At 49.6% G+C, this 70,467-nt stretch overlaps 1 protein-coding gene and 3 long non-coding RNA genes across 6 annotated transcripts; 2 read left to right on the top strand and 2 right to left on the bottom strand.

Moving 5' to 3' along the window:
* Positions 1–25,413: 25,413 nt before the first annotated feature.
* LOC123647545 lies at positions 25,414–41,202 on the bottom strand. Of its 2 annotated transcripts, none has more exons than XR_006738280.1 (2): positions 40,984–41,202; positions 25,414–27,587 (listed from the first exon to the last, which is right to left on the bottom strand). It is a non-coding gene; the product is annotated as an uncharacterized LOC123647545 (long non-coding RNA). The 2 variants fall into 2 exon arrangements; XR_006738277.1 differs by lacking the exon at positions 40,984–41,202 and adding an exon at positions 28,097–29,049.
* On the top strand, positions 28,138–32,406 carry LOC123647542. The gene is made up of 3 exons (XR_006738276.1): positions 28,138–28,173; positions 31,653–31,732; positions 32,229–32,406. It is a non-coding gene; the product is annotated as an uncharacterized LOC123647542 (long non-coding RNA).
* A 3,465-nt stretch (positions 41,203–44,667) lies between the features above and the next one.
* On the bottom strand, positions 44,668–50,624 carry ZFP36L1 (ZFP36 ring finger protein like 1). The gene is made up of 2 exons (XM_045565059.1): positions 49,866–50,624; positions 44,668–47,450 (listed from the first exon to the last, which is right to left on the bottom strand). The coding sequence occupies exons 1-2, from the start codon at positions 49,920–49,922 to the stop codon at positions 46,491–46,493; spliced, it is 1,017 nt and encodes a 338-aa protein (XP_045421015.1). The 5' UTR covers positions 49,923–50,624; the 3' UTR covers positions 44,668–46,490.
* Positions 50,625–52,952: 2,328 nt separating this feature from the next.
* Positions 52,953–69,666, top strand: LOC123647533. 2 transcript variants are annotated; one of them, XR_006738269.1, is made up of 4 exons: positions 52,953–53,264; positions 61,716–61,942; positions 64,731–64,808; positions 69,355–69,666. It is a non-coding gene; the product is annotated as an uncharacterized LOC123647533 (long non-coding RNA). The 2 variants fall into 2 exon arrangements; XR_006738268.1 differs by lacking the exon at positions 64,731–64,808 and having other exon boundaries at positions 52,961–53,264.
* The last annotated feature ends 801 nt before the right edge of the window (positions 69,667–70,467 follow it).

Here is a 70,467-nt window from a genome sequence, read left to right as displayed (position 1 = left end):
CTTTGAAGGAACTGACCTCGTGTGTGTGAGGAAGTACTTCACGGTGATGGCCGTGGCCACCCTCTCAGGAAAACACGCGGAGCTCTGCTCCCGCGCCCCCTCCCCACTCCCAGATCCTCCGGCAGAAGCAGAAGAGCGCAGCAAGCCCTTCCACCAAAAGCAGCCCTGCACCCGATTCTCCACCTCACCGAGGACTGCCCGGCTATACCAGACAGGGGTTTTCATTTTTCCTTCCTAAAAACTCATTTTAAGACTCAGGAACAGTGTGTCGGTTTGTCCTAGTCATCTCTCTTCTTAAGCCACCACATCTACTTATCGACTCTGCTTCCTTTGCATCACCTGGTAGATGCCACCCTTCTAAGGGCATCGCCAAAGGCACTTCCATCAATGCCAGACTGGGAGCCCTCGCAGTCTGAAGCCTCAGAGGGTTACACCGAGTGAGAGTCCCATGTGCCCCTGTGCCAGGACAACATGCTGAGACCTCTCACCCCAAAGTACTGGGACAAAGTCTCCTGTCCCTTGCCACTAGTTTTCACTGAGCCTAAGCGTATCTGTTTGGTAGATGGATAGATTTTTTAATTCCTCTCACAAAGTCTAGTGCTTGAGACAAAGTCAGCCCAGGTTCTGCGCTTTGTCCGCGTTTCAGCAACTCTCCTGCTTGATATTAAAAATAGCTTTGTCTGGTCCATCGCGATCAGACCCAGGAGACAGGCGCCTGCTATTCTAATCTCTGCTTCACAAATAGCTCTCCGTGGGCTCGAGCATCTTTCAACACTTCTAGGGGTCTCCAGTTATAAAACAGGGTCAGGCCTAGTTACCTAGAAAGGTGGGCTCTGTTAACTCTCCGGGGCTGTCTGTGAGGTGAACACGAGGCCTACACAGTCACACTCCCACCAGGGACCAAGACTCCACGCTGAGGAGCAGTTAAGAGCATCCCCCACACTTAGGGGAGCCTGCATTTCCCAGGCCTGAACCTACAAAAGCTTCCCTTGAGACTCAAACTCAAAACAGTGCTGGCAAACAGGCTGCCCCTCCCCTCCCACTCCCCTCCACCCCTACTTCCACCTCCCTTCCTCCCCCGAGCTCATCTTGGACTCTGTGAAAAACCATAGACCCCTCGGTTGCCAAGGGAACCAAGCCTTTTATTCCATCCCAGTGCCTGGCTGGTTGGGGCTGAGGAGTGGGGCAACAACTGGTGCCCAGGCCTTTGGAAGGCCCCACCAGACCCCCCCTTTTTCCCCAAAGCAGGAGGGGTTGTGCACCCCCGTTGCCTTTTCACCCAAGCCCAGCTGGGTGGGACGGAGCCCTTGGGCTCTGGGCTCGGGGGATCAGGGCTCCCCAGGCCCTCCTTGGCCCTGGCCCTTTCCAGAGGACAATGGCCTCCATGCAAGGGGAAATTCCATCGCCCAGGGTTCAAGTCTCCAAGGAGTTGCTGGGGCCTCTGTTTAGCCTGGAGTGGGCTCTGAGGAGCCCCTGCAGCTGCCTGTCTTGTTTTCCCCCTCACTGTGTTTTATTTTTAACCCCTGAGCTGCCAAGGATTGTTTTTCCCCAGCCAGTGCCTGGGAACGAAGGGAGGAAAGAAATAAGGCTTTGTTCCCTCTGGGAGCTAATTGGGAGAGACAGGCGGCGTGGCCAGCCCAGCTCCTCGCACCCACCCCGCACTGCACACACCTCTCCGCCACAGCCGGCCAGGAAGCCGGGCGTGCAGGGGATGCTCCGCCGGCCTAGCGGGAATGCAGGCGCGGCCTCCGCTCTGCAGGAGCAGCTGAGAGCCATTTTCTCAGGCTCAGGAGATATGTAGGAAATGAGATGTTGGGAGCTGGAAATATCTACTTTTTCCCATTTCAACCCCCCCAGACTAATCCCTGCTTTTCTCCTCCTGCTGTTTCTTCTCAGATCTGCATAAGGAACTCTGGAGGGAAAGTAAAGGAACTTGAAAAAGTAAAAAACCAGAAAAATCAAGACATTGTGCTTTTAAATACTAGGTTAGTAAATGGGAAGCACCTAGCTATCCCACTCACAAGTTTCCTCCCCTCCCAGATTCTTTTTACTCAGGATTTAATTTCATTGCAGATTCCCTAGAAATCAATGGCAAGTTTACTTCACTGCCATTTTGTTTGAAGATTGAACAGATTCCAGGGAAAGATCCACACAGAACTTGAGGATTATTTTGTCCCATTTAGGAACAGAGCAAATTTCTAAGGAATCAAGAGCCCCCGCAATTCGCAGCAAGCCAACCACCTGTGGGAACCCACCCAGTGCATCCAGGTGAAGACTTATCTATGCATCAAGAATGTTTGAGAAAAACAAAAAGCTCTCAAGCAGTGGACAGTAGTGCAGAGGGTGTCTGTACCTGGCCACACCGGCTTCTCTCCCTGAAAGATGGTCCCTGACCAGGCGTGTAGGCAGTTGGGGAAGAGGACAACTGTGGACTCACACAGAGCCAAAAGGTCCCTGTGGCACTGGAAGAACGCAGATTGCTATGTAATGCACAGACGTGCAACAGAAAAAAGTTTTGTTAAACCTTCCGCCCTGTGGAGTTCCTCACACGTGCAGCTAGATCTCTGGCACAGCCCCTAGTAAATCCTGCTGACGCAGGGTCCCACACAGCTGTGGTGTGTCCTTCCTCTGGTGTGGCAAGACTACATTTTCAGGAAGCCCTTGGGCAGAATGAGGCAACTCGAAGCCCCGGAGAAATGTCTATGTGCCTTTTAGGGTTGGGGTTTAACCTCCCCCCCAGGAATTTCCCATCACACAGACAAAGGCATGGGGAGTTAGAGCAGCAGAGGGAGGGCTGAGTCAAGCTGGGACCCAGCACCCCCAAACCCAGCCAGGGCTCCCACTCACATCACCCCACACACCCTCCTTGCTTTTGGTCCAAGCGTGTGGAGCTCCAAGCCCCCGTGTCTCAAGCCATAGTCTCAGTAGCATGTCAGTTGTCCAGCCGGGATCCACCCTGGGCCCACCGCACCCCCCCCCAGGGTCTCCGAGGAGCAGGCGCCCATGCAGCCTGGGAACAGGCCATCTCAGGGGTGGGCTCCCTGCTGCACGTCCTGTCGGAAAAGACACCCCTCTCCCTAACCCCATCAACGCTGACTTTGCACTGGACCAGCTAGATTATTTCAGCTCTTCTAAGACAAAGTGCTGGCTGTTGGGAGACTGGCCAGGGTTAAGATGCAGACTTGAGGTGGCCATTTTCACAGCCCCAGCGAAGCCCTCGGTCGCTGCCAAATTCTCATTGAGTTGAATAGAGTGAGGGAAGCTAACCAGCTCACCAGAATAATAATAGCTAACACTCAGAGGGTGACCACACGCCAAGACCGTTCTCAGTGTTTTATGTGTACCCATTTATTTTCACCTCATGATAACCCATAAGGTAAGTACTATTATTTTTCTATTTCATGGATCAGGAAATTGAAGCAAGGTTGCAAACCACATGATGCAAAGGGCAGCAACTACTGTCTCCCAAAGGAACCCCCCGTCAGGAATCCCAGATGAATTTGCCCAGGGTCCTGTCCTGGCAACCACGTGTCCACACTGCAACATCGCCTGGATCATGAACCGCGAGAAGAAAGATGCGGGGCCCCTCTGGAAGAGAAGGGGGGAGGCCTGTGGTCTGCCTGGGCTCATGTGGCTTCTAGTAGAGTCAGAAGACTCCTATTCCCATCCTGGCTCTACTTTGTGCGTATGAATGTCGCCAACTGTCCCAGCCAGGGCTCCTCTCTCCTTGTTGCTCAGCCACGAGGTTTCCAGATCACTCAGCTCCTCTGAAGACCAGTGACAGGCAGCACATGTTGGCGTGACGACAGGCCCCCAGACAGAGCAAATCTGACAAATAACTACTCACGCCACACATGAGCCTTAGTGTGCACGTTTCAGTGTTTTGGGAAATGTGTGCTGTTTTGAAATGTGTGTCTGTTTGGGCTGTGAGTAAGTTTTGGGGGAGAGGGGACAGCCGCCTTTTTTTTTTTTTTTCCAGTTAATGAAGTGAGGCTTCGTGGAGGAATAAGATTTTCTTAGTCACACTTCCTGTTTCACACTGACCTTTTAAAAGGAAACCCACAAGTAAACCTGTGCTGAGTCCTGCTTACAAAATCTACCCACAGGTATAATAAAGATGATCTAAATTAAGACCACTGTGGGCCAAGCTTTACCTGAATCAGTGGAAATACTAAGATCACGGAGAGCTGATGGCCTGAGATAAGGGGTGTGGTGGAGCTCTGCACACCGCGGTCCGCCGCATGGGAGAGCTGAACCCTCGTGAGACAGGAATCCAAGCAGGGAGGCAGAGAGAAACCGTGCGGCGATCTTTCCATCGGTCTCTATGTACTCAGGGCTTAGCCTCTCATTATAAAACGGAGGCTCTAAAAATTAAGAGGATACTTGCAGCGATTTCAAAAGAAGTCATGATGATTGGGTCATAAAATTAATTAAGGGAACTAGGATCATTTAGCCTGCAGAGGAAAAGACCAAAAGATAACCAATGAACTTTAAAGTTGGTAAGGGATTGATTTTTCGAAGGTGCATTTCTGTGTCTGCTGACCACGGGATGGCGGGCCCGCATTGCAGCAGAGAGACGTGGGGTGCACAGATGTCCTGGAGACAAGTGGGGAACCGGACAGTCGCCAGCAGAGCCGAACCGTCAGGCCGGGGGGGCCTGGGAACCCACTGCCTGCATAGATCAGTCGCCGTCACTGTCTACGTCGACTCAGGGAGGACTCCACGGAGATGTTACGTTTTGAAAGCTTTGTTTGTTTTATTTGGTTTTGTTTTGTTTTAAGCAAGGAGGCCTGGAATTTGGCTGAAGTAAAAAAAGTCAGGCAAAGGAAACATCAATAACATTAGCAAACATGGAGTGGGGCACAGGGCAGGCGATGACAGGCCACGGCCCTGAGAGTGAGGGAGACCTCCCCACCCCAGCAGAGAGAGAGACAGAGATGACAGAGACAGAGACACAGAGAGAGACAGAGACAGAGAGACAGAACCAACCCTGAGGTATCCCCAACTGAAACACCTCAAAGTCTCTTCCCAGGCAGCTTCTGCATTTCTCTCCAGCCCGAATCCACACCGAATCCTTTCGCTCAGACCAAGACTGACTTTCAGACCCCTCTGTGCCCCCCAGGAGATTTTGTACTCAAGCACCAAATCCAACAAGGTCCCTGAGGAACTCGTAACAGTCTGTTTTACGGAGATGAGAGTAACAACATTGCCGAGAGAGAATGGCCTGGCCTCAGTGTCCCAGAGAGAGAGAGACATCCCTTCATTCCCAGAGAGAACCTCAGCCTTAGCGGCCCAGCCAGCTGCGCCCTCCCATCCCTCCGTCATGCCGGGCAGATCCACCCAGGGGGTCCCCTCAGCCACTAGACCCCTCAGTGCTCTGTCAGAGCCAGGCTCTGTGCCCCCTGACCCTCCCACCCCCCCCAGGACTGAGTGCTTCAGGGTTCCTGCCCCCCGCCCCAGCCCTGATCAGCCTGGAAGGCAAGTGGGGAGGATGTGGTTGGGGGGGGTTGGAGACACTGCTCCACCACGTCACAGTCGGGTGAGCCCTGAGGCCTGGTGAGTAGTGTCCCTCTCAGCAGCAGAGCACGGGTGGGAGTGGGGAAGGTGGTGGCAGGGGTGGGGGGGTCTGCTAGGCCACCACTCTGCAGCTCCCGTCTCCTCTGACACTATTCCCAGACCCACGCCCCTCAGAACCCACCCCGGCTGTTTCGTGTTCCCAGAGCTCTCTACCTGCTGTTCTGTGACTCCCCTTAAAATAAAATTTTGAAAGGCAGCCTGTGTGGTGGCTATGGGCATGGGTTTAGGGTCACACAGATGTGGGGCTGTGTCCTGGCTCTGTCCCTAACAAGTCGTATGATCCACATAAACCCCTTAACCTCTTGGAACCTCAGTTTCCTTGTCTGCAAAATGGGAATAACAGCTATTCCAGGGGACAACTGCAAGGACTGAGTTAAGGTGATCCTAATAAAAGGCCTGAGCAATTGCTCAGAGCGGCCACAGCCATCCCTCCTAGGCGTCCTGTGGAGTCCAGCACCTGTGCACAAGTAACAGGCCGTGTCAGCCCCAGGCGAGGGAGAGCCTCAGGCGGCCAGTGGAGCCGGAGGTCAGCCTCACTGTGGGCCTCTCCCTCCTAAATTTCAGGGGACAGAAAAGGCCCTCCTGCTCCTTGCTTGGTGCCTCCCAGGGCACCTTCACCTCCCTGGAAAAACAAATCCACAAAGCACAGGTGGTGGTTGCAGAGAGGCCTCTCTTTCCATAAAAGCCACCGCCTGCTTCGCCAGCTAACTGCTAGCTTTTCCTGCAGTCCTGGCTTGGAGGCCTGGAGAAGGGTCGAGTCTGGCGATAGCAGCACCTCCTGACAAACTCTGAGGGGGCGAGAAGGCCGGCAGGGGCCTGCACTGGGCACCACTGGCCCCCGGGGCACCCTCGTCCCGCTGAGCCACCCAGAGGCCAGGTGCTGGCAGGGTCCCCTCCGTTCACAGACCCTGCACACCAGGCCAGACCCTGCCTGAAAAGGGGTGTCCACAGTGCGCGTATCTCACTGAGTTTGGACATGGTAGCCCTCGGAAGTCGTGACTATATGGGATCCTCCCCACCCCGCCTTTTCAGGAAGTTCTTGTTATAGGGACGCACCACAGTGTAATCCACCAGCATTGCCTGGGCAACTGCTCACAGAGGGGAGCAGGCAGGAGGACCCCAGCCCAGCACCTTCCCATGGGGTCACCGGGTCATGGGGAGGCCCCAGAGGAACCCGAACAGAGTGAATTCCTGAGAAACCCAGCCATTCTGGTCCTGTGTCCCTGGGTTGTATGTTTTGAAGCTGTCTTGACTTAACTAGTTCTGTCCCATTTTAGAATCTTCAGGAAGAATTCCTGAGCCATTTGGATCTCTCCTGAGCTCTCGAGGGCAAAGATGCAGGGTGAACTGACCCCAGGGTCCCAGCACACTTTACCAGCCTTCCTGGCCTGGCCCCTGAAACCCCGTTTGATAGGACCCTGCCCACTGACCAGCCTGTGGCAAGGCACCCGCTTCTCCTCCCATGCCCCACCTATGTCAGCCCTCTCTCCCCGCTGCCTGGAAGAGTCAACCTCTTCCTTCCCCCTAACCTCTACTTCACCCTGTGCTTTTTTACATTTGAATTTCAAAAGCTGCGTGCTTAAGCTTTAGGTTCCTCTTAGCTGGCTGAGATCTTTCAGGACACTGACCCCATCTCCCAGTGTCCTGCCTGTCTATCTCAATTTGTGACACTGTCCCAATAATCCTTCACGTTGCTGTTTTTGCTCCCTATAAATTGTCATTAAAGAGGTTGGACAGGAATGAGCCCTGCAGCCCACTCCTAGAGACTTCTCTCCCAGAAGTCGACATCAACACATCCATCTCCGTGCTAATGGCAGAAGGACAAGGTGGTTTTCCGGTTATCTGATGGCTATGGAGCAAACTGCTTCAAACTCGCTGATGGAAAATGCCAGCCATTTTCTTCTGCTCACAAACGGCTGGGAGTCAGGAATTGGGGCAGAGCACACCCAGGGGGCTCTTCTCTGCTCCACCCTGTCTAGAGCCTCAACTGGGAAAAGTAGACAACAGGGGTCGGGTTGGGGGTGGGGGGTGAACTGAACAGTTAGGGACTGAGAGTATCTAGAAGATTCTTCATTTACATGTCTGGTACCTGCATTAGGATGACTCAAAGGCTGGGCTCAGCTGCGACTGTCACATGTAAAATGACATGTGGCCTCTCCATGTAGCTTGAGCTTCTCACAGCATGCCAGTTGGGTTCCAAGAGTGAGTACTCCTGGGGAAACAGAGAGAGGCTGTGGGGTCTTTTATGACCCAGCCTCAGAAGTCACAAAACATCACTTTCTCCATACTGTACTGATCTAAGCACTCACGAGACTGCCCCGATTCAAGAGAAGGAGCATAGTTCCCACCTCTTGATAGAAGGAATGTCCAAGAATTTTATAACGGCCACAGCTGCACTGGAAGCCTACACCCAGGAGCAGAATGGCAGAGAGTTGGGAGGCTCTCACCAAACCAGGGCATCTGCTCTGGCAGGCTACCCAATGGCAACAAGCCAGCGAGGAGAGGCAATATTCAGAGGCCTCTACCTCCCCTGGTGGTCTAGTGGTTAGGATTCGGCGCTCTCTTAGAGGCCTCTTACATCCCTGCAGAGAGGCTGGGGTATAGGGCAGGCGACCATGATAAGGATCCTCTAACAAAACAGAGGTCATTACCAAGTCTCCTGAGAAAGGCAGAAGCCCAGTTATCACAACTGGAGCACGCAGGAGGTCAGATGAGCAGCATGTGACATTGTGCTATCACACAGGCTTAGCTGAGCACCTTCAATCCCTCCTCCTGAGACCCCATGAGAGTTTGTCAAACGCCCATGCTGGAATTAAGAAACTCTATGGCATATTCCTAACCTGACAATTCAGACATTGCCTTTCAAACGTGCAGAGACCGTTGTTAATCATCTCAGCTGAAATTTTTCCGGTGACTAACGTAGATCTCACTAGGCTGGGAAAGGGGGCGGGAAGTACACAAATCCAGGGAAAAAGAGGAGAAAGCAAATGGGGGAGGTCTTTAGGATTATTCCTGAGTTCCTCCAGAGACCCTAGAAGGGAGATGGGGCCCAGGTGGCCGCAGCCTACCAGCCGCCTGGCTGTGAGCTCCTAGTGTGCTGCTGGGAGGCGAGCCCCATTTCCTTCAGGAAGCAAAACATTTGCACTGATCTGGGGTTGCTCGAGGCCATCTTGCTTCACAGGCTGGGAGTATTTGGGACTTGGGAGTTCCTAGAGGGGCAGCAGAGAGGAAATGGCTCAGAGATGATCTGGGAAAGAGTGAGGAAAGTAAAACTGATATTTAGGGAGCAGCTTTTCCTGGGGAAGCCGTGTGCAGCGACCCAGGGCACCATGACCTGCCATGAGCCATCAGCTTCTGGGTCTCCAGTTCACACAGTCCTAGAAGCCAGAGCTGGGGGTGCCACTCTGAGCTCATCTGGTCCAACCCTCACATTTTAGAAATGAGGAAACTGCGACAGAGTCCACTTGTACCCACCAAATATGCTCCCCTGCATTTCCCAGTCTTCCTTGCAGTTAGGTGATTAATTCTGGCCAATGGACTATGAGTGACATGTGTCACTTCCAGGCCCAAACAGTTAAGAGATAATGTACCTCTTCCGTCCCTCTTGTCCACTGCCACTGTGTCCTTGGAGCTCACACAACCCAGGACATAGCTACAAGATAGAGGAGGTTCTGTGCATCCTCATCAGAGCAAGAAATAAAGCTTCATTGTGCTGAGCCACTAAAAACTAGGAGCTTATTTGCCACATGGTCTGGCTTATCCTGACCGATATGGACCTGGAGGCCCAGAGAGGAGACGTATGGATACGAGCAGCCCTGAACGGTGTGTGTCAGATCCTCCCCTCCCCCAGCTAGGATAGAGGAATAAAAGTGGGTGAAATGGTAGATTTTCTGCCCGGGGGTGATGACCAGATAGCATTGACCTTCTCAATTGTTGCTTGCGGTTTATCATTTACAAAACCTGTTCATAGACCCAGTCTTGCTTAATAGGCCAGAATATTGGCCTATTTTGAAAATAGTATATATAACTGTCTTTTTCCCTCCCTTCTCCAAAAAAAATACTGGTTGGTATAGGCTTATTTTTTTCTCACAGCTTTGTATGTGTAGCATGTTTATTTCACTATTTAAATTTTGCCCTCAGAAGGTTCCGGTAGCCTGGAGATAATGAGAGGCAGCCGACGAGTCACCGCAGAGCCGCGGCTGGGAAACTCCACCCTGGGGGGGAGCCCCTGGCTGAGAGAGTCCCCTGGTTGGTCCCCACAGAGGCACAGCCACCCGCAGTCCCAGTTAGACCAGCAAATGAAGAAGTTGGATTGGACCACATCAAAGCAAGATTTCTTCAAAAACTCCAAATCAGATCCAGGTTCCTCTTCTTCAGACCACAGAGAGTGGGTGAAGGGGACCTGCTGGGGCTGCTTCCTCTTTCAACAAAAAGGGACTGGCTGCAGACCTGAGGGTGGCCATTTACGTCTGGGAAGAGGTGACAAGTTACAGGCCCAGGTTGGGGACCCAGGCTCTCGAGGGCCCAATGCTGTCCAAAGTGCAGCCTCGGCCACAGGGAGCCCAGGCTCCCCTTGAGAGCCCCAACCCCTGTGGAGCCCCCAACCTCTGCTGCCCACCCAGGATGACCCCATCTGGGTGTCACTTCCAACCCTCACCTGCCCTCCCCTCCCTGTCAATGCCCAGATGGGTAACCCACCCCGGGGTCCTGTTCACCCTCCGGTTCCTTCCTCCTTGGGCCTCCATGGTCTGACCTCCATCTTTGCCTTGATTCTAAAACTGTTCCCACCAAGGATGTCCCCTAGATACCACTGCCTAAACAGGAAGACTTTAGATTCAACCTGGCCCCATCGCTTACAAGTTTGTGGCCTTGAGGAAGCTATTTACCTTCTCTGGTCTCAATTTCCTCACCTGTAAAATGGGAATAATAATAGTAGGACCTGCCTCATAGGGTTACTGTTAGGATTAAAGGGGGTACTATGGGTAAAACCCTTGACAAATTGCCTGCTTCACATCATCTATCATGCAATGAATACAAGTTAACAATCATTCATCCAAAACTCTTGGGGCCAGAAATCAGAATTTTTCTTTCTTTAGGAGGTAATATGGTACTTAGGCCACCACTACCATATATTTCCCATGGATGCCAGGGGAGGACCCTACAATCAGACACATTCATGACGCTGCAGCAAACACATCAACATTCCCTTGCAGGAACTTGGACCGAAACTGCAAATAGCCTCTTCAGCTCAGGTCAGATTTCACTGCTAAATGAGATTTCGCACCACATTGACAAAAACAAAACAAAAACAAAAACAACTTTTTTCGTTGAGATCTTTGGATTTCAGACTTGCAGATGAGGCATTGTGAGTTTGTGTTAGTATTATTCATATTTCCACAACTGGATTTTTCTGCCACCTAGAACGTAGTATGTGCTCAAGGAAGGAAGCCTTGACTCCAGAAGTCTTCCAGACTCTCTCCCCCTGCCCCTAACTCCCTTCCTTTGGAGCCAGCAGCCCACGGGGTCAGTGCTGTGCAATCTGAAATAGTTTTATACTGATATCTGTGATGTAGTCCTGTGTACCTCAGCCAACTCTGTGAGGGCAAGAATAGCGTTTTCTACTTCTCTGCTCTTCTTAGTAATAAGTACAGAACTGAGTATACAGTCAGTGCTTAATACATGGCTCCTGAATGAGTTCTGTGACCACTCTATGGTTCTCCTTCTAATCTTGGCACTGGAAGAGATGACACGGAGTATGGAAACCACGTGGCTTCTGGGCTCAGCCAAGCCTGGGGTCTGGCCTACCATAACCTCGCTGGCTACGTACATTTGTTTGTCTTATAAGGCTCAGTTTTGCATCTGTAAAATGAACATAGTAACTCGCCTTGCAGGGTTTTCCCCATAAGAAGCCATGTGTAATATACCTAGCACAGGTCCTGGCATTCACTGGGGAAATTATAATGCTTGAGTCACAGGGTTGTTGTGAGAATTAGGTGAATGAAAGCTTATAGGGAGCTTAAGAAAGGTTTTGGCATCTAGAGCGTGCTTAGTACATTTTGTTTTTGCTATATTTGAGGGTTATAATTTTGCCTCTTTTTATTGTGATAAAATATACATAACATAAAATGTATCATTTTACCCATTTTAAGTGTACAATTCAATGGCATTAAGTTCATCACACTGGGTGCAACCATCACCACTGTCTGTTTTCAGAACTTTTCCATCTTCCCCAACTAAAATCTATATCCATTAACCAACAACTCCCCATCTCTTCCCACCTCCTGCCCCTGGTAACCTCTAATCTACTTTCCAAGTCTGTGAATTTTACCACTCTAGGTACCTTGTTATAAGTGGACTCATACAATATTTGTTCTTTCGTGACTGGCTTATTTCATTTACCAGAATGTTTTCAAGGTTCATCCACATTGTCAGAATTTCCTTCCTTTTTAAGGCTGAAAATATTTCATTGTATGTATAGACCACACTTGGGTTTCTTCTGCCTTGTGTCCATTGTGAATAGTGCTGCTATGAACATGGGTGTACAAACACCTGTTCAAGGGCCTGTTTCAATTCTTTTGGGGTCTGTACCTAGGAATGGAATTGCTGGATCATCAGGCAATTCCATGTTTGATTGTTTGAGAAACTGCCACACTATTTTTTGCAGCGACTTCAAAAACATTTTTGTTGTTATTATTCCTTCACTCATTCATTTATTTGGCAAGTAATTCACGAGTGCCAACTATGTGCAGGCACCATGCTACATTCTGGAGATACATTAATACTAGGACCAGCCATAGTTACCAATGCACCCACTGCTTTGCTGCCCTGTTTACCTAACCTCACCGGGCAACACCTCCGACTCTTTCTGAGGATTATCCTTAGCATCATTCCCATTTCACTGTCTCTCCCACAGCTGTTCTAAAACTTCTTCCCGCACCTGCAGGCTGAGAGCAGTCCCAGCGCACACTGCCCTCACTCACGCCTTACTGCGCCTTAAAGCTTCTTTAAACCACATCACCCTCCCCGAAGCTTGCAGAAGCTCTTCCTTGCTAATCAGGCATTTCCAATCTCTCTCCCACTTCCCTGGTCTTCACTGCTGTCCAGTCCCCCAAGCAGCTCCCAGAGCATCCTCACGCACCCCTCAACTTCCATCTGTTCCCCATCCTTGCATCTCCCCAGCTGCCCTGGAATCCCTGCTGGGCCCCGCCTTTCTTCAAAGTGCAGTGAAGTTGGATTTTCCATTCAAAACCATGAAACCCAGTCTGTGAAGACTTTCCAGATTAATCTGCCCTTGGAGCTTCAGGTGCTCCCTATTTCACAAAATCAATTTGGTTTAATCGATTTCTGTATGTGAATCCTTGCCTCCTTCACCGGATGTGAATCCTACCACTGATTACCATCATCAATTGGGAGATGGGTTTGAAAGACAATGAGCTCCCGTGGGGCACCTGTTCCCTAATGCACCATGGGAGAGCCGCGGCCTTTCACCTTTGCCCTCTCCTGCACGGTTTCCACGGGGGTCTTCAGTAGGAGTCAAGCTCAGACGCCCGGCGGTGGAGAATATGTCCCTGCCTGCGAGGTCCTCCCTCCTGTTCTACTCTGTGGTTGGAGAAATGCTCCCGGGGGGCTGCTCACTGCTTCCAGCCCTTTCAAGGCCAAACCTGCCTCTGGACGGGTAAGGCACCAATTCCCCTCTGATGTCCCCCGAAGGCTCCAGGTGACTTCAAACCACATGCTTTCCTAAATCCCAGTTTTCGCTAACTAGAACAATAGGAAACTTTTATTTTCCCTCCTCATCTCCACCTCCCACTCGGTTCTCACAGCTTCCTTGTAGGCCCCTCAACCCATAACTGGTTGGGAATTCATGCTCAGCCAACCCGAAACATTAGCATACCTAAAACCACATTTAAATTTTATTACTTTGCACGGAAACTATTTACAATACAACCTACAATAAATTGGGGAAAAGAGAAACCAACAAAAGTTCTCCTGGGTGGGGAAGGTGGGGTAGATATACCTACCTATTATTTTTAAAACTTTTTTTAATGAGCAAGTGGTTAGCGAAGTAACCAGGCCTGTGGTATGCTAGTTGTCTTATGCACTGGTGTTTCTGCCTCATTTACCCAGTTCTTTTTTTTTTAACCAGAGGAATTTTTCCCCAGTGGGGAATCCCCTGATTTTGCACTCAAAGCTCCCCAAATATAGTTCCTCCCTCTTTTGTTTGTGTATTTTTCTGTCAAACACAGCCAGGCTGGGAAGGTACACTTCGGAGTGCTGGGGTGGAACAGGAGGTGCCCTCTGTGAGCTTCGCGTTTCTTAGGTTCAAACCTTGAAAAGGAGCACGTCACCCCAGGGCCCGGATTGGCCAATTTTGTGCATTAGAAATTCTGTGAGGTGAGTTGAAGTAAACTTGCTGGAATTGGGTTCACAAGGATCTTGTTTATTGAGTGGGTTGACACCATGTCTATTACATGACAGCAGGAATCCCTTGACCGACCTGTCCTCAAATCCCCAGGGCTACGGAAAAGCAAGTGCCTCGCCTAAGGAGCCTTGGAAAAACTCCCCTCAGTGGGTACAGCTCACTCTCTCCTACCACTCAGCTCACAGCTCCACCAGGGGCACAGCCGGGGCTCACCTCCACCATCAGCAAAGGCTAGTGACACCAGGGACAGAATGCTGGGAGACGCTCTTTAGCCCTGCAGTATCTAGAGAAGAATGTTGCCTCCCACCCTTAGTGCCTCTGGTAAGACCTCAGAGAGAACCAGGGGAAAATCAAGCCAGCAGGCTCTGGAGGAGATGCTGCTTAGGGACCTGCCATAGAAAGCCTCTCGGGAGCCCGTCAGCCTACCTGCCACACCCCTGTAGCCAGCTGCTCCTGCCCAAGGCCACCCTCCCCTGGACCTTGGATTCCACCCCCTGGTGTAGCCCAAGAGCTTCACTCTGTACGGGGCGCTCCCTCTCTGCCTGACCAGTTTCTCCTTCTCTGCTGAAGCACTCCTACCAGTGCGCAAGCGTGTTCTACTACCTCCATCTTTAAAAAGAAATCCCTTGGAACTAGGTCACCAGTCAGATACCATCTTATTTTGCTTCTTCCTTTTAGAGTAAAATTCCTCAAAAGAATGATGGATCACAGTTGCTACCGCCTCTCCTCCCATCTTTTCTTGAACGCTTTTTAACTGGACTTTGCTCATTAACAGTCCCCTGTAGTTGCTCTTGTCAAAGGTCACCATGGTATCTATGGGTCAGTTCTCAGTCCTCCTCCTGCCCGACCTGTCCACAGTGTTTCCCGGGTTGGTTGCTCCCTCCTTCTGGAAACACTTCCTCCTGCTCACTGCCTTCCCCGGGACTACTCTTTCTGTCTGCTTGACTAGGGGCTCCTCAGGGCTGCCCCAGGGCTCCCGCCCAGGGCCTCTCCTTCCCTCTGTACTCACCTGGGCGAACCTCCCCCACCCCCCGCTTTAACCACCACCCATAAGCTGATGTGTTTGGATCCTGGCTCTGACGCTTCCGAGTGGGGTGACATTGGACCTGTCACTTCACCTCTCTGTACACCAGGGATACTGATAAGTACCTCGTCATAGAGTTGTTAGAGGATTAAACGAGTTAGTTTTGTAAAGCACTAAAACAGTGGCTGGTAGGCTTATAAAATGAATGCTCTTCCCCACCCCTTCACCTGGCCAACCTCAACGCACCCATTAGGCCTCGGTGTGCATGTTACTTCTAGATTTCGGCAGCACCTTCCTCTCCGTCACACTGAGAAAACTGATGCCTTGATCTCCGCCTTCTACCACCCAGAACAAGGAGACAAGGAATTTCTGTTTTTTAAGCCACCCAGTCAGTGGAACTTTGTTACGGCAGCGCTGGCAAACCAACACATCTCTCAGCAAACAACTTTGCTTTCCTTATTTTCAGCTTCCCGAAACAGGGCCTGACTGTCCTGTACAAATTATAATATCTAAAACATCCTCAAGAGAGTGACATGCAGATAGTTCCGCTCTACAAAATAAAGTGCCATCCCAGGCAAGATTTCTTATTATCTTACCAATAACTAACAGGACTAAATGCACTTGCAATAACTCTAACGTCCCTGGGCGAGGCTGGGTGTGAAACACTTCCGGGAGCAGTCTGGCTTCCCTGAAGATGGAGACCCCAGCACGGCTTTGCTTTGGGGTCTTTCGGTCTGTTTAAAGATAAAATGCAAATAAATCCCAGAAAAGAGAGGGAACAATACAAAGCCCTTAAATTTGTTCCAAAGAGGACAACTTCTGTTTTAGAATTATGGGTTTGTGGGTTTTTATGGTAAAAATAATGCTTACTTTTAGAAATTTTGGAAAATATAGAAAATGTAGGAAAAAGAAAATTGCCATAACTCTACCACCCGGAGACTGCCTGTGTTTACATTTTTGTATGTTTTTGCTTTGCTTTATATAGTCGTATTGTGTAATTGGATACAGAGTTCTATATACAATTTTACATACTTTTTTTATTTATAAAGCATTCCTCCATGTTATTATACTTTCTCTGTAAACATCATTTTAAATGACTGCAAAACATCCCATCAAGTTGATCAGTTTTTTCAAATGTGAACTGCAGAACATCTGCCTTGGAATTATACAGGGTATGTTAAAAATGCAGATTTCTGGATCTCATCCCAGACTCATTAAATCAGAATCTCTAGAAGTGGAGACTGGGAATCCTCCTTTTAATAAGGTTCTCAAGCAACTATAAACTTACAAAAGGTTGAAAACCACTAAAATTAATGTAACCATAGTTTTACATAATCTATTTGAAATGCTGGACATTTCAGTTGTTTCCAGTGTTTTGTTTTATAAGTAACTGTGTAAAGAACATCTTTGTGCATAAAGCAGCTTGCAAATTTTATGGCATTTCCTTAGGATGGTTTCCCAGAAGGGATATTATGATGTCAAAGGCATTAACCTGTTAAAGATGCTTGATAACACACAACACACCTGCACACACATTTAAGCACATAGTCTGCTCAGGTTTCAGGGAGAAGTCCATTGCCAATTACGTATCCGTATTCCTGGTTGATACTAGCTCTTGTTTTCCAGCTCTCTTTTCAATAGTGTTCTATGTTTATTTCTGAAAATATTGAGTCAGGTCACAGTGAAATATTATAAGTAAGGAATGAGTGGACGGTCAGTAAGCTATCCTGTATTGATATGAGGAGACGCTGGCCTAACCCCATGCAGAACCAGGGCAGCACATAGCCACGGGCACTCCACGGACTCAAGACACCAAGCAGAACCCCGGAGGAACACAGCAGCACCTCAGTACCTCTCCTCAACTCAATGTCATGACCAACATTTGGAGGCAGAAGCAGAGTGAGGCTGGGTGTGTAGGTAGGAGCTGGGCTCACCCTGCCTAACGAGGAGGAATCATCTTTCTTTTTTTTTTTTAATGTTTATCATGGTGAATCTGGGTTTTTTTAATATATTTCAGAGTATTACGGGGATACAAATGTTTTTGATTACAGGAATCATTTTTGTAATGCTTGAGTCAGGGTTAAAAGTCAAAAAGACACCTGCACTCGAATGTTTATTGCAGCACAATTCACACTTGCAAAGATGTGGAATCAACTCAAATACCCATCAATTCATGAGGGGATTAACAAAATGTGGTATATTTGTTTACCATGGAGTACTATTCAGCCACGAAGGATGACTTAATGCCTTTTGCAACAATTTGGATGGAACTGGAGACCATTATCCTAAGTGAGGTATCTAAAGAAAGGAGTCATCTTTCAAAGGATAAAGATCCGCAGCAGCTGACAGGATTTGAGGAAAATTGGTTCACAGAGCCATAGTGTGGTCAGGGCAGGGCAGCTTCTATACAGGTGGAACTCGTGGGCTGCCAAGGGGTCAGGGAGAGCCATGAAATGGAATGTCCAGTGCACAGCAAGCACACTCTGCCTAGACTGTGTTGAAATGGCCTGGGGGAGAGGAACTGGCTGAGGTATGGGCAACCCGTCTGCTCAGGGCAGCCAGAACACATCTATTTGTTTAATTGGCACTTATACAGCATTTACCATGCGCTAGGCAGTAGTCTAAAAGCTTTACAAAGGTCAATTTATTCAGTCCCTACAAGCAAGCCTGTAAGATATCATCACCCCCATTGTACAGATGAGGAAACTGATACAGAGAAGTTAAGGAACTTGCCCAAAGTTGCACAGCTAATAAGTGGTGGAGCCAATATTTAAATCCCAGCAGCCTAGCTCCAGAGTCCATGCTTTTAGCCTTGGAAGGAAGGACTGGTGGACACATGGGAACACAATATACAGAAAGAAAGATCAGTGGGTGAAGCTGAAGCCACAAAATCCAGGCAAGTGGCATTTAGAGCTGGTGCATGCAGCGGGTTGGCTGAGTGAACATCTTGCATCTTCTGGAGCAGCATGGAGACTCTGCCTGCGAGAGGGCCCAAGCACACCCATGCTCCAGGCGTACACATGTGCATGCATGGCCTGTGCCCTGTCGGCCAGTGCGGCCTGTGTGCAGCACCCCCCCGTGCCCCACCCCCACCGTCTGCAGTCCCTGGGACAGCAGGGGCAACCCCCTTGGTCACCCTGCCTGCTGGCTTCAGACTGTGGCGCCTAAGCCTCTGGGGAGCCCTCTCCCTAGTACAGTAACTCCTCCCCTTAGGGAACACCTCTGCATTTTATATGAAGGACTGCAAAATCCATCGTTGGAATCCATCATCCCTTGCCTCCAAGGCCTTCCACCACTGCAACTAATTATTTGTGTTGTAAACTCCCATGTGGAAACAATCTACGGGATTTCTCATCAAACCTGGCCGGCAGGCTGGCAGCTCACACACCCCATGGACTGGAGCAAGCCGGCCTCCCCCTTTAAAACAAACATATTAAGTTAATAATAACACGAACCATGTTTGACAGCCACCTTTACTAATTAATTCTCATTTGTTCCTCCTGCTAGGAAGGTGGGGTAGGACTTGCCCAATTTGTAGATGAACTGAGGCTCCAAACAGATTTCTCTTAAGGTAGCACCAAAAAGTTATTGGAGAGTTTAGCTTGGAGCCTTCCTCCCCGTTCAGACTTACCCTCTTCTCCACCCCCACCTGGTGGCTCACTTAACCTAAGCTCTCCGAAGGCCGAAAGCCAGGTTTGGAGTGGAGAAGAGCCTAGAATCTCCTCCTGCTCACTCCAGGGTGGTGTCCAGTCCCTTGACAGGAGTGCAGGTGGCTCCTAACAACCACCCCGAGTCCACCTGGCCAGGCAAACGCACGTGGGGATCCCAGCCATCGCCCCATTCCACCCTCCCGCCCTTCCCTAAGGAGGCCGATTACACTCCCATCTCCCAGGTGAGCAACCACAGCTCTGAGAGGCCAAACGGCAAGCTCAAGAGCACACAGCGTGGAAGCAGTAAGACCACAGCCTATTGTCTACAGCCTCACCCTTTACCTGGGGATGACTGGTTAAGCAATTTATTCTAGATGATGTCACAGGTAGCTACCAGGAGAATAGATGTCTCCATGCCCAGCCCTGGGCTCTGACCACAGAACTCACACCTGTCTCCCAAGGACTTTGGGCTCTAGCCATTAAAGAGCTGAACTGTTTGTGGGCTCCGGTGGAAGGAGGGTGGGTCCCTTTGGGAACCTGCTCCTACTGTGCAACTTCTATTCCCTTAATCCAAATAAACTTATCCAAACAACGCTGTTGCCTGGGCCAGACACCCCTGGACTAATGTCGTCAGCCATATACTGAGTCTATGCTTGGGGGACCTTCACCCCAAGCTGTTTTCAGTTCATGCATCCTAAAATTAGGACAGTTCATTGGGATGCCCTCAGTCCCCGTCTCTTAACCTCACACGCTATCTTCTCTCCCTTCTATAACACTTCTCGAGCATTCTCTATGTGCCAAATGTTCCGCTAGGACCACTAGCATTCTAGATTATGTTGAGTTCTTACAACAACTCTGCGAGGCATGTATTGTTATTGTGGTTTTACAAATGGGGAAACTGAGGCATGGAGCACTTTCATGCCTCCCAAAGGTCACATGGCTGATGTGCAGCAGAAGTGGGATCCGTCTTCTGACACTAAGTTTAAGGCACTGGTCTCCAGTAGGCAGGAGTCACCTTTTCTAAGCTCCCCCACCCCTTACCCTCCCACAGCAGAGGGTGCTGAACTCTCGGGGCTAATGGCCTCACAGTCACATCTGTCAGCTGGTAATGCCACAGGGCTGGTGACAGCACGTGTCATTTCTCAAGAGGACTCAGGGGCCCAGATGCAGAAACTGACACCCTCACCTCGACCCAAGCTACTGGGCAAGGGGCATCAGTTGACTCTGAGGGCTGAGAGCCCCAGGTTTTTGAGGTTGTACTGAAAAAAAAAAAGGAAGTTCACTTGGCTTCCTGCTCAGTCTGGGCCTGGCTAACCACGTCCCGCCTGGGATCAGCATGGTGGCTGGGAGCTCATGAGTAATAACACCATCGGGATGTTCTGGAACCTCGGACCTCCAATAAGAGCAGCTGGCATTTTCCTAGGTCTCCCTAGGGTCCTATAGCTCTACGATAGACATGATCTCACGTATCGCCATTATGTCCTCATGAGCCAGAGAGAGAGGGGTGGCCAAAGGGACACTTTTCCTTGTTGTAAAGATGGAGACACTGAGTCCCAGAGGGGAGACAGCATTTGCCAGGGTAAGTAGCAAGAGCTGAAACTCAGGTCCCGCTATCTGCCAGGACACCGCAAGACCCTTCCACTCCTCGTCCGGGTCCAGGAAAGAAAGAATGTGTTTCTAGCTCTCCCAGAGCACCCGGACTGGAGCTGGCTTCATGGTGCTTGTTTAAAGAAAGGCAGTGGCCCGAAAGGAAAGTACCCCAGCCAGCCAGCCAGAGCGAACAGCGTCGGGCCACTATCTACAGGCCTCCCTGCGTCCCCGCAACACACACACAGCCACCCTGCCCGGAGATACCACGGCCACCGCCGCTGCTCTGGACACACTGGCCGCCTGTGGACTCCACCTTCCCCCAAGCTGGGATCCACATGGGAGATAGCAAAGAGGCTGTTTGCCTGAAGAGCTTAGCTTTAACCCTGTGCTGGCCGCAGCGAGGTCCAAGGGGGGATCTCTCCTCCTCGCCTGCCTCAGGTGGTCGGTCGGCAGGGCCGAGAGCTTGCGGGGCAAGCCTGCAAGGCAAGGCCTTCCCTGACTCCAGCCTCCTCAGAGGGTCTCCCAGCTCCCTGGGGCCCTAGGAACCTCTCTTGAAATGGCCCAGAGGGAGGGTGAGGCCTGACCGGTTAGCCAGGTGCCCCATTCCTCTTCACCAACCCCAACTCCCGACTCTGCCCTTCACCCCAGCTCACCCATGTGGTCCCCTTGTCATGACCCCCGCAGGCAGGTCCCCAGGCCTCCCTCTCCTGCCAGTTCTGCCAGCCCAGCCTTGGTGACTGGCTTCTACAGAGAAAGTTAGAGCTGGAAGGACCTTAACGAGCCACCCTCCTTGTTTTACAGATGAGGAAACCATGACCCAGAGAGACCAAGTGACAGATCCAGGGCCACCGTTTGGTAATGGCAGAGCTGGACTGGTTTCCAGGAATCCAGGAAATGTTTGCTCCACCAACCTGCACACAGAAAGTCAACTTAAGGTGATTGGATGGCGGTGGGGGTGAGTGGAGAACAAGTTCCATCCCTTTAGGGTGAGCAAACTGAGGCCGGAGGGGTAGGGGGCCTTCCCCAGGCCCCTCATTCACGCTGTTTGTTAGTGTGATCTCTCAGATACCGACCAAAGGGAGGAGAGGCCCTAATCCTACTGGTGACAGCTGATGCCCAGACTGGGAGATTTTGTAACCTCACTTAGTCACCTATTAACAAGCAGCTCTGCAAATCCTCCTGCAGGGCCGCCCTAAATTCCCCCATCTGCAAGATACTGTTCTTCCTCCGAGGGTCACTGCCCCTACGACAGCTTCTCCATGTGCAGTTCCCTTCCCAAGTCAGAAAAGATGACTCTGACAAGGAATAAGGCCAGATGGTACTTTCATTGTAAATACATTTAAAGGAGAAAATTCTAAATTATTCTAGTGACCAAATCACTCCTTGCCTGGAGAACTTCCTGCTCGTCCTTGGCACCAGAAGGCCTGGCTTTAGGCTCCAGTTCAGTAGCTGCACACACTTAGCCCCTTTGAGCCACAGTTTTCTCATCCATCAAATAGGAATATTATCTCCCTATCTCTGCCTCTCTGTGAGGTCGAAATTAGAAAATAGACATAAAAGAATGCCTGATTTATAAAACGTTCTACAGACATAAGCAATTATTCATTATGAACATAATATTCTCCTTTCTCTATTGGAGGAAGACCCTCTGTTGGGGTGTGGGGGTGTGTTGGAGGGGGACTTAGGTAACACAGCCAGGTGCCTCCCCCAAGCCTGATTTAATGAGCTCCTCTCTGAATCACTGCGGCTTCTCTCATTGTGCCTGGCTCTTTCTGAACCCTGCAATCCCCAGCTCACCCACCCACACGACCCACAGTTGTCTGCCCACCCCGACCACAGAGGGATGGAGCCCCCAAGCATTTCCGGGAAAGGGCCTCATCCCTGCCTTCTCCCACTCCCAGCTGCCCTCCAACCTGGGGACGCCTGCACAGCCCCTCCTCTCCCCGGAGTGCTGTCAGCAAAGCTACCCAGAAGCTAGGTGACTCCTGGTCCCTAAAGCAGAAGAGTCCCCAGTGATCTCAGGTGAGTTAGGCGGCTTCCTGTGGGAAGGCTGGACGTGGGCTTGGGCCAGTCTGCTGACACCGCCCCCTGGGTACCTCCCATGCTCTGAACCCCACACTAAATCAGAGGGAGGGGCCAGGAACGAGCATTTATTAATCCTCTATTATGTGCTGAGCACTTTGCCCGTATTAGTGCTACTTCTCATAACCTATGGAGGGGGTTATTATCCCCGTTTAACAGATGAGGAGCAACAGGTTCCAAGACGCTAAGAAACAAACCCACCACCACACAAGATGTAAGGGATGGGACAGCAATACAAATCCAGGGTTCTCACCTCTCAGCCTGGGCATGGGATGGATCCCACACCCACGGTCATTTCCTGAGTCTATATATAGCAGATTTACTGGAGCAGATCAAAAGAAAAGAAAGCATAAAGTTCCCTAGACTTCTGGAGGTTTTTTATTATGATCTCAAATACTGGAAGTAAATATAAAAAACAAAAATAGTTGCTGTTAAGATCGATTTCTCTAACATAATTGCATTTCCTTCTCAAAAAAGATTCCTTCCCAACAATTTCCTTTTCCCAAAGTGAACAGCTGAGGTATATAAATAGTAACAACTAATATTCATTTGACCACTCAAGATGCACAAAGGCTTACACAGGAATGTTCTCATTTCATCCCACCACTGCCCATGGGTACTGTTGTTATGTTTCACAGATGAGGAGACTGAGTGCAAAGAGATGGAGAGATTTGCCCCAGGTCACTGAGTTAGAGAATTTGAGCCCAGTAGTCTGATGCTGGAACCTGTACTGGACCCATTCTAGTTGACAATCCCAGCTCTGGGATTTCCTGGACCAAGGTAGGATCGTAACCCAATGAAGGTGCCTGTTGCTTGCTGGTGCCAGAGCCTCAGTGAGCCTCAGTAACTGCTGAGCGGAACGGAGTAAAGGGAGGAGTGTGTAGAGGGGAATGGATGACTTGCTGGGGGGTCTTGGGGATGACTCGTGTACTCGGAAGGGTTGAGTTGGCCATCAACAAGGTGTTCTGGATCTCCCAGGACTCTGGTCTCCAGGGTTCTAGTCTGGTGTCAGCTCCAACCAACCAGGTGGGGCTGAGAGATCAGACACCTGCCACTGATGAGGCGGAGGCCAAGAGAAGGGAGCCCCCAACCCTGACCCAGCAGGGCAGCCAGGTGAGGCTGACAAGCTTCTACTCCAAGAGTTGCTGTCTAAGCATATCTCAGGGATGACTGTGCCTCCTACTTTCTGGGAGCCCCCCACCTCCCATCCCCACCAGGCTGCCATTGGTCCCATTCTCCTTCCCTGTCCATATCCCCTTTTTGCCTTCTACCCCCTCCCCCAGATGTTCTCCTCTTTTTTGCTTTTGAAATGCTTTCACCTGCAGTGTCTCCTCTCTGTCTGGGATGCTCTTTCTCTCTGGGCCTCTCTGGACTGCCTGGGGCATCCTGTTCATCCTTCCAGCCTCTGTTCAGATGTGGTCCCTGCAGAAAGTCTTTGCCAACCACCGGGAAGGGTAGGCCCCCTGCCATGTGCCTCCAGAGTGGAGCCTGCCTCACCTGAGATTCCCCGAATCACCCACTCGCTGTGAATGTCCACGCGGGCATGGGCTGTGCCTACAGACACAGCACAACACAGACCCAGTTTGTTTCAGGGACGCTGAGGAATACAGTGCAGGGAATTCTTGAATTAGCTTAAGCATGCTGCCATAAAGCTCTGCTGTGGCTGGAAATCCCTTCTGAGATGCCCAGAGCCCCAGAGGCCAAGCGAGAGACAGCGTTGCCATGCCCGCTGCCTTCTGGGTGAGAGGCCCCCCACGCCAAGCGTGGAAAGCCTTGCATTTCAGCTCAAGCCTCCGCCCAGCCAGCTTCTTGCAGGAAGTCTGGGGGTGGCGGTGGGGGTGGGTGGGGGGTGGGGGAAGATCTGTAAGCCGAGCAGGCCTTGGCCAGCTGAAAGCAGGCCTCAGCACAGCAGCCTCACACCGCCCTGCCCACAGAGCTCCGCCGCCCCCACCCCCAGGGACCAGTCTGCAAGAACCTAAGCTTGTATAAACAAGGCCACAGGAAAGCAAGCCCCTTATCTGCTATCAGTTCTTTCTCCAGAGCAGCCACTTGGCTGGAACAGCAGCCGGGAGGTGGGAGCTGGCCATACTCCTCCCCTTTCTCCTTTATCTTTCCTCCCTGGCTGGCTTCTCCTCCCCCGGAGGTGGCCCGAGCTCCCTGGGTCACTGCTCCCCGCCAGCTGGAGAAGGGAGGCAGTAGCTATCTTAACCACCCATGTCAAGGCCGAGTCTCTGATTGTGCTGGGGAGGCTCCCTCCTCCCTCCCTGGGTCCCTCAGGCTGGGGCCGCAGATGTGTTTATCTTGTCGGAGGAGGTGGGAGGGGTGGGGGGCAGCAGTCTGTAGGTCACTGGAAGGGTATGGCATACCCATTGGGGTCCTAGGCTCCAGCTCTGGCATCTAGGACAGGAGGGCTGCATTTTGGTCCTCTTGCTGTCCAAATATCCGATTGGAACAAGACGGACAAGAGTTCGTTAGGTGCAAGGTCTCTTCCTGCTCTAAAATGTTGGGACGGCCAGATAGAAGGCTGCGGGGGAAGGTTGTTGGCTGGAGTGAGTCTGACTGTCTGACTCCTCTCCTCTTCGGACGTCTAATTACATAAGCCTGGTACTGACCCAGAAAGAGGGGGCAGCGGCCAGTATGCTCCAGACTGTCGCATTACACCAGAGGCATTCCAGCCTGAAAAAACCTGTGAACCTAAGGCAGCAGGGTCTGCAAAATGAAAATTTCGGAGCCACATCCTGAAGAAAATAGATGTCTGCACTTCTCAGCCCAGCTGAACTGTGAAGACAGAGGAAGAAGCATGCTCCTCCCCCTCACATGCCCCTCCCTTCTCCCACCACATTCTAGGGGGTCCTTGGAGAAGGTCAAACAGGGGGAGTGGACTCCATTCTTCATGGCCCAAAAGCAAGATGGATGAGAGTACCATGGCATGGAGTAGCCAGGATTCACATCACAGCAAGACTCAAAACCTGGCCAGGTCAGGGGATGTTGGGGATAGAAATGCTTCCTGGGGCTAAAAGAGACCAAAACCCTAAGCGCTTAAAGCAGACATCAGGAGACCTTGAAACTACTATATTGTGGCATTTAATTTTATGAAGATGAGGTTGAGAAAACTATGACAGTAAAATGGTCCTGAACAGGACATGGGGAAAGCGAGAGCTTGAGCGCCAGCCTTGTGACGGGGCTGAGGTGGGCTCACCAGGGTGAACCGGCAGTTCCGGACACTGCCTGCTTCTATAAATGAAGTTTTATTGGAACATTAGTAGCCACATTCATTCGTTCACATGTTATGTATGGCCGCTTTCGTTCTACAACAGCCTTGAGAAGTTGTGACCATATGGCCTGCAAAGCCTAAAATATTTAATATCTCCCTTTTACAGAAAAGGTTTGCTGACCTCAGGGGTAGACCAAAGCAGGGGCCAAAAACTGCACCCCAAAGCAGAAGCTGAGGTCCCTGGTTTCATCAGGGAGCTACAGGTTCTCTCAATGTGCGTCTACCTCCACACCCAAAGGCATCAGGGGATGGAACACAGATACTCCTTGGCTGAGGCAGGAAGGATCAAATTGCCTCCTAAACCCATTTATAATTCATTCAGCTACAAATATATATTGAAGGGTCTGTTCTAGGCCCTTGGGATACACCAGTGAATAAAATTAACCAAGACTCTTTCCTCATGAAGCTTATATTCTATTCTTATACTTGTTTGTGACTCCATCCCAAAACAATTGTCCACCAACTGGATTTTGAGGTCTCTGTTTCTCCCAAGAATTTAGGCTCTCATGGCCTCAGGCAGAACTGACTGCATCGATCCTTGGGTGGTAGACTGTATTATTGTTCGTTGGAGGAGGATTACATTTCCCTGCCCCAGGGGAGTGTAGGTTTGGCCATATGACTTCCTTTAGCCAATGAAACGTGAGCAGAAGTGACAGGTGTCACTTCCAGATGGAAGTTGTAAGAATTAGTGAGTGATTCAGCATGTTGCTCTCTTTTCCCTCTGCTATGAAACCGTGAGTGTCCCAGATCCAGGGGTCCCAATGTCACTCTCTCAGCCCAGGAATGAAAACAACGGAGCAGTCTACAGCCAACTCACAAAGGACATGTAGTAGAAATGCAAAATTACCTTGTTACTGTGGTAACAGTAACCAACCAAGATTTTGTGGTTGTCATGACACACACACTTTGACATTTTTCTACACTAGATGTGTCCCAATAAAGTTGATTATGTGATTTTTTTCTGTTTCTCTACTGACTTTCACTGGGAAGTGATCAACTGATTCCACGAGATGACACTGAATCTTCCACAGACAACATGTACCTTCCCCACCTTCCTTTACACCACGAGCCCTCCCCAGGACCTTTTATTATGCTCCGTTGTCATCTCACAGCTCCCCATATTCTTCTTGTGACTCCTAAAGGACAATGTCTCAGATCTGGGTTGTGATCTCACAGTTTTTAAATAGGTGGAACCATCTAACTCATATATAGCAATCTGAACACTCCAGATACGTCGGCTGGTTGCATAAAGTACATCCATGTGCTCATCCTCGCCCTCCATTCTCAGTTCAGGGTGTTACACGTCCGCCCTCTCTGCCCCATCCCTGCGCCGCAGCAGGCTCCCCTGCAGCCGGCCGTTCTTGCGCTGTGGTATGTGCCCTGCTTTCTTGTCAAAAGCCTTTGCCTTCCGGACTGCTGCACACCTTTCCTCTCTCTGTTTCTACCCTGGCCGGCCCAGGCAGGCCGCAGGTGTTGGCTCGGCTTGCCGAAGCTGGAATCCCCAGGTTGGAAAGGCTGGTGTGTTCCTAGAGAAATATTGGAGCGTTTACCCAGGCGAGGATGGAAGCTGCCATCTGTGCATTCGGCAGGAGGGAGATGGGTTCTGATCTTTGCCTCACATGGCGGACAGACCCACGGAGACGCTGGCTGAGCAAGGTGGAAAGCCAGGGCTGGACGCAGTAGGTAGAAAAGGTGAAGAAACAAACAGGAAAATGTGATGCCAATGAGGTACAGGAGCTCTGGTCCCCCTCCTAGCCCAGAGCTCCCCCGTTCTGGGAGACTCAGGAAGAGAAGCTCAGCATTCCTTGCCTTCCCGGAAAGCCAGGTGAGCCAGTGTGGGTGTACACATCCGAGAGGGAGAGGAGAGGGCAGAGGGGCTGCAGGGAGGAGCACCCTCCGGAGCCCTGCCCCCTCCTCTCACCCTGCTCCAAAGCTGCACGCAGCAGATCCCGGTGCAAGTTCGCAGTCCTGGAAATGGGGAGGAGAGAGAAAGGTCAAGGTTAAGGCCTTCTGGGAGTGTATGGGGGTGGAGGCAATTGAAAGTCCTCAATCCTCTCCCAGTTCCTGAGCTAGTGGAGGGAAAGTCCTTTGTAAACGGAAACACCCTGCAAGCATAAAGCAGTGCCTGGTCCTTACTATGATGCTGATTGTTATTCACTCTCCCCTTTGCCCCAGGACTCAGCCCAGGTTCTCACCTGATTATAACTCCATTAACATCTCAAAGTGACTCTGGAACCTAGCATGTGTCACTGCCACAGGCTCAATTTCTCCTTAAGGGCACAGGGCCTGGCCATGTCCCCAGGCTTGTAGGAAGCTCTGTGATCTGTGGCATTTTGAGTGTCCTGTCTCCCCCTGTCCCTCTCGGCCAGGGGACTCATCCTCTGGCTCCACCGCCCAAGTCCCCCTCCCTCCTGAAGCCACATCTCATTCCCCTGCACCTCCTCCTCCCATCCAGCTGGAGATCAGCAGAGACCCACCTGGCGGGACCGCACCCTGACACAGAGACAGGGGACATCTGGAGGGCTCCAGGGATGGCACTCTACCAAGCTTGGAAGTAAGTCGATTGTCTTCCTCTCCTTTATGCCCCAGCATAGTCCAGGCCATCGTAGTTCTCTGGCTGGCCCTGGCACTGAGGTCACTGCCCTGTCCCCCCGGTGGAGACCACCTTCCTTAGGTGGCACCCCAAACTCCAGGCCCTTAGTGGTTTTGTCAGCACCTCCCGTCCTGTGACCCATCCTCTCAAGCTCTGCTTTCCCCTGAGAGGCGGCCACCCAAGTACCGCAAGGCCTCAGGAGAGAGAAGCACCCAGCACCGTGGTGTCATGTGGATGCCACATGGGACGTGGTCCTCGCCTTCAGGGGAGTCAAAGAAAGAAAACACATACCTGGAGAAAGAAACTGATTCAAGGCGGTCAAGGCCATGAGCAGTGCTCTACGCTCTGCAGAGCTCATGGAGCCCAGAGTGGGGCCCAGGCCTTAGGGAAGATGAGCTTCATCTGCCCAGGGAGGATGGGATAGGCCCTGCTGCCCTAAAACATTCCAGACAGATGAAGCTCCCTCCTGTGTGGGAAAGGCCCCCGTGGCTGGAGGCTCTGCGGCAGCCCAAACAATCCACGCGGGCTGCTTTCCCTTGGCCTTTCTCAGACACAGCATGTACACTGCGGCCTGAGTCCCCACTTGTCCCAAGGGACGGCAAGCAGGTGGTCACCAGCCTCAGGGCAACCACCCTTAGTGGACCAGAAGCTGGGCGGTCAGGGAGGACTCGGCTGCGGAGAACCAAGGAGACCGGCCAAGGGGGGCCTTTCGGGAAACGGCTGAGCAACCCCAGCAAGTCACCTGCCACCAGTTTCTATGATGCAGAGATACGTAGTTAACCACCATCCCAGCAAGGGCATGGCAGGTGTTGGTGGCTGTGCTGGAGATAAGGAAACCCCAACTTGCTGGGTAGTGAGGATAGTTAGGAATGAAAACACAGCCAGGTTGTAGGAGGAGGTGGCCCCACGTCCCAGGGCCAGGGAGTTAAATCTCTGAACTGAGGGGGCTGTGAAGTGAGTGTGGTTCTGTTGTGGCTGCTGGTCACATATCTGCCTAGTGTGACCAATGGCCCAGATGATGTGGGCAAAGGAGCAGGGAGGGTGTCCCTGGGAGGGCTTGGCAATGAGGGAACAGGACCTGCCTGGCCTCAAGAGCTGCTCATCACCCCAGGACCCAGCTTCCCTGGAGAGACACACGGGAAGAGCCAGGTGGGCAGAGGAGGTCGTCTTCCATTCTGTCCTCGTCCTTTGGCCCAACCACAGCCTGCCATAAGCACCACAATGGCCAAGGTTTGTCGAGCACTTACTATGTGCTCCTCATACCATTGCACAGTGTGCGGAGATCTCATTTGCTCCTCCCCTAACTCACAACAGCTCTGTAACACGGGTCAGGATGTGACCCCCACTGGACACATCGCAGGGTCACACAGCAAGAAGTGCCGCTCAGCCCTCCTCTCCAGCTCCCCTCACCACCACATAATGTACCCTCCCTGCGAGGGCATACACTTGTATTATTCCCACGTCACAGAGAATATTGAGGCTCAAAGAGGTTAAGTGCCTTCTCCAGGGTTATGTAAGGAGCAAGGGGGCAACGTCGGGATTGAACCTCAGGCTTTCTGACTTCAGAGTCCACACTTGTCATCACTCCCCTCTACTGCCTCTCTTCCCAGCCCCCAGCCCCCACAGAAAGTACAGAGTACGGTTCAGCCTATTTCTTCCAAAAAGAATCCCTTTCTCCCAGAGTAATGTGATCTGTAAGATGAAAATGCACGTGGGGGCAACACCCTCCACTCTGTGTGAGGATGGGCTCTGCAGGCTGCGTAGACACAGGTGTGACCATGGCAAGGACAGAGAAAGGGGGTCGTGCTGGGTAGTAACTCACTCCGCACTATTAAGCAGACCTAGCATTTCAGCTGCTCTTTCTACATCCCGTAATTTTAAGAACAGGTCCCTTTGTAAGATCATGTGGGCATGGAATATCATTGCATGGGATGTCACCGTGCTGATGACTTTTTAAAATTATTATTATTTTTAGAGACAGGGTCTCATTCTTTTGACCAGGTTGGAGTGCAGTGGTGTCATCATAGATCACTGCAAACTTGAACTCCTGTGCTGGGCTCAAGTGATCCTCCTATCTTAGCCTCCCAAGCAGCTGGGACTACAGGTGTGTGCCACCACATCCATGCCCAGCTGACTTTTTGTTTTTTTAAGAGATGGGTCTCACTATGTTGCTGAGGGCGGTCTCAAACTCCTGGCTTCAAGTGATCCTCCCTCCTCAGCCTCCCAAAGTTCTGGGATTACAGGTATGAGCCACCGTGCCTGGCCTCTCTTTGGTTTTTAAACCACAACTCCATAAGAGTCCATAAGGTGAGTATTCTCCCATTAAACAGAGGGAAAAACTGAGGCTAGGAGAAGTGGAATGGCTTGACTGAGGACACCCAGTTTGTAAGAGGGAGAGGCGAGATGCAAACCCAGGCCTCTCGGGTGCCCAAAGCCAAGCTCTCTCATAGACCAGCTGCCTCCCCAGCCCCAGAGTGACAGCCTCTCTCATTAAAACTCACTAGGCCTGTGGGCTGCAGAGGCTGTGTCACCTCAGTGGACGGTCTGTTTCTTCTGGTCTAAGGGAACTCAAGCCTGGAGCTTTCTACTGCCCATGTTGGGAACATGGGAAGCGGGTGTTTTTCTTCCCTGCAGCCTGGGTGGTTGTTTCCTACAGCGCATCCGCCCGGAGAATGAGCGGAAGAAGTGGCTTCCGGCTGGGGCAGGGAGGAGCCGGCCTCTTCCCACCCTCCACAGAAGCGATTTTTACTCCAAAGTAGCAGCTACTCTGCCTTGCCCTTGGGGTAGTTATTACATTTGCTTTTAATATAACTGATTTAATTAATTATAAGTTTGTCTGATTTCATATTTAGTAATGACTGTGTTGAACAGGTGACTCCCAAAATGCATGAAAATTTACCAGTTAGCTCTCATGAACCAACATTATATAGGACCAATTACTTCTCAGGGCTGTTGTAAAACCAAATGAGATAACCTCAGTGTCCACCAGCAGGTTGCTAGAACCAGCCGTGCGACCTTGGGCAAGCTTCCTCACCACAGTGTGCTTCAGGCTGTGCCCACCCGTCAAACAAGGCAGTGGTAAGGATTATATGAGAAAATGTAGGTAAAGAACCTAGCCAGGGCAGGACCATGGTGACAACAGTGCTCACCAAGGACCAGGCACTCACTCTCGGGGTCCCAATGGTGGAAGGTTGGCACCTGAGTGCCTCCTTAAATTGTGTATGCCCGGCATCTCACTTGCCTCCAGCCCCACTCTTGGCACATAGTAGGTACTTGCTGTTCCTACTCCAACAGCTCCAAGGACAGTGCAACTTAACAGTGACATAAAGATGAGAAAAGTTATCTAACAATACATGAGAAAAACAATAGCACAGTACATTGTCCTGGGGCATATGGTAGACACACAATGAGCCTTTCAGATAATGAGAGTTATATTTCAGCAAATAACCGCTCCCGCCTGCCGAGGAGACTGAGCCATCTCTAGAAGATCCAGACCTGTTTCTGGAAGCAGCTGCTGCAAGTAAGAATTTCTTTGCATTAATGTGAAAGATAAAAACACTAGTGTTCAAAATGTACTTTCTACTACATAGTAGGTAGATCCATTTTGTAGTATTATTCTTTCCCCAAAATGCTTACAGTGAAATCTATCCTGTGGTTTCCCAAGCTCCCTAACACCCCACTGGGCACCAACCCCCAGAGTTGGTGGTGGGAAGAGGGGAAGATGCTAAGACATTGGCTGTATCCGGGGCTGGGGGGAAGGAGAGAGCTGTACGGGCTGGAGGGGGTGAGAGGATTTCACCTATTGAGAATATAGGGAAGGAGAATTGGGGTTGATGTCTTGAAAAGGGTGATGGAAAAATTCTAAAAGCATGTAACATTTCAAAAGATACAACTCTCAAAGCTCTAAATCATTTCCTTTTGATGCAATATTTGAGCAGATTCCAGATTAATAGTGAGGTCTTGCAATAAGAGGATTGGATCAGGAATTCAAAGATCTGGTTTCCATTCCTTACCAGCTCCAGACTTTGGGCAAAGCATTTGACCTCTAGGAGCTTCACTTTCTCCATTTGCAAAGTGGGGAGGTGGTGAGGAGCAGAGGAAATGAAGAGCTTCCACATCAGTGTTGACAATGGCTGTGAACTTGTGGACCATTTGAAGATGTCCAGTCAATGATGCTGAGAGCCAAGAAGTTCCCTTTGGCTTCCAAGATGCATCATGAGCACCACAGGTGAGGGCCACTCATGCAGATCAACCGTCAGCCGGGAATATTGAACTCTACATGCTTAGTTCACACCCATGTCTTAATATCGAAGGTGATCTGTGCCTTCCAGCAGGTCCACACCACCAGGGAGCGAGGATGGGGGGCAGAGGCTCAAAGCCTTTCTTCACGTACAAGTCTAGCTCCCAAGTTCAGGAGGATCTCCCTCCTCTGAAGGTGGGCTGGCTTCTCAGGACCTCACTCCTCCCTGCCTTGTCTGGTCCTTTAGATCCAGACCTTGGGAGAACTCTTGGCTTTGCTCTCTTCTGAGCCTGACCGAGCCATAGGAACACCATGGGTTTTACATGGCAGCACAGGTAACTCAGGAAGGGCAGTGAGGTAAAGGAGAAAAGGCCAGAGACATTCAGGAGGCTGGCCCATCTACTTGAACATGAGCTGTGGGGTGTGGGGAAGGCTGTGACCCAAAAGCGGAGGTGTGGCCCCAGGCAGCCCATGCAACAGACCCAGACTGCTACCTGTATCCCTCCCCATGTCTTGACAAGAGCTATCACTCCACTTAAGGTACACAGCAGGGCCACATTGTCTACTGTTTTGAAGCTCTTTTACATGGTTTTTTATAAGTGTATTTCTTCTTTGTTTTAACAAGGAGAGAAATTAATACCACCTATGTTTTAAGTAGATGTCAGATTTTCTTATGCTTAAAAGCAAACTTTAAGTGTTAATAATCCAAAGGAAGCAGTAACAATCCATGTGATCCACTCACCTGGTTCTTTCTATACAAATATCTCCTATTAAGGAAAAAATGCTTATTAGATAAGCAAGTAAAAGTCGTTCAAAAGTAAACTGCTATATTCAACTTAGCTGGGCTCTTTCCTGCTCTCCCACCCACACAGAAGCCTCAATAAGTAGAGACTTAATGTGCTATCCCTCAGAGGTCACTGCCTTCTTAAAGATGACCAAAGGAAAGGACAATGTTTAACAGAAAGCATCAGTGGAGGAGATAGTATAGGACAGAGACTTTCTCATACTTGAGCCAACAGCTTCTGACTCCTACTATGTCTAAAATAGCAGAACAAACACTGGTTTTGATTGTCTATCAGATCACAAGATGCCTAAGGGCGTGGGCATGTGGTTGATGATTTGCAAAAATGGCCACAAGTGTTCCTCTTCTGTATCTAGCCTCCTAAATAGGACTTTGTAGCTGCTGCCATTGAGAGGCAGAGTCTATTCCCCTTGAACCTGGGCTGGCCTTGTGACTTGCTTTGGCCAATAGAATGTGATAGAAGCTTATGTGCCAGTTCCAAGCTTAGCCCTCCAGAGCCTTGCCTGCCCACGCCCATTCTCTTGGAGTGCTGCTGCCACCATGAGAACAGGCCCCGGCCAGCCTGCTGGAGGATGAGAGACCACGTGGAGCAGAGATAAGCTGTCCCAGCCAAGACCCTCTTAGACCCCAACAGTCCTCAGCCTACCTGCCAGCTGACTGCAGATGTACAAGTAAGCCCCGCTGAGGTGAGAAGAACCACCCAGCTAAGCCTGGCTCAAATCGCCTACCCACCAAATTGTGAGCTAAATAAGTAGTTGTCATTTTAAGCACTAATTTTTTGGGTGGTCTGTTATGTAGCAAAAGCTCCATGATACAAGACAGGTGTAGTACCTCCAGGCTCCGGTCATGATGCTCAGCCTGTGTGGAGAGAAGAGAGGCTGCAGGTGCAATTGGTGCCACCACATCCCTTCATCCTCACCATTTTGGTGCATGTCTGTCCCAATCCAATGGCCAGTCCCTGGATCTATGCCTGTGGGCTCTCTCTGGCCACCCTTACGGCAGGCCAGAAGTGCCAACAGCCCTCAACCCATGCCTAAAGGCATTTAGTGTATAAATACCCCAGCTCCCTCACCCCCTGCGTACACTATCTCTGAGCCATGTGTCCCCCACTGGCTCTCAGATCTTCCCAGTAGCATCAAGGTCCAGCTATCCAGGTGTAACTGACTTGATAGCAGATCCTGTACTGGCTGCCTTCCCTTCTCTGACTCACTTTCCTGCTCGCCTATTGGTGCTTCCAGGAACCACCCCTCAGATAGACTGCTTGCGCTCAAATCTGTATCTCAGGGTTTGCTTCTAAGCAACTAAGGCAGCAGAGGCAGGGCTACCACCAAAACCATTGCTGTCATCAAGCCCCTCACCACTGGGTCTCACTGCTTCTCCCAGCCCCGTCAGGGAAGCAGCCGCACAGATGTTGCCCACTCACCGACTCGCACTGCCACTGAGCACAAACGTCCCAACACGGCCCATCACATGGTTTAAAGGACTGCTACCTCCACCGTCTGGCTTTGTGAACAGTTACTGCTTTTTCCTTCACTTTCCAATCAACCATCCATGTCGTCTCATACTCAGGAGGGTGGAGGAGGAAAGACTCAGAGAAGAGGAAAAGCCAGACATAGAACAGAAAGGTGTGGAGCAAGCTGGGCTGTCCCCACCTGTCCCTTTTACCCTACCCAGATCTGGCAAAAAGCCCAACCTGAGCCCCCAGTAGGATGTGGTACTTAGAGCAACAAGCTCAGTAAACACAGCCCCAGCCTCCAAGGGCCCAGGGGTCATCTGCCCAGCACACACATTCAAAGATATTTACCGAGTGCTTGTTACATGCCAAGCACTGCTCTGGGTGCTGGAAGATGGCAGGGAATGGAACAGACTGAAGCCCTTGCTCTCATGTAGCTTATATTCTAGTGGAGAGACACAATACACATATAACACACACACACACTACATATATGTATCACCCCAGGCCAAGGGCTTCTGTCTTAGAGCCTCATAGAACAGAGGGAGCAACAGTGAGCATGGGTTCTGGGGTCAGACAGGCCTGCATTCAAATCCTGTGTCCATCCTCAAGTAGCTGTGTGACCTTGGGCACATTAGTTAACCTCTCTGTGCCTGTTTCCTCCCTGTGAGGCAGGGAATAACAGCAGTACCTACTTTACAGGTTGTTGGAAAGTTGGCACACATAAGCCCTTAACAAACCTCAACTATTAGGACTATCCTTAAGATAGTGCCCCTGTGTTACATAACCTGACACGTTTCCAACAAACTCAGCTGGTGCAGGAGCCCAGCAGGGAAGGTATGGGAGGGAGGCTGGTGGGCTACATTCCTTCAACATAGATGCCCTTTGTTTGTATATGCATGAAGCAATAGGCTTTCTCCTATTGCCTGTTGGTTTTTTTTGAAGTCCTCTTAGGCTTTTATTTTTCATATTCTTGATAGAGACGTGAGTATAGAGAAATATTTTTCTACTACTGGGGGGAAAACGTTCCGGAGGTCCTGGGGACATGTAGGGAGTGAAGAGGACTAGGGAAAACTGTAGAGCACAAGCCCCATCTTAAAAGAAACAGGTGCGGCTGGGAGTGGTGGCTCACACCTGTGATCCTAGCACTTTGGGAGGCAGAGGCGGGTGGATCGTTTGAACTCAGGTGTTCAAGACCAGCCTGAGCAAGAGCAAGACCCCGTCTCTACTAAAAAAATAGAAAGAAATTAGCCGGACAACTAAAAATATATAGAAAAAATTAGCCGGGCATAGTGGCATATGCCTGTAGTCCCAGCTACTCGGGAGGCTGAGGCAGAAGGATTGTTTGAGCCCAGGAGTTTGAGATTGCTGTGAGCTAGGCTGATGCCATGACACTCTAGCCCAGGGGGCAGAGTGAGACTCTGTCTCAAAAAAAAAAAAAAAAAAGAAAAGAAAAGAAACAGGTGCTTCTTAGACCCATGTGGCCGATGCCAACAGGGAATATGAGCCCTGTGACCAGATATCCCAAGATTTCAAGAGATGCCCAGAAAGCTGGCTTATTATTTTAAAATCTCTTGGTTTTTGTTTGTTTTCTTCTTTTTAGAGACAGGGCTTTTCTCTCTTACCCAGGCTGGAGTGCAGTAGCACAATCACAGCTCATTGCAGCCTCAAACTCCTGGGCTCAAGCGATCTTCCTGCCTCAGCCTCCCAAGTAGCTGGGACTACAGGCACGAGCCCCACACCCAGCCCCAAAATCTCTTGATTTTTAAGTGCTGGCTCAAAATATTTAGAAACACTGTGTAGAGCACAGTACATTTTAATGGGTTAGTGGGCTGGCTCAAACCCATGGGCAGTGACCTTTAGACCTCTCTGTCCCTTTGCTCCCTCTGCAGTCTGGGTTCTTCATTATGAAGGGCCACCAAGATACGCAGCTCCAGGGGGTGCCATTCACATTCAATTCCTGTGTGGCTCAGGGCAGTAAGCAGGGTTCCTCTGAAGCTCCCAGAGCCAGGCCAGTGCGGAGCTGCAAGAGAACTCTCTGCAGACAGACAGACAGATGCTGGCCGCCTCTGCCTCCTTAGCACTAAGTGTATCACCCAATTAGCAGAGTCTCATAAGCTGTACCATCCTATAATTATCTGCTCTCATGTTAGCCTTTTGTTATATCAGTATGAAAATGCTACCCACAGTACAAAATCCCATCTCGTTAATTGATGGTGTCATTAGTTTGTGTCTTGTCTCCTCAACGAAAATGTAAACTCTTTATGAATGAGGATTGCACTCTATGCCTTTTTGAACCGTATAGCACCTTTTACATTGTAGTGGTACCCAGTACCTATCCACATGTGGATGGATTCATCACAGAGGTGATTCTGAATCTGTTGCTATTGTGGGTAGCACACTTTAGGATACAGAAGAGGAGAGCTCTTGCAGGAACACGCAAAAGAGGAATATGCACTTAACAAAACTTAACGATAAAAAAATTAGTCATCTCTGTGTCTTCCATGTCAACATGCACCAGCCATACAGTGTGATCCTGCAACGAAGGTTGTTTCAATGTTGTCATAAAGAGTAACTTATTTTGCATTTTCTCACCAGTAAAATGGAATCATCCAGGCTTATTAGCCATCTTCGGGAGCAGCCAGACAGAAGGAAGAAAGTATAAACTGACTCCATTTATAAAGTATGTTTGAAATCAGAGAGTAATACGTATGTTGTGACTGGATGCATTGTTAGGTGGTTAATGTATATCAGAAAAAAAAATCCTCAATATGTTAACTTATGCCTGAGTTTAACTGTCTATATTTAACCTGATGATTATTCAATTAAGCAGTCTGTTCCCTTGGAGTCCAGCTGTAGTCTTTATAATTTGTTATACAGAATACAACCGTAATTCATTTGCACTTGTATTTACTCTGCGCTTCCCAAGGCTACTTAATTCTTTTTTCTGTTTTAATAGGCCTAGAATTCCTAATAAAAGAGAATCAAACAAACAATTTGAGAACAGAGGAGTGAGTACAAACACGGAGTACTTGAATCGCAAGGTAGTCCAGCTGGAAAGAGCCTCGACGAGATAGCTGAATCCAACTCTCTCCTTTTACAGACGAAGAAACTGGGATCCAAAAGGGTGGGGTGACTCGCCCAAGGACACACAGCCAGTGAGGGGCCACATGCCTGATTCCCAGTGCTCGCTCCCTACTCATTAGCCTTGGGACACCACGGCTCCCTCCAACACCCACAGTTGGGCTTTTGAAGGGCTGATTCCTTAGGACGACGGGCTCTCAGAAGCTATGACGCCTACGCCAATAGCAAATTCCATCCATTCCGTATTTGTTGAGTGTCTGCTAAGTGCCAGGCATCAATCTCGACCCTGGAAATAGACCGGTGATCACGAGCCCAGGCGCCTGCCCCGCCAGACTTACCTTCCAGTTGAGTGAGATGACGACAGAGGAGTCAAGCATTAAATGAACGTGGCACTTTAAGAGAGTGATAAGTATTGAAATATTAAACCAGGATGGCACCGCAGAGAGTCAGGAGGAGGAGGGGGCTGCTTTGGATACAATTTCCCTGACTCAGGGGAGGTGGGGGGGGGGGCAGCACCTAGTTTGGGTTTGAACATTACCAACAACAGGAAACTCACTATCTCCCAAGGCCAATTTAGCTTGCTAAAAAGGTCTTCCCTGGACTGAGCTGAAATCCACCTCCCTGGGACTCAAATTTCAGTAACTCATTCTCAGAACGTCCCAGAAACCATTTAGCTAATAGATGTTAAATGTCAAATGCAGAGCATATCCTAAATTAAGACAGTTGTTTCCACGTTTTTAATGTGAAATAGCGTGTTTGGGAAAATACAACATACCAGGGAGATGACTTACATGTACTCATTCAGCCTATAGTTCATAAAAGTGTTTAAAACCACCACTTCAAAGGATGTTCAGACAGCCAACTTCTAGAGACCTGGACCAGTCCATGTGAGTCACCTGACATCATTAGAGGACACACCAACTCCCTTCCGTCTATAACTCTCGTGGGGTTTTACAGCATCAACACTGCTGGCTACACTGCGCTGTCGTTCAGCATGAAATCTAGCTCTGTACATGGTGCTTTCTGAGATAGTCATGCAAGCATAGAACTAAGAATTCTTCTGGCCCAACCCCCTTATTTCATAGACAAGGAAAGGGAAGCCTGGAAATAGGGAGTGCTGGCCAGGGTGGGACTTGTCCCCTCAGCCCCCAAACCAGGCTGTGTGTGGTTTTGCAGCTGCACCAATGTATATCCCCCAGCTTTGCCTGTGTGTTGGGATGGACTTCCAATCCTCCAGAGATACTTAGTTCATGTTCTCAAAGAGAAAGCTGAGCTCCCTAATCCCTTTTCCATGTGGACCTGCACTCCAGAAACCTTCCCAGAACATCTGACCACACGCTGAAGGGGTTCCCCATTTGGGTTTGATGTGCATTACTTGGGTTGCTCCTGTCATCTACCGTGGGGGAAGATGCAGCTCCTGCTCTAAACTGAACCGAACGCTGCAGGAGGCACAGAGAGAAGCAAAGGTCAGGAACAACACAGAAGTCAAAAATATTTCAGCTTTTACCTGAGTCTAAAAGTCTGCCTGAACCAACTGCCCAGCTGCCCGATGCCTCAGAGTGCTGTAGACTGGGGCGGGAAAACGGTCAGCGACAGGGGAAGAATGACGCTTAGGGGGACAGTCCTTCCTGAGCCCTGCCCTCCTTCGCCAGCTTGAGGCCATGGGGGAGGATCCAAGCGGTGTCTGTGCCCATCTGGCCGTGCCCCCTTCCTCCTCCCCGGCTGGCACTGCTGCTGGCTGTAGCTCTGAGAACCCACCATGCTTCCCCCTCTGACCCCGGCATTAGCAGGAATGAACAGCTTCCTTGGATGGAGGGGAACTGCTGGAGTGCAACTGAATAGTTATGGACAGTATCTCTTAGAAAAGAAGGCATCAAAAGGAGGAACGCCAACTCCAGCCACCATCCTGGTGCCTTCCACAGTGGGCCCCAAGGTCACAAGTTTCAGGTAGACGATAAGGCTGGTAGCTTATTAGAAAGTAAGCAGCTTAGCCCTTAGAAGGCTCCTTCCAGATCACTCATCAGGCAGAATAACACCCTTCTGAGTGATTTCTCCCACCGCCAGCCGTGCAGCAACACAGCCCAGACATGGACTTGGTTTCCAGAGCAGCTGCTGCAGCTGAAGGTGAGCCCAGTGCAGGTGCCATCTGTTGCCCCCTTTGAAAAGAGGCAGAAAGCAAGCCCAGTCTCTGCTTGTGACCCCAGAGAGGGTGTAGTGCTGCAGAGAGGGTGTCAAGATAAGATGGAGACACCTCAGAGAAGGATGGGCTAAGGGGAGACAAGTTCTCCTCCATGACTGTGGGTCCCCAGGGGACAGTGAACATTGGAACCCAGACCTGCTGAGTGACTCATGCCATTTGACGTCTGCCTTCCTCTACAAAGTGGGGCCTGAGAGCATGGGTGTTGCAGTCACACAGGCCTGGGTCCAGGCTCGGTGGTATACAGTTGTATAGTTGGGAATAGTGGCTTCTCCCCGAACCCGACTTTCCCCACTTGTAAAATGGAGCTAATGATAGTATGTACTTGCAGGGACTATCAGATGTGACCATGTGATGGAGGGCTGAGCCTAGCACCTGCCATGCATGTACGCCTCAGCAAATGCTGGCTCGTGTTATTTTTGTTATGTAAATTTTAGTGCAACGTGCACACCACATGTCCATTTGAGGCAGAAAACACAGAGGGTGGCCAAAGCGGCAGAGCACCAGGTTATGACTCTAGAACATCCCTGGAGGAAGGGCTTGTCACTCTAAGGACTGCGAGTGGCTCTCACACTCTCAATATGACCTTTGTCCAATGTCTTTTCATTTCCAGAGCTCCTTCCTCTCCATCTCATTTGATCCTCACCACAGCCTGTAATGTGGGCAGGGTGGGTATGCTTCCTGTACCCCATGCTTAGAGGAAAAAACAAGTCTCAGAGAGGTTATGTAACTTACCCAAGGTCACACAGCTTGGAGGTGGTTGAGCAGGGTCACAGGTCTAGGACTGGATTTAATGAGTTAATACACAACTGTATGACTGTGCCAGTTTGCCTCTCCATTGAACTAGATGCAGTCATCATCACCATCCCATTTAAAAGTGAGGAAACTGAGCTCTAAGCTGCTTACTAAGTTTTTGCTTAAGATCACAGAGTAACCCTGAAGCCCAGCAAGGGACTTGAACCTGGGTCCCTCTGACTCCCAAACCAGCTCCTTACCCTGGGCAATAGAGCCTCCCACGGCCCTGGAGTACTGGGATCAGCAGAAATGAACTCCGGTCCATGTGGTCATGAGCTGCTTTTCCCTGAGCCACAACTGAGAGTCAGGGTCAGGGGGCAGCTACCCAACTAGCTCCAGGTGGTGAGCAAATCACCTTAGTTTTGGCCATTGCCAATATTTATCTTCCTTGTACCCCCAGCTGATAGCGCAGGCACAGTCATCACTCACAGCCCTGTACTTTGAGACTCTGGCTTTGCCAACATTTCGAAACAACTGCAAACAGCCTGAACGTGGAGGAGGTGTCCTGTCCACTGACCCAGAGCTGGCTCTCCTGGGCTGTCCCTGCCTGGCTCCTCGGGGACTAGTTTCCCACGCCAGTAACTCAGATGCCACCATTTGGGACTCCCAAGGAAAGCACCGTAGGCCCTCAGGCCAGGTTTCTCTGTTAGCCAAGCTTCACCCACCAGGAGGTGGGACGCTCAGTGCCGACCTGACCTCAAGAAAAGGCCAAGGTTTTGCCCTGCTCCCCAGCTCTTCGAATCCCTGCCTGCTGCCCAGCAGGCCTTGGAAGGGCCATACGCAAGGCAGCAAGGGGCGGCCAGCAGCCGGGCTCACCTAGCTGCCTCCTCCCCCTCTGAACTCAGGTAGCGCTCCAGTCAGTCCAGCCAGACATGATTAAATGGTTGGCTAGGTGCAGGGGTGGGAGACCCTGGGGGAAGAAGGGCACAGGGCCAACTCCCCGAGGCAGCCCCAAGGCACCCTTTGGTCTGTCGATCATTAACAGAAGCCACTTCAACGGCAGGCAAAGAAGGAGAAAGTCCAAGAGGATGGCCTGCCCCCTCCCCCCGGCTCCCTCCTCCAAATGTGCCAATCCAGGGCCTCGTGGGACATGAGATCACAGCATTGGATGGAGGGGGTGTGTGCAGGGTCATCTAATCCAACTGGTCGCCTCTCCCGCTCCTGCAGAATCTCCACGAAAGGCCGAGAGGGACGGGAATTAACACTGGTTGATCTGCAGTCACTGTGTGCCAGGGACTGTGCCAAACATGTTCCCTGTGCCGGCCTAGACACTGTGGCACCGTGTGAAATGCAATGATGGAGCTAGCCTGGCGGGGTTCAAAGCCTGACACCGTCTGCTGTGTGACAAATTAATGAACTTCTCTGCACCTCAGTTTCTCCATATGTAAAATGGGGATAGTAGAGAACTTCCTCTGTGGGGTCATTATGACCATCCAATGGGTTAGCAATACACATGACATTCCTAGAAGACTACCTGGCACTTATGAAGAGCTGTCATTACTAATGGCTCTGTTGATCCTCACAGTAGCCCCTTGAGATGCAGCTGAAAAGTCCAAGGTTGAGTCATTTACCCAAGGCACAAGCTGGTATAATGGGAGCCGGGATTTGAACCCTGGTCCAAGGGCTCCATCCAGTACCCCTTCTTCCTTTGTGCCACGGCTCCTTACCCCTGCCATGATCCACTCTACCCATCTTACGTTTGGCCCCCACTCTCTGTTGGATCTTAAAGGCCCTCCTTTCACTAGAGTGCCACTGAGGCAGAGCAGACCCCCATCCTTCCTCCTGCCAACGAGGCTTCCGGGCCAGGGAAGGCAAGTCATTGCTCAGTGGCCAAAACAGCTCATTTCTTTGAGCTGCTCCAAGGGAAGACCTTCAGCCCACAACCGGACTGTGGGTTTCAGGGCCAGCAGCCACGGAGGCCCTGCCTACCCAGGGCAGAACTCGTGCTGAGATGCCCCAGGGAGGGGCAGGCGGGGAGGCCTTGTGCCCCAGGACGCTGGCTGACAAAGCAAGGCCTTACCTTTCCTGCCCCACTTCCCTTCGTGGAGGCCTTACCTTCTGCTCCCTCTGTGTGTTTCCTATCCTCCCCCGCTGTGAGGGAGCTCAGAGATGAGCTTCCCTGCCAGCTCTGGGCTCACACCTCCCTGGCAGCCAGAGCACAGGCTGCTGCCGAGGCCCCTTTATCTTCTAATGGCCCTAAAAGTGTTCTGCTATTTCCTTTCTCAGTAGCTTTGGGCCCCTCTCTCCACCTTTAAGGTCCAAATGGCACAAAATCAGACTCTTGTGGCCACCACACATGGGCCTGGGTGGGCTAAATCCCAGCCTGTGTGACTTGTCCAGGTGACACTTAGGTCACGGAGCTTCCCCAAGTGGTGAGGAGCCTCCCTGTGCCTTTGAGCCAACCCTCACCCTGCAGGGCCTCCTGGAGTCAACGTCTCTATCTTTGTTTTCTAACCAAAGAACTGACAAAGGAGGAAATTTAGGGCTGGCTGGAAGGTATGCTCAGGTCTCTGGGAACCTCTAACCAGTGTCACCAAGAGAGGCGACCTAGAAAGATGTCTGCCATGTGCTCATGTATGCTTGCAGAGAAAGAGCTCAAGGTGAATGATTAAATGTCTTCTTTGCTTTTAGTCAGAGAGGATGATCACATGACACCACCACCACCCAGCCCAAACACACAAAGTCATTGCCTCCTTAAGGGACAAAAAGCCTAGCTAGGTTTACTCCAGTCCTAGGAAGGGCTGTTTTCCCTCTTCCTACCACTGGGCCCTGCCCTGGAACAGGTAATAGTCCCTATTTTCCTACCTCACACCCCTGGCTCCCAGTAGATACCTGCTGGTCAGGGAAGAAGAGTCCAGAGGGTACAGGGAGGTCCTCCCAGTCTCAGGGACAGCCCTGGCCTGGCCAATGTCTGCAGCAGACCTAACCTCCTTTAGGAGAGGCCTGGTGCAATCGAAATGGAAATTCAGCTTACCTCCCAAAACTCATTGGATATAAGGGACCAAAGATGGCTGAGCCTCAAATAGCAACATACCTGCCTTCTCAAAAAGAAATCCCCCTGAGGACCAGATTTTTAGAAAGATCCAACCCCCCTCTGGCAGGTAAAACATCACCTCTAAGTGGTCATCTGGTTGGCTGAGGCCCACCATTTCTAAGATGATAATCTACCCATCTTGCATGGCACCAGATGAAGGTAGTAGGAACTATTAACGACTTGCTACGTCCCGTTGGCCAGTGTTAATACCCACTACCCCTTAACAGCCCTTCCAACACAGAAGCACATGTCAAATCCCAGTGGAACATCCCAATCCCTAGTCCTTTGTGACTGAGCCCCTCATCCACCACCCTGGATGTCCCTCTCCAAGCATGCAATGCTTCCTTATACCCACTGCAAGTAGGTGTTTAGAGGTTTGAACTTGAGGATAATTTTCTGGGGGGGAAAAATGAGCCCAAAGCACCCAAATAACTCACTCAAATCTGGGCTTGCTAGTGCGCCATTGCTATGGCCCCCTTCATCATTTCAGCATCCCAAACATCACCCAAAGGATAGGCAGGCTGGGCAGGGAAGACTGGAAGCCCCTGAGCCTTGGCTCCCCGGAAGGACTTCTGAGGCTACACAGGTGTGGGCAAGCCTGACTCAGTCAACAACTGACACACTGGGCAGTCTTCTCAGGAGCAAGTCTGCAGGCTCCTTTGCAGAAAACCTACACCCCATCCCCTCTAAGCTCAGCAAACTCCCAGCGTCAACAAGAGGAGCTATAGGTTTAGCTGTAAGGAAGAGGGGAAACCAACCACTGTCCCCTTCACCTCCCCAGGGCCTTCAAAGTATGTGAAATGAAACCTCCAGGCCAAGTCAAACCACAAACCAAGGAAAACCATCGATGTTTCTTGAAAAAACGGGGTTTATTGATTTTTTAAACTGCAAATAGTCGTTACAAAAAGTTTTTTTTCTTTTAAATAAATTCACACAAAGAAAGAGAAATAGAAAGCGACGGTAGTGACCAGCAAGAGGAATAATAATTACATTCATCTTATGTGTGTGTGCCAGTTCTGTTTACATTAACATTGGAAAACTCCAAACCTGGAATCCAGAACCTCAAATCTGCGAGTGGAATGTCTTGAGATGGGCACGTGGAAGTCAAAGGGTTTTCTCTTTTTTATTTTTTTTTTCCCTTTTAGAAGCTATACATAAAAAGTTGTTTTCCTTCTGTACTGTCACAGAACTTTTACATACATTCTCAGTCCTAGTTGTAAAAGGCCTAAAGAGAAAGAAACTCAATTTGCAGTCCAACACAAAGGGGGGAATTTCTAAAATAAATAATCCAACAGTTTTTTGCATTTTTTTAAATTAATTTTTCATTTTTTTAAAATAAAATAACCAAAAAAAGTGTAAAGTTACAAAAATGTCGTTGAAGAATAATATATTAAAACTGTGGAAAAAAAGGAAAAAGACACGTCACAAAATTTTAAGATTAATATGAAGATCATAATTTAACATAAAAGAATATATTCTATGGATTTGTCATCCCGATAAATATGAACAAAATTAACAAAAAAAAGCATAGTTTGGCAATAAATACGTTTTGATAAGTTAAATAAGCTTTTTTATATTGATGTGCAGTGACAAGCAAAATTTTTGCTCTCCAATTTCTGAAAGTTATATGAAGTTTAAAACCAAGGGAAAAAAGCATGGCGTGAGTGCTCTAAGGATAGACCTACGGTATTCTAGAGCAAAAACCATTAAAGCTACTTCTACAGGAAATCGTTTTACACAGATATTGTATGTGGAATGAATACCATTAACTGCTCACCCCTTACATTTTTTTTTTTTAGCTTTTCTCTCATTTTTTTTGTTGTTATTTTTTTTTAAAGATGTCACATATGAACTGGGGAACTTTAGCACCAAAATCAAGTCTCTCATAGTCCATCTAGCGTCCCCTTCCTCCCCACTTAAAAAAAGAAAAAATTAAATCACAAAGTCCCACTTAAGTCAAAATCTTCGTCCACTTTTTCAGCCTGCCTTCCTGCAGACCTCCACAAACCCAGGCAAGATTAGTCAACAGGGGTTCAGGTTGGGAAGAAAAAGGTTTTGAATGTGAAGACAGGCTTCCCCAAAAATCCACGTCTGGCAACAGCTCTGGGGGTGGGGGGCAATACTGGGAAGAGAGGGGAGGAAGTGTGCTGGGAAACTGAAACAGGGAAGGTGCACTTGTGTCGCCAGTGGAGGGAGCTGCTGGTTCTGGGCCTCCCCCTCCCCCTCCCCATGGGCAGAGGCTCCGGGAGGCCCACGGGTGCCCTCTGGCGCTGAAGAGGTAATGTAGTCACAGTGACAAAGTTAGATTACAAGGCACTAAGTTGCTTCTGTAAACTGTTACTGCTTTTTCCTTTGTGATTTGGCACTTAAGGCTTAAGCCAGAAAAAAGGCATCTACTGACAAATATGGGACTTGTCTGTTATGCATGGTAAGTGGGCTATAAAATCCAGGGAGGGGGTTTCAAGCCAGAAGAAGCTACTGACAAATTGACTTGTCCTTATGTTAGGTGGGGTAAGGGGAGAGGGAGAAGGGACATTCCAAGGTTCTGGGGGAAAGGGGTTGAGCTTAACCTTGTTAATGTAGGGGCTGTAAGGATGGGTAGGGAGGTAAGGGTCTGGGATGTGGCTGCGGGGTTGGGGGTGGAGTAGGCAGGGGGTCCCTCCCTACCCTGGTTTAGTCATCTGAGATGGAAAGTCTGCTGAAAATGGGCAGGCGTCTTGAGTTGTCCAAGGTGGGGGAGTCTGAGCCACTGTGGCTGCTGCTGGAGCTGCTCAGGTAGCCCTCCTGGTCCGAGAGAGAATCCTGAGGGCTGGGGGGAGAGTCAAACATATGAGGGGACTCGGACATGGGCCGGAAGAGGAAGGTGGTTGGGGAGCCACCCCCGGGCAGCCCCATGCTAGGGGCAAAAAGGCTCGCCAGCTCCTGGCTGGAGAAGGCAAAGGGGTTATTGGTGCCATCGGGCAGGGTAGGTGAGCCCAGGAGGTCATCAGCGCTCAGGATGGGGGGTGGGGTGATGGAGGTGGGGCTGTCCAGCAGCCCGGTGGCAGCGGTGGTGGCAGCGGCACTAGGAAACCCAGCAAAGCTAAAGCTATGCTGGAGGCGGGGACGGTCAGCGGAGAGGTCCCGGGCCCCGGCTAGGGCACGGCGCTCTTCGGCATTGTGGATGAAGTGGCAGCGAGGCCCGTAGGGGCAAAAGCCGATGGTGTGGAAGGTGCGGCACAGCTCCGTCTTGTACTTGGGGTGGCGGGTCAGGCTGCGGAGCTCGTGGATGCCGTGTGCGAACTGGCACTTGTCCCCGTACTTACAGGCGCCATTTTCCTCGAAGGGGCGGCACAGCTCGGTCTTATAGCGGCTGGAGTTGACCTGGCCGCTTCCGGGCTGCTTCTGGGTGGGCAGCAGCCGCTCGCCCCCTTCTGAGAAAGAGCGATCTCGGAAGCGGCTGTCGCGAGAGCTCAGAGCTGGGGCTGGCTCACCCTTGAGGCTGCTGAGGAGCTGGTTCTGGTGGAACTTGGAACTGGGCAGGGTGACCGAGTGCCTCCGAGGGAAGCCCCCCCCAGCAGGGGTGCCCACCGCCTTCCTGTCCAGCAGGCAGCCCCCTGCGCTGGGATTACTGTAGTTGAGCATCTTGTTACCCTGGAAGGAAGAGAAAGAAGAGAAAGGATAGTTAGTAATGGTGACATCCACTACGATGTCCCATACAGGCAGCCCCTTCCACAATCTCTCCACCCCTGCCCTAGCAAGCCCCCTTCCCTCTCTTGCTCCCAAAGACCATCCACCTGGGTTTATCTTGGCCCCACGCATAAGAAACCACAAAATTTTGGCCTGTGTGACAAATTATTTTATGTATGGACCCTGCACCATGCTGACTCCTGAAATGCACCCCCCCCATATCCTCTGTCCCAAAGCTACCACTTTTATCTATAAAATGCAACTTCTTCACCACCCAAATAGATTCTTCAACTCAAAATATCTCCCACAATGCAGACTTCTCTAGATTCCCCTCCCCTAACGAAAACGGATAGGCCTCAGAGAGGAGACTAAATATCATGAGCTAGGTTAGGTCCCTTTCTAATCAGTCCTGCTTAATTGATACGCCCTTCCCCCACGACCTGGCCTAAGACTCCCAACTTCCTCCTTCAGAAGAGTTCCCTTCTGGCAACAGGTTTACTGACTGCCTTTGCCTTTTCTTGAGAGGTAAGGAGGGAAGACGTGGGGGCCTGCTCTGTGGTTGGGGGAGAGAGGGATGGGATTCTCGAAAATAAAACTCACTCCCCCATGTTCCTGGAAGAGGTACCTTCCACAGTGATCTCTCTCTCCCACCATTCCCCACCTACTCTCACCCCACCTCCCTTCACTGAGAAGATGCCTTTGCAATTAGTCTTATGGCTGCAACAGTGGACTAAGAGCGCCAGCGTTTAATCTTTAATACAAAGCTGCAGATGGGAAGGAAAAGGAAAGCACCAAGTCCCCCCATCTACCTCCCAGTCAATAGCAGACTAGCGGGCAGGGATGGGGGACAGAGCACACACAGGCAGATTTCTATTCCAATGGGACCCTGGTCACCTGTGGAAAGTATACCCAAGATTTGGAAAGGGTACAGGCGGGGACCTGGGAGTTGGCTCCTAGCCCATGTGGGTATCACTGTGCAGATCTAAAGTTGGTCCCTTAGGATGGGCGGGATGGGGATCGGGAATCTGTAACTGCAACCACCCCACCGAGAGGATTACAGGAACCCAGTAAAAATCTGGTTTCTAACAATGAGGTTCATTTAAAAAGTCCTGCAGGGGGAGGGGGCGAAAGAAAGAGAAATAGATCAAAGAGCAGGAGCCGGGAAGAGAAGGAAGAAGTGCTGGGGAGCTCCCGCAGCTGCGCTGCAAGTGGAGTTTGGGAATGCAAGAGGAGTTTGGGAAAGCGCAGGGAGGGAAGGAAGCTGAAAATTCAAACTTTTTTGATGTTGCTCTTCAGCTCCTCAGCGTCCTTGCACCCCAACCCTGCAGCCCTGGGGCGCTGGCAGCTGTGCCAACAGGAGAAGCAAGCTGGGAAAAGAGCAACATGACCTGACGTGTTTAAGGCAAAACACTTCTGCAATTAAAAGCAGCCTAGCAGCTTCACCCTTTCAAATTGGGGGGAGGGCGTTGGAAAAAAAATTAACAACATCCAAAGACTTTTGCTATGTACCTTTAAATTGCACTGCTGGAACATTACAGGTTTAAAACTTGCCTCTTCCAACACTGCTGGCAAACTACATGTTGTAAGGAAGCCTCAGTAGTAAATCCTTACTTGCGGGACCCTCGAGTTCAGGCCAGCATTTTGTCACCACCGCCCCCCCACCACCACCAAGTGGAGGAACTGAGGTGCTCTGCAACACAGGTAAGCGGATCAACCCGAAGCCCACTTTCATCCCAAAATTTGCAGCATGGTCGGCTATCGGGGGAGGAAGCCCAGCCAAGCTAGGGCAGACACAAACCCCACTGCAAAGTCGCTCTGCAACATCTTTTTTTGAATTACAACTTGGCCTTTTTCTTCCTTGCAGATACCCAGCTCCTCCAAAGCAAGGGAAGGAATCTCACTGCAAAACATCGTCGCGAAACCCACTTCCCCGAGAGATCCCGGACCCCAACCCCACAGGCCTGCGATGTTGCTGGACAGAGTTGAACCCTCCCAGCGTCGCCGGGACCCACAGCGCACACCGGGAAACCGAGCGGACCGACGAACCCCGGCTCAGGCAGCACGTTCTGTACTAAAGAATCACCTAAAACTTGCCCCAACCGGGCCCCTCCTCCGCGGTCCCTGGGCAACCCTGCCACGCAAACTTCGCCCCCCAAAACTCTGATCTCCAGATTCACATATAATCCCCGCCAGGAAGTGCTGAAACTCAAAGAGTGGGAAGGAGAGGGCCAAATTCCTTCAAACTAGGGTGAAATGCAGGCGGAGAAAAGAACCATCTCCCTTTACCCTTTTCTTTCCAACAGCCCAAACTTTTGGGGGTTCCTTTTTAAGGCAAAAGAAAAAGAGTTTTTAAAAAGCAAACGCTCCGCCCTTCTTTACCTTGCATAAAACTTCGCTCAAGTCGAAGATGGTGGCAGACACGAGAGTGGTGGTCATCCTGGGCGCTCGCACGGGGCAGGGGCGAGTAACTCGTGTGTCGCGACGGTCCCGGTGCGGGGAAGGCGCAGCCTCCGGCTCTCGGGTTTGGAGTCCCACACGCCAGCTCCCAGCGCCCCTCGCCTTTCTGACTCTCTTGGGCTGCGGCGCGGAAAGCCCAATTTATAAAGTTTCAGATTCGCCGGGGAGGAGGAGCTTTAAACTTATTTAAATGAGGAAGAGGAGGGAAAAAAAGTTGATTGACACTGAGGTTGAATCAGCCATGCGGTCAAGCTAAGGGGGGGTGGGAGGTAGAAACTTTCAAAAGGAAGAAGGGGGAGGGGAGCCGAGGAAAGAAGGCGGAAAAAAAAAAACCCACTCCGAGCCTCGTACAACTTTTTTTTCTTAAAGAGGAAAAGTTTCGAGTCCGCTGGCTTCGCTCCCCCGAGCTTCAGGCGCCCCTGTGGGGCCGCGCGCGGCGCAGAGAGGGAGGTGCGCGCCCCCCTTTGTCAACCTCGAAGCGCGGCTCTGTGACATCACTCATTCCACCCCCTTCGGGGTTCTAGTTGTTGTGTTGTTTTTTTGTCGGGCAGGAAGGCGGGCTCGACTTTCTCTTTTTGCCAGCGGGTGCCGAAGCCCGTCCTTAGCGCCCGGGCTGCGGTTTCCATCTTGAGCTGGTCCCCCTGGAAACTTCTCCAAGTGCCCGCACTGCTCACCTCTTCCCGACTCCCGCATCGGCTACCCTCCGCAAACCGGGCTGGTCAAGGAGACTGAAAATTTGGGACGCACAAAACGTCCAAGTCTAGGGTTTTAAGTTTTGGTTTTTGTTTTTTTTTTTTTCAGCGGGGCGGGGGTGGGGTGGACTGGGGAAACTTTTTCCCCAGGGGGACCCGGCCTGGCGGGGGCGAGCGCTGCACGATTTAGCGCGCCGCACGCGTCTACACTCGCGCTTGCTTTGCAGCCGCAGTACTCCGAGTGTGGGCGGGAAGCGGGGGGAGCATCGCGGAAAAAGACCACAGCCCGGGCCGTTTGTTTGTTTTAACAGGCCTAGGCGTGGCGTTTCTTAAACTTTTTAGTTTATTTAAATTTAATATTTAGTATTTAGACTTTTTAGTAAAGAAAACCCTGAATCCTTCGCGAACGCCCCTTCTTCTCCCTCCCGCCCCCCCAAAACACACCGAGCAACGCGTGACTTTCCACGCGCGCTCTGACTTACGGGCCGCGCCGCAACCTTCCTCCTCCCCCCACACACACCTCCAGACGCTAGAACAATGAAAAAAGTTACTTTGGTAAGAACGAAGGTGGAGGGAGGCGACACTTTTATTGTTGCTCCTCTCTGGCCCCCACGGGAACGGAACATATGGCTTGTCACGCTGCTCTGTTTGGGCGGGAGGGAACATAGGGTCCACGAAACAGAAGGGCCCTCAGTCCAGTATTAGTCTCTTAAAAACGGTAAAACATGTATTTATTTACTGTTAGGTTTGGATGTCCCCTGCCCACCCAGATAAAAAATTGCTAACGTGCTCCCCACCCGCTCCCTGCGCCTTCGCCTGGGTGCTGGAGTGAAGACCCAGGCGGAAATTGTGGGGTTGTGTTTCTTTCCTATTTCCACGCGGGCCCCGCCGCCTCGTCAGCCTTGCACGTCCCTTCTCGGCACTCGAGGCCGCCGGGTCTGTTATGAAACCCGGTGCGCCGAGTGGCTAAGAGGGAGTTCCATTGCGATGTAATTAGGTCACCCCATTATGAGCACGTTTCTTAGGAGAGGACTGGGCGGGCCGAGGAGATCGCTCGAGTCGCACTTAACCCCCCCACCCCCATTTTTATTGCATTTCTTATTTATTCGTCAACTTCCGGGCAAACGGAGGGAAACCTTCCAAATCACAACTGTTAGAGGAACCGGTTGTTTTTCAACTTTGCGAAACACAACTTTTGCTGCAGCCACGAACCTACGTGACACTCAAGCAGGATCTGCTTTTATTTTTCCTTTCTGACTTAAATTGATGGCCCCCCATTTTAACCCGCCTGCTGCCCCCTTGCTTTTTCTTCTGCTGTCCAGCCGCCTGTTGCTTCCCTTCCCCTGCTCCCATTTTTTCCAGCTTTACTTGAAATCTGGCAAGCGTCAGAAAGGGAAATAACTTCCATCCACCTTAATTTAAATCATTCAAGTAGAGGTTTCTTTCTTAAAGGGATGTTTGCTCGTTCCTTTCCCCAGCTCCAATGGGGGTGGGGGGGCGGTTTCGTGCAGTTTCTGGGTGATGAAGTAATGAGTTCCAGATTTCAGGACAGAGCAGGGTGTGCGTTAAAACCACAAGGTTAGTCTCAGTTCTGATGTGAAGCTATTTCGGTTTTTTTACCCACCCCCCCGTTTCCACCCCGCTAAAAAGGGCCGGCTGGTCTTTAACTCCCAGGAGTTCGCGAAGCTCAGCTGGGGAGGATCGGAGAGGGGGTGGAGAAGCAAAGGGGGGAAGGGGAGCCAGAGCGGGCGGGGCGCCCTTCTGGGCCCCGGGCCCGTCCCCGCGCGGCACCGGCTGTCCCCCAGCTCCGGGCCGTGCCTCTTTCCCCGCAAAGCTGCGGGAACGTCCAGGAGCACCATTACGCGGCCTCGGAGTCCCTGGCTGGCTAAAAAGTGTTGTTTTTTTTAATTTTTTTTTTCCAAAGAGAAAACCGATTCCTCGAATTTCCTCCGCTTTTCCAACTCCCGGCGGGCCCTCCCCTCCCCTCCTCCCCGGGGGCGCGGGCTCCGCGAGGCGGCGGCCGGCCTGGCCCGCTCGCTCCCGAGTTGTTTACCGGCCCCGCCGACCGACCGGGTTTGTTCCAGCGCCCAAAGCCTGTCTCTATAATTAAACTCTTTTTTTAATTGTCGGGTTGAAACGTCATTTCGGGGACTTTCCAAGGGTGAGGGCGCGGAGGGGAGGGAGAGAACTCCTTAACCCTTCGCTGACCCGGCGCGGGCGCAGCGGCGGGCTGGGGGCCGTGAGGGTCTGCGGGCCGGAGCGGGTCCGCCCCCGCGCAGACGAGCTGCGCAGGTGCCCGGGGCCGGCGGGCAAGCAGTGAGCCCCCCGGGGCAGGCAGGCTGACGGGAGGCGTCGCGGCCCTCCCCCGCCGCCTTCGCTCCGCAGCGCGCCCTCCGGTCCTCACCGCGCCGTGCCCAGGGGGCCGCCCAGTCACCTGCATTGCGGCTTCCGACCCCGCGGCGGTGGGCCCGACTTCCGGGCCCTCCCCGTTCGCCGGGAGCGAGCTTGGGGGTGGGGGTAGGTGTTTAATTTTGTGAAAGGGGGAAAGTGAAAGTCTTCGGAAGGAAGGAGGCGCGGCAGATATACATATTCATCGGCCAGTCTGGACCCTGGGCGCACCGCGCAGCAGGTGAGAGTGTGAAGCGCTGAGCCGCGCACCCCCGGACGGCCCGGCCCCGTCCCCGTCCCCGTCCCCGGCGCCTTCTGAGGCACCCGCTCCCCAGAGTCCTGCGGTGTTGCACTTCCGCGGAGGCTTCAGGTCATTTGCAAAATCCCCCAAATTCTTCAGATTGGGCTTTTCCCTTCCCCCAAAGTCTGCTACTTGACACCTTGGCAGAGCCTCAGGGCTCCTCCGTTAGAGAGAGAGGGAGGTCGGGCGGAGTGGAACCCGTGGAGTCACCTGTTAGAGTTACCTGTAGTGTTTGTGGAATGCAGATTCCTCGGCTTGGATCTCGGCTCAGAGAGACATTCTAGAGTGGGGCCGGGGATCTGCATTTTTGGTAAATTTCCTGCTGGTGATTCAACCGCTGAAGTTTGAGAATTAAAGGCCCAAGACATTGAAGTTGGGGCGGTCCTTGATCCAGATCTTTGGTCTGCCATTTTCTAGCTTTGTGACTTTCTTCATCTCTAAAATAGGGACGATGATAATACTGCCTAAATTTGGTGGATAAAGTGCCTAGTTTCATGCCTACCTGAAACCTTCTGTGTGCCTAGCGGTTGTATGTAAATCATTCTTGGGACCACAGAACAAATTCAGAGGTATTCACTTTGCAAAGGATTATTCAGTACAGACTTCCATTAAATGGTCAACTGACAACTTATAAATTTGATCTGTGTCACTCTCTGCCCCCATCCCCAGCCCTGGTTGAGGTAGGCCCTGATGCCTGGGAAGGGGGAGAGAGCCCTGGCACTATAGCCTGGGAAAGAGGGAGGTGGTTTAGAGTGAGGAATCTGCTGCCCATCTGAAAAATACCTCATGATTGTCACAAATATTTAAAATGACTAGATCACCTGGGCCCTGTGGCTAGTACGTAAAAACGTCTTCTATCAAAGCCCTCAAGCCCCTCAGAATGCTTAGTGGGCATTCTCAGCTGCCAGTATCACCCTGAAACCAAGCAGAGGCCTCAGGAGAGGGTACTTTAGGGTCTACTATAAATGCAGCCCCAAATAGTATCTGAAATCTTTGGGAGCAGGCCATTCTCTGGACTACAGAGAATCCAACCCCTGGTCTAGCATGGCCCTGGGGGAGAATCTTATTGTCTTGCTCTCTGCCTGAAGTGGAACATCTAAACTCTCATTCTTAGGTCAATTGTTTTAACTGTTTCCCTACAGAGATGTTCCACAATTCTGTTAAGTTCCCAGGCTAGCCCACAGCGATTCCCCACACCCCTGCCTAGAGCAAACCCTTAGTCCAGCATAATCTGACTCTCTTACTCCATCCCTGACTTTCACTTCCCATCACCACTTCTCCCACCCCCGACCCAGGAGACCCCCTGTGCTCTAGTCTGTTTTAGATGAAAACCAGCCCTCTTCCTCCTGCACCAGGGCCTTTGCACATGCAAACCTTTCTGTGTGAATCATCTTTCCTTTAGCCCAAGTAAATTCTAAGTCATTCTTTAGAACGCAGCTCCATCATCACTTCCTCAGGGAAAACACTCTTGATGCCCACCCCCCAACACACACCCCCCAAGACAAAGTATCCATCCTCTCACTTATGCCCTCATGGAATGTTCATTTCCTTCAAAGTAGTAGTTTCAGTTTGTGAGTATACATTCATTCCTGTAAATTTTCTGCTTCTTAATTTAACGTACAGTATTATTTGGTGTATACGTCTATCCATTTTAACATATGAATAGATTCATGTGACCACCACCACAATCAGGAAACAGAACAGTTCCATCACCTTCCAAAAACTCCCTCATACTGTCCCTTTGTAGTCAACCCTCCCCCATTCCTAATTCCTGGCAACCACTGATCTGTTCTCTATCTCTGTAATTTTGTCTTTTCCAGAATGTCATGTAAATGGAATCATATGTATGATTTCACACAGCATAATGCCTTTAAGATTTATCCATGTTGTTGCATATATCAGTAGTTCCTTTTTATTGATAAATAGTATTTCACTGTGAGTATACAATAGCTTACCCATTCACCTGTTGAAGGACATTGGATTATTTCTAGAGCTGCCATAAACATTCCTGTATAGGTTTTTATGTGAACATGAGTTCTCCTTTCTCTAGGGTAAGTATTAATAACTAGGCATGAGATTGCTGGGTCATATGGTAAGTGTATGTTGAAATTAATTGAAAACCTGCCAAAGCATTTTCCAGAGTGGCTATTCCATTTCGTATTTCCAACAGCAATGCATGAGAGTTTCCAGTTGCTCCACATCTTCAACAGCACTTAAAATTATTACTGTTTTTTTATTTTAGTCATTCTAGTAGGTGTGTAGTGATATCTCATTGTGGTTTTAATTTGCATTTCTCTTGTGTGTGTGAGAGAAAGAAAGAAGGAGAAAGAGAGAAAGAGGGTCTCACTCTGTTGCCCAGGCTAGAGTGCAGTGGCATCAACATAGCTCACTGCAACCTCAAACTCCTGGGCTCAAGTTATCCTCCCACCTCAGCCACCTGAGTGGCTGGGACTACAGGCACACACCACCATGCCTGGCTGATTTTCCTATTTTTTGTAGAGATGGGTTCTCACTGTGTTGCTTAGGCTGGTCTGGAATTCCTGGTCTCAAGTGATCCTCCTGCCTTGGCCTCCCAAAGTGCTAGGATTACAGGTGTGAGGTACTGTGCCCCTAGCCAATTTGCATTTCTTTAACGGCTAACGATGTTGAACATCTTTTCATTTGCTTATTTGCCATCTGTATATCCTCTATGGTGAAGTATCTGTTCAAGCCTTTTGCTTATTTTTTAGTTGGGTCATTTATTTTCTTACTGTTGAAAATTTGAGAGTTCTTTATATATTCTGGATACAGTTCCCTTGTGGGATATGTGATTTGCAAATATTTTCTCAAGTCTGTAGCTTCTCTTTTCATTCTTGGAACCAGGTATCTTTCACAGAGCAAAAGTTTTTCATTTTAGGCCAGGCGCAGTGGCTCACGCCTGTAATCCTAGAACTCTGGGAGGCCGAGGCTGGTGGATAGAGGCGGGTGCATCGTTTGAGCTCAGGAGTTTGAAACCAGCGTGAGCAAGAGCGAGACCCCAACTCTACTAAAAAAAAAATAGAAGTTAGCTGGACAACTGAAAATATATAGAAAAAAATTAGCTAGGCATGGTGGTGCATGCCTGTAGTCCCAGCTACTCGGGAAGCTGAGACAGAAGGATCACTTGAACCCAGGGGTTTGAGGTTGCTGTGAGCTGGGCTGATGCCACAGCACTCTAGCCCGGGGAACAGAGTGAGACTCTGTCTCAAAAAAAAAAAAAAAGTTTTTCATTTTAATTAAGTCTAATTCATCAATTTTATCTTTTGTGGATCAAGCTTTTGGTGTCACAGCTAAAGACTCTGCTTAACCCCAGGTCATTAAGATTTTCTGTTTTCTTCTAAAAGTTTTATATATTTTGATGGTCTGTTGTTAGGTACGTAAATACTTATAATTGTTCTATCTTCTTGCTATATTGAACATTTTATAATATATAATGTCCTTCCTCATCTCTTGTAGACTTTTTTGATTTAAAGTCTATTTTGTCTGATATTAATATAGCCATCCCTGCTCTCTTTTGGCTACCGTCTACATGGAATATCTTTTTCTCTCCTTTCACTTTCAATCTATTTGTGTCTTTGGCTCTAAAATGAGTCTTTTGTAGAAAGCATATGGTTGGATCAGGTTTTTTTTTTTTAATCCATTCTGCCAATCTCTGTCTTTTGATTGGAACGTTGAATCCATTTACATTTAAAGTAATTACTGATGAGAAGAGACTTAATTCTGTCATTTTGCTATTGGTGTTGTCCCTCATTTTCTGCATTACTATCTTCTTTTGTGTTTAGTTGATTTTTTATAGTGAAACATTGAAGTTCCTTTCTCAATTTGTTTTGTGTATATTCTATAGTTACAGTACTCATTCCTTATCTGCAATGGGTATGTTCCCAAATCCCCAGTAGATGCCAGAAACCATGGGTAGTACTATGCCCTATATATACCATGCACAAATTTCTTTTTCCTTCTTCTTCAAATTTTCACACATAGAAGATTACTTCTTACTATAGATCTTAGCACCATCAGCATACAATTGGTTTTTTTCTATACTTATTGAGAACTTTCACCTTTTCACTTAAAGGAAGCACCCTACTGTTTTACTTTGGCATATCCACGTTGCCAGCATTACTACTCCTGCACTTTGGGCCCATTATTAAATAAAATAAGGGTGGCTTGAACACAACAGTCAATTGGATACCAAGATGGCTATTAAGTGAATAACAGGCAGGTAGGATATACAGTATGGATACACTGGACAAAGGGATGATTCATGCCCCAGGAGGGATGGAGCAGGACAGCACAAGATTTCAGCACATTGCTTAGAATGGCACACAATTTAAGACTTTTGAATTGTTTATTTCTGGAATTTTCCATTTGATATTTTTGAACCACAGTTCACTGTGGGTAACTAAAACCACAGAAAGCAAAACCATAGATAAGGGGGGGACTACTGTATTTTCTTTGTGGTTACCATGGGGATTACATTTAACATCCTAAAGTTACAACACTCTAATTAAAATTTATACCAGCTGACATTCAAAAACATACAAGAATTCTGCTCCTTTACAGCTCCATCCCCAGCCCTTTTGATTGTTGACGTCACATAATTACACCTTTATACATTGTGTTCCCCAAAACATAAACTGAAAATTCTTTTAAATGTGTTAATCTCTTAAATTATGTAGAAAACAAAATGTGGAGTTACAAACCAAAGTTACAGTAATTAGCTTTTAGACTAATAATTGTTTTTTAATTAATCTCTTAAATCATATAGAAAACAAAAAGTGGAGATACAAACTGTTGTTACAATAATACTAGTTTTTATAATTGCCTTTATTAAGCTCTTCATTTCTTCATGTGGCTTCAATTTGTGTAGTGTCTTTCATAACACTTTGCAGGTCACTCTTGAGCATTTCTTACAGGACAAGTCCAGCAGTAATGAATTCCCTCAGCTTTTGTTTATTTGAGAAAGTCTTAATTTCTTCATCACTTTTGAGGGACAGTTTTGCTGGGTATAGGATTCTTGTTTCACAGGTTTTTTTTCTTTTAATATTTTGAATATATTGGCCTCTGGTCTCCAAAGTTTCTGATGAGAAATCTGCTGATAAGATTAAGGATCCCTTGTATGTGAGTCACTTCTTTCTTGTGGCTTTCAATATTCTCTTTTTTTGGCTTATAATGTGTCCTGGTGTGGGTTTCTTTGATTAATCTTACTTGGAGTTTGTTGAGCTTCTCGGTTGTTTATAATCATGTCTTTCATCAAATTTGGGAAGTTTTCAGCCATTATTTCTTCAAATGTTCTCTCTTCTCCTTTCTCCTTTTCTTCTCCTTCTGAGATTCCCAGAATCTGTATGTTGGTCAACTTGAGGGTGTCCCACAGGTCCCTTAGGCTCTGTACCATTCAGTCTTTTTCCTTTCTGTTCCTTAGACTTGATAATTTCCATTCTCCTATCTTAAAGTTTGCTGATTCTTTTTTCTGCCTGCTCAAAACTGCCTTTGAGTCCCTCTAATGAATTTTTCATTTCAGTTATTGTACTTTTCAGCTCCAGAATTTTGTTTTGGTTTCTTTTTAGTTTTTCCATCTCTTTATTTTTATTCCCATTTTGTTCACACATCTCTTTCTTGACTGTCTCCATATTTTCATTTAGATCTTTGAGCATCTTTAAGACAGTTGCTTTAAAGTCTTTGTCTAGTAGATCTGCCATCATTTCTTCTTCAAGAACAGTTTCTGTTGATTTATTTTTTGAATGGATCATGCTTTCCTGTTTCTTTGTATGTATTGTGATTTTGTTGTTGAAAATTGGACATTTCAGTCTAATAATGTGGTAATTCTGGAAATCAGATTCTCCCCTTTCACCAGGGTTTACTAATTATTGTTTTTGTTTTTTAAAATTAATGTTGTAGGCTGTCTCTGTGCCAAGGATCAGCCTGAGATGTAAACTTAAGGTCTTCTGAGGTCTTTTCTTAACCTGTGCCTTTCCCTGGGCATGTGTGGGCACTTTCTAATTTTCCCTGTATATGCAATTGTGTTTTGAATGTCCTAGTCTTTAATGTCTGGCTCCCAAAAGAGCAATCAGAGAGAAATAAAGAAGGGATTTTTTAAAAAGGGCTCTAGCCCTTTAAATTCTCTGGAAATCACTTCAGTGGAGGGGTAGGGGCTTGCAACCTTGAGGGTAGGTATAGTAACAATGGCTACCTGCATCATCATCTCCAACCATGTGATCCAAAACAGCAATCAGCAATCAGAGCACAGATCCCTGATATTTGGAGCATATTATCCTTTTTGCCCACCCTGGCTCCTGCAAGCTGTGTGCAAGCTGCTCCGGGAACATGTACACAGTAGCCTGCATAGGGCTGAAGGTGGAAGATGAGTAGCTGCTACTGTGCTCAGACATGAAATTGACCAAAATTAACCACAGTTTACTGTCCAAGCTTCCCCACGGAAGTTGCAAGCCATCAATAGACTTCAGAGTTCTAAAATAATAACATTAGGCAAATTCTGCCAGTGCAATTGTTTTCTAGAGAGAGACAGACTCCCGGTGCCTCCTACTCTGCTATCTTCCTAGAATCCTCCCCTAAAAGTAGGTGTTTCCTACTCTTCCATCTTCTTAGAATCCTCTTCTAATCATTTTATGTTTTACATTTAGACTGGTGATCCATTTTGAGTTAGTACTTATGTAAGATTTAGAATGAGGTTCATTTTTTGCCTGTAGGTGTCCAATCCCAACATTATATGTTGAAAAGACTATGATTTCTCCATTGAATTGTGTTTATACCATCCCAAAAGTCAAATGGCCATATTTATATGTTTCTCTTTATTCTGTTCCATTGATCCATTGATCTGTGTGCCCATCCCTTCATCAATATCACACTGTCAATTATTGTAGCATTATAGTAAGTCTTAAAATCAGGTGGTGTAATACCTCCAACTTTTTTCTTATTTTTTGAAATTGGTTTAGCTATTCTTTTTTTTTTTTTTTTTTTTTTTTTGGAGACAGAGTCTCGCTTTGTTGCCCGGGCTAGAGTGAGTGCCGTGGCGTCAGCCTAGCTCACAGCAACCTCAAACTCCTGGGCTTAAGTGATCCTCCTGCCTCAGCCTCCTGAGTAGCTGGGACTACAGGCATGCGCCACCATGCCCAGCTAATTTTTTCTATATAGATTTTTAGCTGTCCAAATCATTTCTTTCTATTTTTGGTAGAGACGGGGTCTCACTCTTGCTCAGGCTGGTCTCGAACTCCTGACCGCGAGCGATCCACCCGCCTCGGCCTCCCAGAGTGCTAGGATTACAGGCGTGAGCCACCGCGCCCGGCCCTGGTTTAGCTATTCTAATGCCTTTGCCTTTTCATACAAATTCCAGAATTAGCTTATCTATATCTACAAAAAGCCCTACTGAAATTTTTATTGGAAATGCATTAAATGTATACATTAATTCAGGGAGAATTACCATGTTGAGTCTTCTAATCCATGAACATGGTATGTCTGTTTATTTAGGGCTTCTTTGGTTTCTTTAATCAGTGTTTTATAGTTTTTTGGGGTTTTTTGTTTTTTTTTTTGAGACAGAGTCTTACTTTATTGCCTGGGCTAGAGTGAGTGCCATGGCATCAGCCTAGCTCACCGCAACCTCAAACTCCTGGGCTTAAGCGATCCTCCTGCCTCAGCCTCCCGAGTAGCTGGGACTACAGGCATGCACCACCATGTCCAGCTAATTTTTTCTATGTATATTTTTAGCTGTCCAGATAATTTATTTCTATTTTTAGTAGAGACGGGGTCTCGCTCAGGCTGGTCTCGAACTCCTGACCTCGAGCGATCCACTCGCCTCGGCCTCCCAGAGGGCTAGGATTACAGGCGTGAGCCACCGCGCCAGTCCCAGTGTTTTATAGTTTTTAGCACACAGATCCAATATAGGTTTTGTTAGATTTATACCTAATATTTCCTATTTTTTAGAGCTATTATACTTTTAAAAAATCTTGGTTTGCAATTGTTCATTAGTTTATAGAAATACAGCTGATTTTTGTGTGTTTTTTTTATTTTTGTGTTGTCTCCTGTGATCTTACAAAAGTCACTTTAATTATAAGAGGGTTTTTTTGAGTCAGTTCCTTGGAGGTTTTTGGGGGTTTTGTTTATAATGTAGACAAGCATGTTGTCTGTGAATAGAGATAACTTAATTTCTTCCTTTCCAAACTTATGCATTATATTTCATTTCATTGCTGTATTGCCTTATTTAGGACTTCCAGTATGATATTGAATAGGAATGGGGAGAGTAGATGCTCTTACCTTGTTCTCAACCTTAAGTGGAAAGCATTCAGTCTTTCATTATTAAATATGATGTTAGTTGCCAGTTTTTTGTAGTCATTTAACTTTCTAACATCTTCTTCCCACTAGGATACATGCTTCATGAAAGCAGGCTCTCTCTGCCCTCAATTCAACTGCCAGTGCCTGGCATAGTGCCTAGCCCATAGTAGGCTGTCCATAAGAACTTGTGGGAAAAAAATGAAGATTTCGTACTTCTTTACTTTGCTAATGTAACCAGCCACAACCACTGTCCTGTATGACAGACAATAGAGGGACTTGGCTGAACATGCACAGACATTATGAAGAATAATCATACAGTAAGTACCCCAACAGATCCAACTAGGCATTGACCCCATATTTGGAGCTGCACAGCCTTTGTAGATCAGCTTTCTAGCAAGCCGTACTGTGTCAAAGCATTTATCTATGAGAAATAGATGACTGTAGTAAAATAATTATTTTAGATTGAGAGCATTCCATTCCCAAAGGGAACTTAAACAAAAAGCTCTCAGTGCTGAAAAACAGGGGCTTTCTGGGTAGGGAATCCCACTGCTCTGAAATCTTAGGCCCTCAGACGGGTGGGGTTGTTTCGCTAAATTTATTTCAGCTGCTTATAGAAACAGAGGAGGGAAGAAGAGGGCGGCTGCTTGCACGCCAGCTCTGGCTCTGTAGTATTAATATCTGCCAGGTCAGGGTTTATTTGGATTTGTTTTACTTTGGGGGTCTGGAGAGGAAGGCAGGCAGCAGGAGTGTCTCACAGCTGCATGGCTTCCAAGCTGCAGCGTCCCGCCTTTCTCCCCATATGCTACCTGTACCCACTGAGTACCAAGCACTGTGCTGGGCCTTTGTCTGCAGTCACACCCTGACATCTTTGGCATCTGCTTTTCTCCCATTCTAAGAAGGGAGGGGAGAGTGAGGGGAGGAGAGGGAGGGATCAAATCTGCTTGCTTTCTTTTGGGTACAAGTGTGGGTGCTGGGAGACTGGGGCCTTTGTCCTTGGCCCCCATCAGGACCCTCTACCCAATCCCGCACACCCACCACCCCCAATGGCTCTACAACTGGAATTTTAGGACTTGTTAGCTAGGAAAACCAGGCCTTTTTAAACCCTGTCTGCCTTCTCCTCAGCCTCTCCAAAGTACTGAACACACAGTCTCCTTAGTCTCTGACACCTGAGCAATCTCTTCTCTCACCCCTCCCACCACCACCACAACTACAAAAAGGATTTGAAACTGCCATGTTGCTTTTTTAAGACCTGTGTTTTGCCAGATTTGGGATGCTTTATGGAGCACAGGTTAATTACCTCCCACAGGTATGGGGAAACTGAGGCACAGGAAGGGGACATGGGGGCAGATAAGCTGCACCCACTGTGAGTAGTGAGATCAATATCTGGTCTTTGGCGGGCTCTCAGAGATTCCTGGACGAACTCGAAAGGCCTAGAGAAAGACTAGGCTTGTGTGTGGGAGCTTGCTGCTGTGTGGCTGTCGCTGTCTGAGGGCAGATGGAGACACACATGAGGAAGCCAAGACATCTGCTGGGCTGGATGTGGGGAGGTACCTTGCACAGTGCCCAGCCCATGGGAACCCAAATGCCAGTTTGGTTCCTGGGCTAGGTCGCCAAGGAAAATGGGGAAAGGAGCATCTGTCCTCTCCACTCCCTAGCTCTGAGGTGAAAGACTGACAGGGACGGTGGTGGGAGGAAGGGTGGACTGAGCCAGAAGCTGGGAAGGGGCCCAATATGAAGATTCTCCAGGGGGTTCTTGCTCTAAACCGGGGGGTCATCTTCAGGACAGATCAAGGGGATGGCACATACTATTATATTATAGTAAGCTGTAAAGTGCTCACAAGGAGACTAAGGTACTATTTTGTCCTAGCATCAGCCAGTTTGCTTTGGAATTATCCAACACTCCTCTCCCTAGCGAGGTCCGGGGTGCAGCAGACCCCACCCCAGGGCGCTGTTCTGTTGAGAAGCAGTGACCTCCCCTGCCCTAGCAGGGATCAGACAGCACTGGGAGGGTCGCCATGCGGACAGCCGGCGGGGGAGAGAGGATGGGTCTTTGCCACAGCCCTGTGACTTCTTTGGTGCTGAGTTTCTCCCGCCAACTGCACTTTCCACCCTGGGGGGACAGTGGGCCCCCAAACCAGGGCCTGCCCCTGTCTGACCAAAGGCAACCAGATCTGCTGCAGCTGCTGGGTGAGAGAACAAGCTCTCCCAGAGACCAGGGAAGCAGCTGGAGAAAGATTCCTGCCAGCCCGGGGGTGTAAATATTTATACAACGTGGTGCGTGGGAAGAGGGAAGGCAGAGGGAGGTGGCAGGAACGAGGAGGCACTGACACGGACAGATTTAAGGAGGCTGCACTTTGGGCTCAGCTAGGAGCAAGGCAGCTCAGGCTGGAAGGGGCAAGAGGCTGCTGGGATCCTAATCCCCACCTGAACTCCTACATCGAAGAGGCTGGGTCCTTGCCCCCAGCTCTCCTGCCAGAGCTGAGGGCAGCAACTTAGAAGAAAATTCATCATCCATCCCCTAATTGTTCCTTCTGTTGAGTGTAGCCCTCCATTTAGGGAAGGAGGCTCTGCCTTGAATCAGAGAGAAACCAAGTCCACAGGGCCTAGGAGTAAGGGTCGGGGTGCTCCTGCAGTTTATGGTTTCAGGGTCTCAAAGGATGCTGGACCCCAAGAGCTGGACTCTAGAACTTAAGGCTTAGAAAATATAAGCAAAATTTAAAGTATAAGCAAAGATTTCTCTCAAGCCTCTTTTTTTTTTTTTTGAGACAGAGTCTCACTCTGTTGCCCAGACTAGAGTGTCGTGGCGTCAGCCTAGCTCACAGCAACCTCACACTCCTGGGCTCAAGCAATCCTCCTGCCTCAGCTTCCTGGGTAGCTGGGACTACAGGTATGCGCCACCATGCCCGGCTAATTTTTTCTATATATGTTTAGTTGTTCAGCTAATTTCTTTCTATTTTTTTAGTAGAGATGGGGTCTCGCTCTTGCTCAGACTGGTCTCAAACTCCTGAGCTCAAACGATCCACCTGCATCACCCTCCCAGAGTGCTAGGATTACAGGCGTGAGCCACCGCGCCCGGCCTCTGTCAAGCCTTTACATAACCAACAGTACCTTCCTAATGTAGCATGGAACACTGTGCATTGATGAAGATGCTGATGGACAGACGGAACCTGGAAAGAGAGCAAGGTATGCCTGTGGAAATGGCCCTCGATGGCACTTGCCAGAGAGCATGTGGCCACCATCACCACGGGCCTAGGAAAATACAGGGCAGTACGACGGGTGTCTACCTGGTGCTCTTGCCCCACCCCTCCGCCCCACTCAGCTGTGGTGTGCCCAGGCAAAGCATAGATTCAGCTGGGCCCGCTGAGGACTCAGCCAGGGCCCAACAGCATCGATGTCCCAGCATGGGAAGCATGCCTGGGCCAGTGGGGACAGCCAGATGGACTCCAGTTGATTTGCTTCGGACAGCTGGGGAGCAGGGCCCAGGATGCTTTCTCCTCCCCCACCACTCCAGACAAGGAGGGGTGCAGTTGCAACTTCTAGGATTTCTCTGCCACCACGCCTATCAAGAAGTGCCACCTGCCTCTATCAGTTCCAGGGCTGACCCTCAGGGCCTCCCACAGGTGGGATTTGTGTTGTTCCCCAGTGGCCAAGAGCCTTTCAGACACCCACAATTATCAGCCTCTTCTAGCATTCTCCCTGCACCCTCAACATGCCCACTGGCCAAGGGTGGGGGCATTGGGAAGGAAGGGCCTTCTACTGGAAAACTGCCTCTGTTTCCCCAGCTCCATATGCCCAGGCCAACTTTGGCCACGGAGCAAGGATCAAAGGATACCCAAATTCTGCCAAGAGGCAGGCGCCTGTGCTGCCGCTTCTTCACCCACAGTACAGAGTTCTGCAAGGGATACGTCCCCAGTGGGTGCCCCTTCTCTGAGCTCCAGCCTTTCCCGGTCGAACCTGGTTAATCCCCCACCCATAACTCAGAGGACAGATTCCATTGCCTCCCTGAGCAGTGGGGCCCAGGCCCACACACTGTGGAGGAAACACCATCTGCCCCCAACCCTCAGCCCAGGCCTGGCAGACAACCTCAACCCTCACAGGGGGAGAGCAGCACTGTCCCCAGCCCCCTCCCCAGAAGGACACCAGGGCTGGGAGGAGAATCTTCAAGCGCCCAAGACCTCTTCTGCCACCGTGGCTCTGCCTGCCGGCTGTGGCTCCTCCTTGCCAGCACTGCTTAACTAGTGAACAAGAATAAAAGCCGTGTGGCCCAAGGAAAGCTTTGGGGAAAAGAACTGAAGCTGAAGGGGGGAAAAAATTTTTTTTAACTCTAAGAAATGGGAGAGGAGGGAAATTCAAGAAACAGACAAAATAAATCATCTGGGAATCCAGATGTAAAACAAGGCAGGCCAAAAGAAAAGAAAAATTATGCTAAGAGAGAGGGAGATGAGGAGGGGAATTGAAAATGATAAAAAAAGAGAGGGGCAGTTATGCATATTCTGAAAAGAGAGAAGAATGTAAAAGCAAATGCCAGAAAAAAGAGAAACAGGAGAGAAAAGGAGGCAGTGATGAATTTAAAACAACTGCTGTGATCCTCAACCAGATACGCTCAGTTACGTTCTGGGTGGCTACAACTGAGCTTTTTTGTACATTTCAGACTCTTCCAAATACTGAGCAAGGACAGTCCTAGAAAAGCAAGCTTTCCTTCTTGCCCTTATTTTTCCTGCCATTGGCCCAGCTCAGCCCTACTGTTAGCACTTTGCAGACAAAGGGCTAGTCTTCCTGGGTCAGGGCCGAAAACCCGCCCAGTTCACCCCAGAGTATTGAGGGCTCACTGGAGAATCTGAGCAGGAGCCCTGTGCCAGGAGAAGTATTGGGTGTGAGGGGAGCTGTGACATCAGCTTTGCGTCTTCTAGGGAGAGGTCTGGCCCAGCTCCCTCTCTGTGGACGAGGGCCACCCTAACCCACAGACATGCCAGACCTGGAGAAGCAGGGCTTCCTGGTGGATTGGCCTACCCACCTCTATGCTACACCAGAGAAATCCCAGAAAATGCAATTTTTGGAAACAACTTAGATGATGTAAATTAATTTCCAGGAGTTCCCAGGGGAGCCTGAAGATAGCCACAGCTTTCCCTTTACCGTGGTTGGCAGACAGCTGCTTGAAGTTCTCCCTCAATGCCCTGTATCCATAACCCCATGAAGACACAGAGGACGCTTGGCCTCTTCCAGCCTTCTGTTGCCTTTCTCTCTTCCGTGAGTCTGTAAGAGCCTCTCTTCTCCATGTCTGCTTTGGTTTTTCCAATTTCCTTACTTAAGCAAACCCACCTCTGACCACCTCTTCCATTTCCCTAGAGCAGCAGAAACTGGGAGAAGGCTGAAGCAAACCAGGGCAAAATCAAGAAGCAAAGAAAATAAAAATGTGAAAGTTTGGTTGAGTGCCCAGCTTTGGAGTGCCTAGGCTGTCCTCAGTGGGTGAGGCGGGCTCCTGATAGACAGGTGGCTCACCAGGCCGCTTACACTGCTCCTCCCAAGTTCAGCCAAGGGCTAAACTCGGATCACTGGGGGCAAAGAAAACAGTGCCCATGCCAGTCCCTCTCCCTCCAGGAATTCTTAAGTACTTGATTCTGATTCTGTACATTCTGAAAGTCATATTTTCTTCTATCAAAAACTGAGAGCTATTAAGTGTCATCACACTATTAAAAAAAAACAGAGGGGGCCAGCGCAGTGGCTCATGCCTGTAATCCTAACACTCTGGGAGGCCGAGGCAGGAGGATCACTTGAGTTCAGGAGTTCGAAACTAGCCTAAGCAAGAACGAGACCCTGTCTCTACAAAAAAAATGGAAAAATTAGCCAGGCATGGTGTTGCATGCTTGTAGTCCGAGCTACCCTGGAGGCCAAGGCAAAAGGATCACTTGAGCTCAGGAGTTCCAGACCAGCCTGAGCAAGAGCAAGACCCTGTCTCTACAAAAAAATGGAAAAATTAGCCGGGCATGGTGGTGCATGCCTCTAGTCCCAGCTACTCGGGAGGCAGAGACAGGAGGACTTGAGCCCAGGAGTTTGAGGTTGCTGTGAGCTATGATGACGCCAATGCACTGTAGCCCAGGCAACAGAGCAAGACTCTGTCTCAAAACACACACACACACTCACACACACACACACAAAAGGAAAAAAAAAAAAAACCCTGAGAGGTGAAGACAAAAGCTCAGAAGGGTGAATGTCTAGGTTGTGGCCTTACACACTCAGCTCAGTTTCTTCCTATCCCTCCTAAACTTCAAACCTGTCAGTCATATAATCTATGACTCAAACTATTATTTAACAATGAAAAAGAAAAAACCAGGAAATCAGAGGCTGAATGACCTAAAATGTATTCCATTCAACTGAGCTAATCTTCTAATAAGGGGTGTGTATAAGAAGAAGTCATGCTATATCTGTTCTGGAAGATGTGAACATTGCAGGAAAAATGATGGTGACTGCAGATCCCAACTTGTCGAGATTTGTCCTCAGAAAGAGAAGTGCCTGGTCCTGGGCCGAGTTGCCTAGCAGTTTGTTAAAGGAGCCTTAGCAGTTGGGAACCAGTATGTTGCAGTGGAGAGCACCAGCTACGTACGCAGGCTGACCATGTTCAAATGCTGGCACTGTTACCTCCTAGGCAAGCAAGGGACTCACCTGCCTCCCTTAGTCTCCTCCTCTGTGAAATGACAGTAAAAACAATACCCATCTCCTGGGGTTGCTATGAGGACAGATGAACAAAGCACTTGGCACACTCTCCATGAATGTAACCCCCTCAAAAAAGGAACCCAGTCAACTTTTGTTGTATGTTAAGCAGCAATTGGCAAGACCAGGAAGGAGGCTGGAGGCCTCACAAAGTGGGATTCCATAGAGCCACTGGAGCATAGTCAAGTATCCCAAGCAAGAGAGAGGGAGAGGGTCCCCGAGGAGGCCCGGGCAGCTGGCGGGTGGAGAGCCGGCCAGGAAAGCCAGGGACAGGCACTCGCAGCCAGGGCGTCTGTGTGGGTGGGAGTACTCAGGGGGCTGCACTCCAGTCTCCCCGAATTAGCTCAACGAGTCTGCATCCCCACCCTTGCATGTGTTCATCCTTACGTGAAATTGAGCACACACTGAGCTAGCACCCACTATGTGCAAGGCGCTGGCCGAACAGCGAGCTGCAGGGGGAGTGGACTTCCAAAGGGATCCTTGCCTTCAGAGGCTTAATAACTGGGTGTTTCTGCCCAAATTCAGAAATCTGCCCTTTTATGAGCTGGATTGTGAGGATATGACCAAATGCTGAGAAATTCTTATTTTGGGGCTGATTTTTTTTTTTTTTTTTTTGAGTAAGTGGAAAAGCAAAGAGTTTTAAAATTGTTTTGGAAATTTGAACACCAGTTGAATCTTGGTAATGTTTGGGGGGGTGTTATTGATTTTTAGATGAAATAATGGTGGTGGCAAAGTTTAATAAGAGTTCATTCTTTTTGGAGATACATACTGAAATGCTGACAGACGAAGTGATACGAGCTGATATATAGGATTTACTTGAAAACTGTCCAGGAGGTAGGGAGGTGGATGTAGTGTTGATGAACAAGCTTGGCTGTGAGCTGGTCATGTTGAGGCTGGTACATGGGGATTGGTCCGTTTCCTTCTGCATATGTTTGAAATTTTCCATAATAAAACGTTTTAAGTTCACAAATGCTGGAAAAAAAATTTAACTCAGTGATTCTCGTCTTCTTGGTTCTTGCAGCACAATGTTTATGTCCTAAAGACACACTCTTGGACAAGAGATGAGGCTACGGGAAGATCTGTCCATGGCCTGGAAGGGCTGGAGAACACATGACCCCCACCCAGGGTGAGGAAAGTGCCTTCAACAGCCCTCCCCACACTTGTGTGAGGACCCAGAGTGGGGTCCTGCCCCTCGGGGGCTCCTGGGCTGGGAAAAAACATTCAGAGGGACTGATGTCCATTTTCATACCACTTTTAAGCTTACTGAAAATTATTTTAAAATTGGTTTCAAGGCCGGGTGCGGTGGCTCACGCCTGTAATCCTAGCACTCTGGGAGGCCGAGGCGGGTGGATCGTTTGAGCTCAGGAGTTCAAGACCAGCCTGAGCAAGAGTAAGACCCCGTCTCTACTAAAAAATAGAAAGAAATTGGCTGGACAACTAAAAATATATATATAAACAATTAGCCAGGCATGGTGGCGCATGCCTGTAGTCCCAGCTACTTGGGAGGCAGAGGCAGGAGGATTGCTTGAGCCCAGGAGTTTGAGGTTGCTGTGAGCTAGGATGATGCCACGGCACTCTAGCCTGAACAACCGAGTGAGACTCTGTCTCCAAAAAAAAAAAAAAAATTGGTTTCAATGTATTTTAAACTGCAATGAAGTCTTCTTTCCCTGAGCAGAGAGCCATTATAACAGAGTGGGCAAGCTACTGGACCTTTCTGACCTCACTTTCCCCAACTGGACAGTGCGGGCAATCACATCCCCCATCTCCCAGGGTGTGAGGGTAAATGAGATTAACGTGTGCAAAGTACCTGGCACTAGTAAGAACTGTGAAAGGGTGGGTGGGTCTGGTATGAGGTTTTTTGCGGATGCCTGGTTGGCCTCTGAGAACCACAGTAGACCCACTCCATCTTGGGTGTTGTGCTTGAATTATAGATGTGTTTCTTATTTAAATAAAAATCAAGGCACACATACTCTGACAGCTCTTTGGGCCTCAGCCCCTTTGGGTGTCAGAGAAGCTATGCTGTCCTCGTCCCTCCCCAGAGGAGCCGCCCCTGCTCTGGGAAGAACAGGCCACTTGGGTTGGGGCCTCCACGGCTTTCTCTCTAGTTGAAGAATGAGTTGGAAAATGAGGAGGA

This window comes from Lemur catta, chromosome 1, assembly GCF_020740605.2.
Source record: "Lemur catta isolate mLemCat1 chromosome 1, mLemCat1.pri, whole genome shotgun sequence".
In the NCBI taxonomy this organism is placed as follows: domain Eukaryota; kingdom Metazoa; phylum Chordata; class Mammalia; order Primates; family Lemuridae; genus Lemur; species Lemur catta.
Note: the sequence above shows the minus strand (reverse complement) of the source record. Positions and strands in the feature narration are given on the sequence as shown.

Excerpts from the sequence above, each read along its gene's own strand:
- ZFP36L1 (XM_045565059.1), bottom strand. The coding sequence starts at position 49,922 with ATGACCACCACTCTCGTGTCTGCCACCATCTTCGACTTGAGCGAAGTT. Across the intron at positions 47,451-49,865 it reads TGAGCGAAGTTTTATGCAAG|GGTAACAAGATGCTCAACTA; the intron begins GTAAAGAAGGGC and ends TCTTCCTTCCAG.